At 42.8% G+C, this 72,089-nt stretch overlaps 3 protein-coding genes across 4 annotated transcripts in view; 2 read left to right on the top strand and 1 right to left on the bottom strand.

Moving 5' to 3' along the window:
* Positions 1 to 1,404, top strand: part of LOC123188406 (protein ACCELERATED CELL DEATH 6) — a 4,437-nt gene extending 3,033 nt beyond the window's left edge. Inside the window, exons 2-3 of one of the 2 annotated variants that reach the window (XM_044600496.1) lie at positions 1 to 467; positions 600 to 1,404. The exon at positions 1 to 467 is cut by the window's left edge and continues 66 nt beyond it. In XM_044600496.1, coding sequence (XP_044456431.1) covers positions 1 to 467; positions 600 to 1,325 — 1,193 coding nt within the window. In that variant the 3' untranslated portion in view covers positions 1,326 to 1,404. Of the gene's footprint in view, positions 468 to 590 lie in introns of both variants that reach the window. The other variant, XM_044600495.1, reaches the window with a different exon arrangement.
* A 28,881-nt stretch (positions 1,405 to 30,285) lies between these two features.
* LOC123188404 (syntaxin-132) lies at positions 30,286 to 33,625 on the top strand. Its single transcript, XM_044600494.1, has 13 exons — positions 30,286 to 30,426; positions 30,829 to 30,936; positions 31,082 to 31,138; positions 31,274 to 31,322; positions 31,423 to 31,511; positions 31,605 to 31,678; positions 32,038 to 32,080; positions 32,162 to 32,222; positions 32,329 to 32,354; positions 32,446 to 32,523; positions 32,630 to 32,710; positions 33,106 to 33,171; positions 33,274 to 33,625. Exons 1-13 carry the CDS (start codon positions 30,409 to 30,411, stop codon positions 33,433 to 33,435), a joined length of 912 nt encoding a protein of 303 aa, XP_044456429.1. The 5' UTR covers positions 30,286 to 30,408; the 3' UTR covers positions 33,436 to 33,625.
* A 3,196-nt stretch (positions 33,626 to 36,821) lies between these two features.
* On the bottom strand, positions 36,822 to 39,271 carry LOC100682407 (isocitrate lyase). The gene is made up of 4 exons (XM_044600493.1): positions 39,029 to 39,271; positions 38,710 to 38,949; positions 37,264 to 38,626; positions 36,822 to 37,104 (listed from the first exon to the last, which is right to left on the bottom strand). The coding sequence occupies exons 1-4, from the start codon at positions 39,056 to 39,058 to the stop codon at positions 37,025 to 37,027; spliced, it is 1,713 nt and encodes a 570-aa protein (XP_044456428.1). The 5' UTR covers positions 39,059 to 39,271; the 3' UTR covers positions 36,822 to 37,024.
* Between the last annotated feature and the right edge of the window lie 32,818 nt (positions 39,272 to 72,089).

Below are 72,089 nucleotides of genomic sequence, written 5' to 3'. Positions count from 1 at the left end.
CTCCTCTTCATTATGTTGCATCTGCTGGAAACATTTCTGCATTGAAGCTGTTACTGAGATATGATACTTCTCCAGCATATGTCCCAGATTCAAATGGATTGTTTCCTGTACATGTTGCTGCTAAAATGGGGTATGGTCAACTAATCTATGAACTCTGCAAACACTGCCCAGATTCTGATGAGAAGCTTGATGGTAAAGGAAGGAATTTTTTACATATTGCTGTTGAGTATAAGAAATGGAAAGTTGTTTGGCATTTCTGTGGTACCCCAGAGCTCGAAAGAATGATGAATGTCATGGATTATGAAGGGAATACAGCTCTGCATCTTGCAGTCAAGAATGCAGACCAGATGATAGTAAGCCTTCTGATGGCAAATAAAAGTGTACTGCCAAATATAGTGAACAACAAGGGCCTCACTGCCTTAGATCTTGCGGTACTGGCAACTGACAAAGGGATGAGTTATACACTGGTAATCTTCTTGAGCCTACTAATCTATTCTTCTTGGCACAGTTTAATGTGTATTCTTGTTTGGCTGTAGAACATTTCCAGTTCAGCTGCTTTGTTTTTCTGAAATGTTGATTTGTTCTGATAGAATCCACAGGTCATTATACTTCGCTGCTTAGCATGGACAGGAGCTGTCCTTACTCCACGTCGCCTGGATCATTTCATAGATGAGTTCCACATTGGGAAAGCCTCTGGGAACGAGCTAAAGAAATTCAGCAACATTGCGCAGAATTTAGTAGTTGGCTCCGTCCTTGTCTCAACAGTCACGTTTGCAGCAGTATTCACCCTACCCGGTGGCACCATATCTGACGGTCATCCGCATGCTGGTGCACCAATTTTGTCACATAGATACACCTTCAAGGCATTTGTGATGGCAAACACACTTGCATTTGTGGGCTCCACGTTGTCCACCATCTGGCTCACCTATGCTGGTTCGGATCATGTTCATCCACTGCTTCGTGCACTCTACATGTTCTTCTCTGTAGTTTGCATGGAGCAGGCGACAAGAGGCATGGTTGCAGCATTTGCACTAGGAGCTTATGTTGTCTTGAGCCCAGTTAGTGAGCGGATCGCCATTGTGGTATGCATGTCTACCATCGCTACTCTCTTGCTCCGCAACCCATCTAATTGGCAGCTAGGCTTCCTGTTTATGCCGATCAAAAGGCGATTGGGGTGGAGAGGAGCTTTTAAGGCTCATTTGCCTCAACAAACAAGGAGTCGTCTTACAGTAGGTATTGGCTCCAATTTTGCGTGTTTAATCCTGTGGAGGATGCTTGGTATGCTATTTACATACAGCTTCATCTTTCTATTAGCATTGCTATGAAGTGCAATGGGTGTGCCTTGGTGTAACAACTATCGTTCGTATGTATATATAGAAGTATTCGATGTTGTTTGTAATGTCATCCGTGCTTGTATTTTTTTTTATGCCTCGCAGTGACATAGTTCGAACTTTATTCAAGGGTCTCCAATGGTGTGAGGAAAGCAATTCTACCGTGCACAGTGCACGGGACATCAAATGCGTGGTTCAAACCATCCATTTGCTTCGCTTTCAGATCTGTATGTTTGTAGTCTTGTGTATCTAATTGTTTAGGGCCTGTTCGGCAGCTTCCCAACTCCTGAAATTCCTGAAATCCAGCTTCCCGTTTCGTATGCCAGCTTCCGAAATGAAAGCTAGCGATCAGAAAACCGTTCGGTGTACCAGCTCCAGTTTTCTCTCGCAACGTATGGGCTGGCAGCCTTTTTCAGTTGATTCTGGCCTATTGGGAGTTGAGGACAGGCCAAACTTGGCCCAAGTTGGAGCTGGCTGGCCCATTAATCTCGTTTCTGGCCTGGTAGGGAGGGAAGGGAGTCGCTCCGGCCTTTTCTTCTGACGAAACGTTTTCTTTCACTTCGCGGTGGCAGCTCGCCATAAATAGCTGGAACTCCAACTCTTGCGATTTTTGAGATCTACGAAACACAAGCTCCCAGTTTTTGTACGTGGGTGCTGGTTCGATCCGGGAAGCCAGCTTTCTGGCGCCGGGCCGTTCGGGCCGGCTCCGCTCGCGGATACGCGGAAGCTGGGAGCTGGCGAGCTACCGAACAGGCCCTTATTAGACAATTGCTCGTGCGTTGCAACGGGGGTATACATATCTTAATGATTTAACTTTAACCGCGCTAAACTTATACCTTTAGGAACATGTGCATTGCTACAACTCACAAATCAATATAATATGACTGTATTTCCACTCTTCTCTCTTAGGCTGGTCATAGTGAGGAGTAACTTATACTAGTGTCATGCATATGACACTAGTCTAAGTTAGTACTTTCATAGTGCAAAGTAACATAGTAGTAGTGTCATATGTAGCTTCATTTAATGACTTGTAGACTCATCTTGTCTTGGAAAGCGCTATGTTACAGTAACATATTATGTTACCACTTCTCATTAACTACATGCCACATAAGCAAAAATTTCTCAAGTATGCTATGTTACTACCTAAGTTACTCCCACTATGACTAGCCTTATTCCCTCTCCTCTCACCCGACTAATAAGTTTTTTTAATTATCTGTTGTCAATTTTCTTACCAAGATTCTGAATAAAGGAATTTGAAAATGCTCACATCAAAGATAAATCTGGAGAAAGCCGATTATTTTAGACTGGCGAAGCAAATTAAAAGATGACATAATACCTTGATAAAAATATTTGCAGATCCACTACCGTGACTATTTGGATAATTGTTCAGAGTACACTACCCCTATGGGGCTTGTTGCTCAGTGGAGCACAATTCAACACTTGTATTGCACTTGAAGCTGACAAATGGATTTTTCATAAAGCATGCACAAGTAGCCAAAGGTGATGATAAATGAAATGAAGAATAACATAGAACAGTTATGATGCCGTGAGTACAACTTCCAAACGATCCTCAAAATTTGAAGTCTGAAATCATGAACTAAAGCCATGGAAAAATATGTAAACTGCACAAAGTAGACAAATTTGTTGGTTTTGGTCTGACGACTTAAACAGGCCAGTTAGATCTATTAGTCTAACAGAAAAAAAGGGATAACGATAAGTGAAGGGGTCCACGTACCAACGTATGTGAGCCTCGATCAGAACTAACGCGCCCTGATCGGGGGCGCCCAAAAACCAACTCAGGTTTTGGGTCCCCTGTCGCCAGCGCCATATTAAAAGGATACGGGAGAGAGCTGGCCACCTGCGAGAAAACAATTCACGTAAGGTTTACTCTCCTCCCGATATTCTCTCACCCCATCCGATCAGGGGGAGTGCTGCAGCGACGGGAAGACCTAAGCCAGCCGCCGCCGCTGTTCCTGGGCAGTGTCGGTGGCGTCCTGAAGGAATCAGGACGTCGAGGAGAACCTCTACCTCGACTACATCACCCCTGCATCAAGCCTGCACCAAGCAGGCGATCATGTCCACTGCCGTGACATGTAACGATCCCCTAAACCCTTCTCTGTTCATGCTTTTAGGTGATCTAGATGCAATCAGTTCCTGCTAATGGTATCCTAGAGATGCATAATTATTCCAATAATGGTATCATTCGCCAAGTTTGATTGCAATAGGTCCTTATCGATCTGTAGATCAACATTAAGTTTAGATCAAGTCAGGTTTAGGGTTTTATGATCAAGATTAAAAGTTGTAGCCCCATGCTCATGCTATTGTTTGATGTTCATGCCAATTGCCGTCTGCAAATCATTATGTGATACCCTAATTTTGCTTCGGATCATTACTGTTAATGTTAGTTCTTTTTTAGTTAACCCATGTTAAAGATTAAAGCTCATGGTTCTGTCACGGTTGATAAGAATCAATCATGTTTAAGTACTGATCCCCTTTTTTCTTTTGATAAGCAAATTAGAAGGCAGAGGTCTAAACAGTATACAAACAGTAGAATCCCCACATCAAGAACCCTAGAAAAAATCCCCAATTTCGTAAGAACCCTAATTCAGCAATTAGGACTGTTTTTCCCCCAAATCAAGCACTGATGTATATGAATTGGAGAAGAAATGAGGAGAATCCTCACCTAATGTGCCGCGTAGCCGCCTCTTCCCTTCGAGGCCCGCACCGCGTCCACCGCAGTGCGAGGGCGGAGACGCCGTGACGCCGCCGTCCTCAAGACGACGCGCGGGAAGAACTTGAGCCGCCGCCGCCCTAATGGACGTGCCCCCTGTGTGGCCGACGCCGCACAGGTCGACGTCGCCCTTCATGCCGCGGTGGCCAGCGCCCATCCTCCCTCCTTGATGCGCCATGTATGAGGACGCTAGCAGCCACGCTCGACGAAGGAGCACGCCGGACGTCGTCCACGACATGCTGCTCCGGCGAGCGCAGCCGCCGCGCCGCCATGGCCGGCGTGCCTTTCGGGCCGCCGTCGAACGCCGCTGCGAGAGAATGAGAATCGGGGAGGAGGAGGGGAAATGGTCTAGGGTTTTGACCCAGCCGGCTGTTTTGCTTGTTTGCGGGGCGATCCGAGCCGTCGGCTCGATCCGACGACTGAGAGCATCGCGCGGCTCCCTGCTGGGCCGGCGGGCGCTAATGGGCCCTTTTTCGACCGTGGGCTGCGGCCCATGTTGTGACAGTTCAGCGTTTTTTAATGAGTTTTTGCTGCCGGGCTGGGCTCTTTTACGTGCAGCCGTGGGAATTTTGGGCCAAAATCACTGTCGCGATTTTCTGTTTTTTTCCTGTGCGTTTAAGTTAATAGTTATTATGTTTTTGCACCGTTTAAAACAGAAAATGCCTAAAAATATAATGAACACATTATTATTCTAGGTAAAATTGAACCAACGACATATTTTATTCAGGATTTATTTTGTGTTTTGCATGATGAACTTATTTAAGCATCAAATAATGATATTGTTTTTTTATGTTGATGCTTAAATTAAGAATGAAATGACTCCAATTTTAATTCGGCCAACGTTGTTTTATTATTATGAGTCATCACTTATGATATTTTAATTCCATGTTTTTTCTGCCCAACGGTGTTTTGACATGGAGTTGAAATTAAAATTATTGGCATGTTTGTTCATTTACCAACGTAAATTTATAATCATGCAAGTTTACTTATGAATTTTTTATGATAATTTCAGCTTCCGCTCCATTCCGGTCCGATACGATCGAACCACTTACGGGGAGTAACTTCCCTCGTTGGAAGTCCCAAGTCGAATTATGTTTAGGTTGTAATGAGTTTGACTATGCCTTGAGGGAAGAAAAACCTGTGGTACCTGTGGCAGGTGTTACAGGGTATGCAGAACTAAAGAAAGACTATGATGTTAAGATGGAAAAGTGGAACAAGTCCAACCATATTGCCCTTCTCATCATGAAAGCGACAATATCGCCGGACATTTCTGAAGCACTCCCTAAGAAAGACACTGCTAAATAATTTCTCACTGAAATGGAGGAGCAATTTAAAGGCTCCGACAAAGTGTATGCTCATGAGCTTTTTGCTAAGCTTCTTCAGAAATACACTATTGATGGAAACGTTAGGCAACACATATTAAGGGTGGTAAATGCTTACACCAAACTTAAGGCTTTGGAGTGTTCTTTAAGTGAAGCCCTTCTTGTCATAATTATTCTTGAGTCTCTTCCAGAAGAGTTTGAACAATTTAAGGTCAACTATAACTCTCTAAAGGAAAAATGGCAACTCTCTGAGATGACTGCAAGGATCATCCAGGAGGAAGAGAGGATCATGAGGCAGAAGAAAGACCATGTTTTTCATGTTGGCTCTAACAAGAGAAAGCATGACGGGCAAGGTTTTCCCAAGCCTCAGAAAAAGCAAGTCAAGAAAGAAGGCACTAAGCCATTCAACCCTAAGGCATTCAAGGGTAAAGAACCCGGCAGTTCTTCTTCTGCTCCTAGCAGCTCCACTGCTGGAGAAAATGCTTGTAACTTCTGCAAAGAGGAGGGACACTATCAAAGGGACTGCCCAGGCTTTCTAAAATGGATGAACAAAAGAGGTATTGATGAAATTACTTTTGTAGATGAATCTCTTTATGTCGATTTTTCTATGAAGTCATGGTGGATTGATTCAGGGGCAACCACTCACGTTGCTAACTCTATGCAGGGATTCGATACGATCCAAACTATAAGAGGAGGAATAAGAAAGCTTAAGGTTGCGAACGGAGTTGAGGCCGATGTTGAAGCTGTGGGATCTCTCACATTGGAGCTACACACTGGCCACACTCTTAGATTGAATAATGTTATTTATGTGCCTACCTTAAGTAGGAATTTTATTTCAGTTTCTCATTTAGATGATGATATGTATGAGTGCCATTTTGGTAAGAAACAATTTGCTTTGATCAAATGTAATAAGAATGTAGGCATCGATGTTAGATGAGGCCAACTATACATGTTATCTCTTAATAATGATTCGGTTATGCATGTGATGTTGGGGAACGTAGTAATTTCAAAAAATTTCCTACGCACATGCAAGATCATGGTGATGATATAGCAACGAGGGGAGAGTGTTGTCTACGTACCCTCGTAGACCGAAGCGGAAGCGTTGACGCAACGTAGAGGAAGTAGTCGTACGTCCTCCGGTTCAACCGATCCAAGTACCGTTACTCCGGCACCTCCGAGTTCTTGACACGCGTACAGCTCGATGACGCACCCTCGATCTCCGATCCAGCAGAGGCGCCGAGGGGGAGTTCCGTCAGCACGACGGCGTGGTGACGATCTTGATGTTCTCCTGTTGTAGGGCTTCGCCTAAGCACTGCTACAATATGACCGAGGTGTAATATCGTGGAGGGGGGCACCGCACACGGCTAAGGAACGATCAATGATCAACTTGTGTGTTCTAGGGTGCCCCCTACCCCCGTATATAAAGGAGGGAGGGAGGAGGTGGCCGGCCCTGGGGGGCGCGCCATGAGGAGGGGGAAACCTACTCCAAGTAGGTTTCCCTCTCTTTTCCTTATCTTATTTGGAGGGGGAAGGAAAGAGTACTAGTATTAGGAAGTAGTACTAGTAGTAGTAATAGGAAGAGGGGGAAGGAGAAAGGAAAGGGGGGGCCGCCCCCCCTCCCCAATTCGGATTGGGCTTGAGGGGCCGCGCCCCCCTCCCTTGCTCCTTCTCTCTTCTTCCTACATGGGCCCAATAAGGCCCATATACCTCCCGGGGCTCCAAACTTCTCCGGAACCTTTCCGGTGTCCAAATATATCCGTCCAATATATCAATCTTTATGTCTCGACCATTTCAAGACTCCTCGTCATGTCCGCAATCATATCCGGGACTCCGAACAACCTTTGGTACATCAAAATACATAAACTCATAATATAACTGTCATCGAAACCTTAAGCGTGCGGACCCTACGGTTTGAGAACGATGTAGACATGACTGAGACACATCTCTGGTCAATAACCAATAGCGGGACCTGGATGCCCATATTGGTTCCTACATATTCTACGAAGATCTTTATCGGTCAAACCGCATAACAACATACGTTGTTCCCTTTGTCATCGGTATGTTACTTGTCCGAGATTCGATCGTCGGTATCCAATACCTAGTTCAATCTCGTTATCGACAAGTCTCTTTACTCGTTCTGTAATACTTCATCTTATAACTAACTCATTAGTTACATGCTTGCAAGGCTTAGGTGATGAGCATTGCCGAGAGGGCCCAGAGATACCTCTCCGACAATCGGAGTGACAAAACCTAATCTCGAATTATGCTAACTCAACATGTACCTTCGGAGACACCTGTAGTACTCCTTTATAATCACCCAGTTACGTTGTGACGTTTGGTAGTACCCAAAGTGTTCCTCCGGTAAACGGGAGTTACACAATTCTCATAGTTACAGGAACATGTATAAGTCATGAAGGAAGCAATAGCAGAATACTAAACGATCAAGTGCTAAGCTAACGGGATGGGTCATGTCAATCACCTCATTCTCCTAATGATGTGATCCCATTAATCAAATGACAACACATGTCAATGGTTAGGAAACATAACCATCTTTGATTAATGAGCTAGTCAAGTAGAGGCATACTAGTGACTATATGTTTGTCTATGTATTCACACATGTATCATGTTTCCGGTTAATACAATTCTAGCATGAATAATAAACATTTATCATGAAATGAGGAAATAAATAATAACTTTATTATTGCCTCTAGGGCATATTTCCTTCAGTCTCCCACTTGCACTAGAGTCAATAATCTAGATTACATAGTAATGATTCTAACACCCATGGAGTCTTGGTGCTGATCATGTTTTGCTCGTGAGAGAGGCTTAGTCAACGGGTCTGCAACATTCAGATCCGTATGTATCTTGCAAATCTCTATGTCTCCCACTTGGACTTGATCCCGAATGGAATTGAAGCGTCTCTTGATGTGCTTGGTCCTCTTGTGAAATCTGGATTCCTTTGCCAAGGCAATTGCACCAGTATTGTCACAGAAGATCTTCATTGGTCCCGATGCACTAGGTATGACACCTAGATCGGAAATGAACTCCTTCATCCAGACTCCTTCATTTGCTGCTTCAGAAGCAGCTATGTACTCCGCTTCACATGTAGATCCCGCCACGACGCTTTGTTTAGAACTGCACCAACTTATAGCTCCACCGTTTAATAAAAACACGTATCCGGTCTGCGATTTAGAATTGTCCGGATCAGTGTCAAAGCTTACATCGACGTAACCATTTACGACTAGCTCTTTGTCACCTCCATATACGAGAAACATATCCTTAGTCCTTTTCAGGTATTTCAGGATGTTCTTGACCGCTGTCCAGTGATCCACTCCTGGATTACTTTGGTACCTACCTGCCAAGCTTATTGCTAAGCATACGTCAGGTCTGGTACACAGCATTGCATACATGATAGAGCCTATGGCTGAAGCATAGGGAACATCTTTCATTTTCTCTCTATCTTCTGCTGTGGTCGGGCATTGAGTTTGACTCAACTTTACACCTTGTAGCACAGGCAAGAATCCTTTCTTTGCCTGATCCATTTTGAACTTTTTCAAAATTTTGTCAAGGTATGTACTTTGTGAAAGTCCTATTAAGCGTCTTGATCTATCTCTATAGATCTTGATGCCCAATATGTAAGCAGCTTCACCGAGGTCTTTCATAGAAAAACTTTTATTCAAGTATCCCTTTATGCTATCCAGAAATTCTATATCATTTCCAATTAATAATATGTCATCAACATATAAAACTAGAAATGCTACAGAGCTCCCACTCACTTTCTTGTAAATACAGGCTTCTCCAAAAGTCTGTATAAAACCATATGCTTTGATCACACTATCAAAATGTTTATTCCAACTCCGAGATGCTTGCACCAGTCCATAAATGGAACGTTGGAGCTTGCACACTTTGTCAGCACTTTTGGATCAACAAAACCTTCAGGTTGCATCATATACAACTCTTCTTCTAGAAATCCATTCAAGAATGCAGTCTTGACATCCATTTGCCAAATTTCATAATCATGAAATGCAGCAATAGCCAACATGATTCGGACAGACTTAAGCATCGCTACGGGTGAGAAAGTCTCATCGTAGTCAACCCCTTGAACTTGTCGAAAACCTTTTGCAACAAGTCGAGCTTTGTAGACAGTAACATTACCATCAGCGTCAGTCTTCTTCTTAAAGATCCATTTATTCTCAATGGCTTGCCGATCATCGGGCAAGTCAACCAAAGTCCATACTTTGTTTTCATACATGGATCCTATCTCAGATTTCATGGCCTCTAGCCATTTTGCGGAATCTGGGCTCATCATCGCTTCCTCATAGTTCGTAGGTTCATCATGGTCTAGTAACATGACTTCCAGAATAGGATTTCCGTACCACTCTGGTGCGGATCTTACTCTAGTAGACCTACGAGGTTCAGTAGAAACTTGATCTGAAGTTTCATGATCAATATCATTAGCTTCCTCACTAATTGGTGTAGTTGTCACAGGAACCGGTTCTTGTGATGAACTACTTTCCAATAAGGGAGTAGATACAGTTATCTCATCAAGTTCTACTTTCCTCCCACTCACTTCTTTCGAGAGAAACTCCTTCTCTAGAAAGGATCCGATTTTAGCAACGAAAATCTTGCCTTCAGATCTGTGATAGAAGGTGTACCCAATTGTCTCCTTTGGGTATCCTATGAAGACACATTTCTCCGATTTGGGTTCGAGCTTATCTGGTTGAAGTTTCTTCACATAAGCATCGCAGCCCCAAACTTTGAGAAACGACAACTTTGGTTTCTTGCCAAACCACAGTTCATAAGGCGTCGTCTCAACGGATTTTGATGGTGCCCTATTTAACGTGAATGCGGCCGTCTCTAAAGCATAACCCCAAAACGATAGCGGTAAATCGGTAAGAGACATCATAGATCGCACCATATCAAGTAAAGTACGATTACGACGTTCGGACACACCATTTCGCTGTGGTGTTCCAGGTGGCGTGAGTTGCGAAACTATTCCACATTGTTTCAAATGTAAACCAAACTCGTAACTCAAATATTCTCCTCCACGATCAGATCGTAGAAACTTTATTTTCTTGTTACGATGATTTTCTACTTCACTCTGAAATTCTTTGAACTTTTCAAATGTTTCAGACTTGTGCTTCATCAAGTAGATATACCCATATCTGCTCAAATCATCTGTGAAGGTGAGGAAATAACGATATCCGCCACGAGCCTCAACATTCATCGGACCACATACATCTGTATGTATGATTTCCAACAAATCTGTTGCTCTCTCCATAGATCCGGAGAACGGTGTTTTGGTCATCTTGCCCATGAGGCACGGTTCGCAAGTACCAAGTGATTCATAATCAAGTGATTCCAGAAGTCCATCAGTATGGAGTTTCTTCATGCGTTTTACACCGATATGACCTAAACGGCAGTGCCACAAATATGTTGCACTATCATTATCAACTCTGCATCTTTTGGCTTCAACATTATGAATATGTGTATCACTACTATCGAGATTTAATAAAAATAGACCACTCTTCAAGGGTGCATGACCATAAAAGATATTACTCATATAAATAGAACAACCATTATTCTCTGATTTAAATGAATAACCGTCTCGCATCAAACAAGATCCAGATATAATGTTCATGCTCAACGCAGGCACCAAATAACAATTATTCAGGTCTAAAACTAATCCCGATGGTAGATGTAGAGGTAGCGTGCCGACCGCGATCACATCGACTTTGGAACCATTTCCCACGCGCATCGTCACCTCGTTCCTTAGCTAATCTTCGCTTAATCCGTAGTCCCTGTTTCGAGTTGCAAATGTTAGCAACAGAACCAGTATCAAATACCCAGGTGCTACTGCGAGCATTAGTAAGGTACACATCAATAACATGTATATCACATATACCTTTGTTCACTTTGCCATCCTTCTTATCCGCCAAATACTTGGGGCAGTTCCGCTTCCAGTGTCCAGTCTGCTTGCAGTAGAAGCACTCAGTTTCAGGCTTAGGTCCAGACTTGGGTTTCTTCACTTGAGCAGCAACTTGTTTGCCGTTCCTTTTGAAGTTCCCCTTCTTCTTCCCTTTGCCCCTTTTCTTGAAACCAGTGGTCTTGTTGACCATCAACACTTGATGCTCCTTTTTGATTTCTACCTCCGCGGCTTTCAGCATCGCGAAGAGCTCGGGAATAGTCTTGTTCATCCCTTGCATATTATAGTTCATCACAAAGCTCTTGTAGCTTGGTGGCAGTGATTGGAGAATTCTGTCAATGACGCTATCATCCGGAAGATTAACTCCCAGTTGAATCAAGTGATTATTATACCCAGACATTTTGAGTATATGCTCACTGACAGAACTATTCTCCTCCATCTTGCAGCTGTAGAACTTATTGGAGACTTCATATCTCTCAATCCGGGCATTTGCTTGAAATATTAACTTCAACTCCTGGAACATCTCATATGCCCCATGACGTTCAAAACGTCGTTGAAGACCCGGTTCTAAGCCGTAAAGCATGGCACACTGAACTATAGAGTAGTCATCAGCTTTGCTCTGCCAGACGTTCTTAACGTCGTCAGTTGCATCAGCAGCAGGCCTGGCACCCAGCGGTGCTTCCAGGACGTAACTCTTCTGTGCAGCAATGAGGATAATCCTCAGGTTACGGACCCAGTCCGTGTAATTGCTACCATCATCTTTCAACTTTGCTTTCTCAAGGAACGCATTAAAATTCAACGGAACAATAGCACGAGCCATCTATCTACATACAAACATAGACAAGCAAAATACTATCAGGTACTAAGTTCATGATAAATTTAAGTTCAATTAATCATATTACTAAAGAACTCCCACTTAGACAGACATCTCTCTAGTCATCTAAGTGATTACGTGATCCAAATCAACTAAACCATGTCCGATCATCACGTGAGATGGAGTAGTTTCAATGGTGAACATCTCTATGTTGATCATATCTACTATATGATTCACGCTCGACCTTTCGGTCCCCGTGTTCCGAGGCCATATCTGTATATGCTAGGCTCGTCAAGTATAACCTGAGTATTCCGCGTGTGCAACTGTTTTGCACCCGTTGTATTTGAACATAGAGCCTATCACACCCGATCATCACATGGTGTCTCAGCACGAAGAACTTTTGCAACGGTGCATACTCAGGGAGAACACTTCTTGATAATTAGTGAGAGATCATCTTAAAATGCTACCGTCAAACAAAGCAAGATAAGATGCAAAAAGGATAAACATCACATGCAATCAATATAAGTGATATGATATGGCCATCATCATCTTGTGCTTGTGATCTCCATCTTTGAAGCACCGTCGTGATCACCATCGTCACCGGCGCGACACCTTGATCTCCATCATAGCATCGTTGTCGTTACGCCATCTATTGCTTCTACGACTATCGCTACCGCTTAGAGATAAAGTAAAGCAATTACAGGGCGTTTGCATTTCATACAATAAAGCGACAACCATATGGCTCCTGCCAGTTGCCGATAACTTCGGTTACAAAACATGATCATCTCATACAATAAAATATAGCATCATGTCTTGGCCATATCACATCACAACATGCCCTGCAAAAACAAGTTAGACGTCCTCTACTTTGTTGTTGCAAATTTTACGTGGCTGCTACGGGCTTAAGCAAGAACCAATCTCACCTACGTATCAAAACCACAACGATAGTTTGTCAAATAGACTCCGTTTTAACCTTCACAAGGACCGGGCGTAGCCACACTCGGTTCAACTAAAGTGAGAGAGACAGACACCCGCCAGCCACCTTTAAGCACGAGTGCTCGTAACGGTGAAACCAGTCTCGCGTAAGCGTACGCGTAATGTCGGTCCGGGCCGCTTCATCTCACAATACCGCTGAACCAAAGTATGACATGCTGGTAGGCAGTATGACTTATATCGTCCACAACTCACTTGTGTTCTACTCGTGCATATAACATCAACGCATAAAACCTAGGCTCGGATGCCACTGTTGGGGAACGTAGTAATTTCAAAAAATTTCCTACGCACATGCAAGATCATGGTGATGATATAGCAACGAGGGGAGAGTGTTGTCTACGTACCCTCGTAGACCGAAGCGGAAGCGTTGACGCAACGTAGAGGAAGTAGTCGTACGTCCTCCGGTTCAACCAATCCAAGTACCGTTACTCCGGCACCTCCGAGTTCTTGACACGCGTACAGCTCGATGACGCACCCGCGATCTCCGATCCAGCAGAGGCGCCGAGGGGGAGTTCCGTCATCACGACGGCGTGGTGACGATCTTGATGTTCTCCTGTTGCAGGGCTTCGCCTAAGCACTGCTACAATATGACTGAGGTGTAATATCGTGGAGGGGGGCACCGCACACGGCTAAGGAACGATCAATGATCAACTTGTGTGTTCTAGGGTGCCCCCTACCCCCGTATATAAAGGAGGGAGGGAGGAGGTGGCCGGCCCTAGGGGGGGCGCACCATGAGGAGGGGGAAACCTACTCCAAGTAGGTTTCCCTCTCTTTTCCTTATCTTATTTGGAGGGGGAGGAAAGAGTACTAGTATTAGGAAGTAGTACTAGTAGTAGTAATAGGAAGAGGGGGAAGGAGAAAGGAAAGGGGGGGCCGGCCCCCCTCCCCAATTCGGATTGGGCTTGGGGGGCCGCGCCCCCCTCCCTTGCTCCTTCTCTCTTCTTCCTACATGGGCCCAATAAGGCCCATATACCTCCCGGGGCTCCAAACTTCTCCGGAACCTTTCCGGTGTCCAAATATATCCGTCCAATATATCAATCTTTATGTCTCGACCATTTCAAGACTCCTCGTCATGTCCGCAATCATATCCGGGACTCCGAACAACCTTCGGTACATCAAAATACATAAACTCATAATATAACTGTCATCGAAACCTTAAGCGTGCGGACCCTACGGTTCGAGAACGATGTAGACATGACTGAGACACATCTCTGGTCAATAACCAATAGCGGGACCTGGATGCCCATATTGGTTCCTACATATTCTACGAAGATCTTTATCGGTCAAACCGCATAACAACATACGTTGTTCCCTTTGTCATTGGTATGTTACTTGTCCGAGATTCGATCGTCGGTATCCAATACCTAGTTCAATCTCGTTATCGACAAGTCTCTTTACTCGTTCTGTAATACTTCATCTTATAACTAACTCATTAGTTACATGCTTGCAAGGCTTAGGTGATGAGCATTGCCGAGAGGGCCCAGAGATACCTCTCCGACAATCGGAGTGACAAAACCTAATCTCGAATTATGCTAACTCAACATGTACCTTCGGAGACACCTGTAGTACTCCTTTATAATCACCCAGTTACGTTGTGACGTTTGGTAGTACCCAAAGTGTTCCTCCGGTAAACGGGAGTTACACAATTCTCATAGTTACAGGAACATGTATAAGTCATGAAGGAAGCAATAGCAGAATACTAAACGATCAAGTGCTAAGCTAACGGGATGGGTCATGTCAATCACCTCATTCTCCTAATGATGTGATCCCATTAATCAAATGACAACACATGTCAATGGTTAGGAAACATAACCATCTTTGATTAATGAGCTAGTCAAGTAGAGGCATACTAGTGACTATATGTTTGTCTATGTATTCACACATGTATCATGTTTCCGGTTAATACAATTCTAGCATGAATAATAAACATTTATCATGAAATGAGGAAATAAATAATAACTTTATTATTGCCTCTAGGGCATATTTCCTTCATGTGAGTGATGAAATTAATGTTGATAAGAAATGGAAAAGAGTTAGTAATTCTTCAAAATTGTGGCATTATCGTTTGGGCCACATTTCGAGGGGGAGAATGGAACGCTTAGTTAAAATGAAATACTCCTCCCATTAGACTTCTCAGATGCAGACAAATGTGTCGACTGCACTAAAGGAAAATTCGCAAAAACAATTAAGAAAGGAGCAGTAAGAGCCACAGGGGTTTTAGAATTAATTCACACCGACATATGTGGACCCCTTAATGTTAAGTCTGTAGATGGTTTTGATTCATTCATTACATTCACAGACGACTTTTCCCGCTATGGATATATTTATCCCATACGTGACCGATCGGAAACTTTGGAGAAATTCAAAGTCTATAAAGTGGAGGTTGAAAATCAACTGAACGCAAAAATCAAAGTTGTACGGTCTGATCACGGGGGAGAGTATTATGGTAGGCATGCTCCTTATGGGCAGATTCCTGGACCTTTTGCCAAGTTCTTATCTGAAAATGGAATCATTGCTCAATACTCAATGCGTGGTGAACCCCAACAAAATGGTGTGGCCGAGCGTCGCAACCGCACCCTTATGGATATGGTGTGAAGCATGCTTAGTCACTTGAGTTTACCGGTAAGCCTTTGGATAGAGGCATTAAAGACAACTGCACACATACTAAATCTTGCTCCAACTAAGTCAGCACCGAACACACCTTACGAGATGTGGGCGGGAAAGAAACCGAGCTTGAATTACTTACGGGTGTGGGGTTGCCCTGCTGAAGCTAAAGTTTTCAATCCATAACTTAAGAAATTGGATCCAAAAACAGTTAGTTGTTTTTTCGTTGGATACCCTCATAGGGGAAAGGGATATCATTTTTATTGTCCAAGTCACACCACCAAATTTGTGGAGACTAGACAAGCAGTATTTTTTGAGGATAATGAGGTCATAAATTTAAGGGAGGTCGATCTTGAGGAGAAGCGGGTTTGTGTGGCATGCTCCTTATGGGCAGATTCCTGGACCTTTTGCCAAGTTCTTATCTGAAAATGGAATCATTGCTCAATACTCAATGCCTGGTGAGCCACAACAAAATGGTGTGGCCGAGCGTCGCAACCGCACCCTTATGGATATGGTGCGAAGCATGCTTAGTCACTCGAGTTTACCAGTAAGCCTTTGAATAGAGGCATTAAAGACAGTTGCACACATACTAAATCTTGCTCCAACTAAGTCAGCACCGAACACACCTTACGAGATGTGGGCGGGAAAGAAACCGAGCTTTGAATTACTTACGGGTGTGGGGTTGCCCTGCTGAAGCTAAAGTTTTCAATCCACAACTTAAGAAATTGGATCCAAAAGCAGTTAGTTGTTTTTTCGTTGGATACCCTCATAGGGGAAGGGGATATCGTTTTTATTGTCCAAGTCACACCACCAAATTTGTGGAGACTAGACAAGCGGTATTTTTTGAGGATAATGAGGCCACAAATTTAAGGGAGATCGATCTTGAGGAGAAGCGGGTTTGTGTGCCATCCCCGACTATCCAAGAGATTATTTTTCCAATACGAAGAAATGTGACATCTGATGATCCTGAATCTCACGGTTCAGTCTCTCAGTCGAATAGTGATCCAGAAACTAATAATGAGAATCCAAACACAAATGAGGATCTCCAAGAAAATAATGAAAATGACGATGTTCCACCACCACCTCTGCCCATGGGTAGACCATGGCGTGAGAGGAAGAAAGCCATATCAGATGATTATATCACTTTTCTAATGGAGGACATGAATGATATGGGAAAGGTGGAGGATCCAACCTCCTATAAGGAAGCCATTAAAAGCGAAAATTCGTCCAAATGGTTGGTTGCCATGGAAGACGAGTTGAAATCTATGGGCTCAAACGACGTATGGGACTTAGTAGAAGTTCCCGATGGAGCTAAGAAAGTAGGCTGCAAGTGGGTCTACAAAACCAAGTATGATTCCAAAGGGAATGTTGAACGGTTCAAGGCAAGGCTAGTGGCAAAAGGGTATACACAGAGAGAAGGCATCGATTATAAGCAAGCCTTCTCTCCTGTGTCAACCAAGGATTCTTTCAGAATCATAATGGCATTAGCAGCTCATTCCGACCTAGAACTACACCAAATGGATGTTAAAACGACATTTCTAAATGGTGTCTTAAAAAACGTTTACATGGCTCAGCCAGAAGGCTTTGTTGTGGAAGGGAAGGAACATTTAGCATGTCATCTAAAGAAATCAATTTATGGCTTGAAGCAAGCTTCAAGAGAGTGGTACCTCAAGTTTGATAAAATTATCAAAACTTTTGGTTTCACCGAAAATGTTGTGGACAACTGCATATACGTTAAGTTTAAAGGCAGTAGGTTCACATTTTTAGTCCTATACGTTGATGACATATTGTTGGCATGTAGCGATAAGGATACGCTGCATGAGACCAAGAATTTTCTGTCATCCAGTTTTGATATGAAAGATCTTGGTGAAGCCTCGTATGTCCTCGGCATCGAGATTCATCGAGATAGGTCCAAAAAAACGTTAGGACTATCTCAAAAAGCATACTTTGAGAGAGTACTGAAAAAATTCAATATGCATAAGTGCTCACCCTCACCTGCTCCTATAGTTAAGGGCGATAAGTTTGAGACATTTTAATGTCCGAGGAACCAATATGAAACTGATCAGATGAAGTCGGTTCCTTATGCTTCAGCTGTCGGAAGCATCATGTATGCTCAAGTGTGTACACGCCCAGATTTATGTTTTGTAACCGGGATGCTTGGCAGATACCAATCAAATCCAGGATCGGGCCACTGGAAGGCCGCAAAAAAAAGGCTTGCGTTATATGAAAGGAACTAAGGATTTCATGCTTACATATAGAAGAACTGATAACCTAGAAATTGTTGGTTATTCATACTCTGATTTTGCCGGGTGTGTGGATAGTAAGAGATCCACGTCAAGTTATATATTCACACTCGCGGGAGGAGCTATATCGTGGAAAAGCTCCAAACAAACATTAACTGCTGGATCTACGATGCAAGCAGAATTTGTAGCATGTTATGAGGCCACCGGGCAGGCTGTATGGCTAAAGAAATTTATTTCCGGACTTAAAGTGGTTGACAGCATATCTAAACCAATTTTATTGTACTGTGATAATGAACCAATAGTTTTCTATACGAGTAACAACAGGTCAAGTAATGCTGCCAGACACATTGATATACAGTATCGTGTTGTGAAAGATAGAATCCAATATCAAACAGTTGATGTTAAACACATAAGAATGAAGCATATGCTTGCGGATTCGCTAACAAAAGGCTTACCACCCAGTATTTTTCGTGAGCATGTTGCCGACATGGGACTACTGGAAGCCTTATGATTCTGGAATAAGAGGACCATTAAAATAAACCACTCCCCAATTAGCAAAATGTTTTCCATTTCGAAATAGGCGGGTGTGCTATAAGTGTTGAGGTTCTATAGCGTTTCAAGCTGTAGTAACACCTCACTTTGGTACATCATTCCTATGTAGAATGGGCGAATGAAGTTAAGCCTAACGATCAAGGGGGGGAATGTTGGTTTTGCTCTGACGGCTTAAACAGGCCAGTTAGATCTATTAGTCTAACAGAAAAAAGAAGGGATAACGATAAGTGAAGGGGTCCACGTACCAATGTACGTGAGCCTCGATCAGAACTAACGCGCCCTGATCGGGGGTGCCCAAAAACCAACTCAGGTTTTGGGTCCCCTGTCGCCAGCGCCATATTAAAAGGATACGGGAGAGAGCTGGCCACCTACGAGAAAACAATTCACGTAAGGTTTACTCTCCTCCCGATATTCTCTCACCCCATCCGATCAGGGGGAGTGCTGCAGCGACGGGAAGACCTAAGCCAGCCGCCGCCGCTGTTCCTGGGCAGTGTCGGTGGCGTCCTGAAGGAATCATGACGTCGAGGAGAACCTCTACCTCGACTACATCACCCCTGCATCAAGCCTGCACCAAGCAGGCAATCATGTCCACTGCCGTGACATGTAATGATCCCCTAAAGCCTTCTCTGTTCATGCTTTTAGGTGATCTAGATGCAATCAGTTTCTGCTAATGGTATCCTAGAGATGCATAATTATTCCAACAATGGTATCAGTCGTCAAGTTTGATTGCAATAGGTCCCTATATTATTGATCTGTAGATCAACATCAAGTTTAGATCAAGTCAGGTTTAGGGTTTTATGATCAAGATTAAAAGTTGTAGCCCCATGCTCATGCTATTGTTTGATGTTCATGCCAATTGTCGTCTGCAAATCATTATGTGATACCCTAATTTTGCTTCGGATCATTACTGTTAATGTTAGTTCTTTTTTAATTAACCCATGTTAAAGATTAAAGCTCATGGTTCTGTCACGGTTGATAAGAATCAATCATGTTTAAGTATTGATCTCTTTTTTTTATTTTGATAAGCAAATTAGAAGGTAGAGGCCTAAACAGTATACAAACAGTAGAATCCCCACATCAAGAACCCTAGAAAAAATCCCCAATTTCGTAAGAACCCTAATTCAGCAATTAGGACTGTTTTCCCCCCAAATCAAGCACTGATGTACATGAATTGGAGAAGAAATGAGGAGAATCCTCACCTAATGCGCCGCGTAGCCGCCTCTTCCCTTCAGGGCCCGCACCGCGTCCACCGCGGTGCGAGGGCGGAGACGTCGTGACGCCGCCGTCCTCAGGACGACGCGCGGGAAGAACTTGAGCCGCCGCCGCCGCCCTAATGGACGTGCCCCCTGTGTGGCCGACGCCGCACAGGTCAACGTCGCCCTTCATGCCGCGGTGGCCGGCGCCCATCCTCCCTCCTTGATGCGCCATGTATGCGGACGCTAGCAACCATGCTCGATGAAGGAGCACGCCGGACGTCGTCGACGACATGCTGCTCCGGCGAGCGCAGCCGCCGCGTTGCCATGGATGGCGTGCCTTTTGGGCCGCCGTCGAACGCCGCTGCGAGAGAATGAGAATCGGGGAGGAGGAGGGGAAATGGTCTAGGGTTTTGACCCAGCCGGCTGTTTTGCTCGTTTGCAGGGCGATCCGATCCGTCGGCTCGATCCGACGACTGAAAGCATCGCGCGGCTCTCTGCTGGACCGGTGGGCGCTAATGGGCCCTTTTTCGACCGTGAGCCCTTCTATGTTCATGCTTTTAGGTGATCCAGATGCAATCAGTTTCTGCTAATGGTATCCTAGAGATGCATAATTATTTCAACAAAATTATCATCGGACTGGTTATGCATGCACGCGATGCAGGATTGTGCAGATATCGAAGCTTGTATTGTAGCTTCCTCTTTCAGCAGCAACTATTCCTCACCGACTCCAGTGTCGTCGCTCTATGGCTACGGTGGACGGAGGTTCCAACCAATACGCTGTTCACCTGCGGCTTCTTGAATAACCAATGCATTCCTTCAATATTTTCCTCACCACACCACCGCCTCCACACCAATTTAATATCAGTAGTAAATGCGCTAATATTTAGGTAATATATTAATTGCATGTAGATATTTGGTATGCTATTATTTATATGTTAATTTTGTGATCAGTGCAAAATTTGGTATGATATTAGTTGCATGTTAAACACGTTTTACGCTCGCCATTGGAGCAGTTTAGATCGTTGGATTGACGTAATTCAATGGCCGAGATGAGTTGGATCTGCCCTTTGGATCTTTTTATATTGGTGTAGATATAGATATAGATAACCCTCTGTTCCAAAATATAGCGCGTCCTCGGTTTCCGTGCTTCAACTTTGACCATAAATTTAACCAACAAGACCGACTGTGGTGGGAGCAAAAATTATATAATTGAAAACTTCTTTTGAATACGAATTCACTGGTATAATTTTTGCTCCCACCGCAGTTGATCTCGTTGGTTAAATTTATGGTCAAAGTTGAAGCGCGAAAACCGAGAACGCGCTATATTTTGGAACAGAGGGTTATGGTATTAAATTTTGAATCTACTTTAGCTTTCGCAAGTTCAATTTATGATGCATTTGCAACCCTATGTTCCTTGCAATTAGGACTTTGAAACAATATCACTTTTGAATATATTTTGATGAGTTTAAAATTCAAGTTCCAAAACATGATGAAACTGTATGAAACATAGTGATGATATGTTGCCGAACATGGTGAACCACAATGAAACAATATGATTATTTTTGTGGACATAATAAAACTTAATATTATGAATTTATAATAAACATTCGTGCTTATCAAGTTTTACTAGGTTTTCTCGTTTTTGTTCCATGTTTCATTGATGTTATTTCAAAGCCCTTGTTACATTGAACGCAAATGTGCAAACGGATCATAAATCCGACTTTATGTTCAATACATATTGATCCTTTTAACTTCTCAAGAAAAATTGAATTTGTGTCTAAACAGTTAACTGGGCTAATTAACAAGTATGGCACGAAGGTTTTGTCTTTGCATTACATGGCATCGGTTTATGCTCGAAGGATCAAGGGTAACTAACAAGTGCAAAGATCGTCATTCAGAAAATGATACGAACATAGAAGCAAGGACAAACGTGGCACCAGTTTATGCACAAAGGTCAAGGGTAACTATAACGCCTGTCGCTCAATCCGAGCTCGCTGGTGGGTTTCCACCACTGGTGGAGTGCGTGCGCGAGCGTCGCCGACGGCAGGAGGTGCGGCCGCTCCTTCTCCTTGCCAACCGCAGAGAAGAGCATGTCACGGCACGACAGGCGTTACGCGAGAGTGTAACATACCAGTCAATCATCATTACGCGAGAGTGGCCGGCGCGGCGGCGCCCACTGTGGACATGATGTGCGTCGGCCCGGAGACATCGAAGCGATCGGCGACGTCGCCGTTTGGAGGCAGTCCAGACTCCGGATTTGTTGGGAACTACGGATCAAGCCGCCTGTGTTTAGACCGATATGTCTTTTCAATGTAAGCTTTAAGATATTTGTGCCAACCCACCATTCAACTGTGCAACCCACTGTGGATATATCGGTCCAGACCATTCGGCTATGCAACCCACTCAAACTGCTTTTATACCAGGACAACAAAACTTAGAAGGAATGGTAATCCTACATGAAATATTACACAAAATCCATTCGAAGAAACTAGATGGGATTATCTTCAAAGTGGATTTTGAAAAGACGTATGATAAGGTCAAATGGCCCTTACTATAGCAATCCTTACGTATGAAGGGGTACAACGAAGTCTCGAGATCTCAGGTTGATTCATTCATACAGAAAGGCGGCGTCGGGATAAAAGTCAATGATGACACTGGTCATTATTTCCAGACACGTAAGGAGCTACGTCAAGGAGACTACATGTCTCATGTGCTGTTTAACATTGTAGTGGATATGTTGGCAGTACTTATTAGTCGGGCTAAAGAGAGTGGTCAAGTAGAAGGCCTCGTTCCCCATCTTGTAGAGGGGGGCGTCTCCGTCCTACAATACGCAGATAATACTATTATTTTCATGGAACATGATCTTACAAAAGTTAGAAATATGAAGCTTATTTTATGCCTTTTTTGAGCAACTGTCTGCGCTCAAAATCAACTTCAATAAAACTAAATTGTTCTGCTTTGGGAGAGCTAAAGAAGAACAAGACAATTACAGAAACATGTTCAGTTGTGAAATGGAATCCTTACCTTTTAGTTATGTAGGGATCCCAATTCATCATAGACGGTTAATGAACAAAGAATGGAAATGTATATAAGATAGCTTTGAAAAAAGATTAAGCAGCTGGAGGGGCAAGCTAATGTCTTACGAAGGGCGGCTGGTGTTGATTAACTCGGTTTTGACGAGTTTGCCGATGTTCCTCTTATCTTTCTTTGAAGTACCGGTAGGTGTACGGAAAAAATTAGACTTTTACAGATCAAAGTGATGAGGCCAAGAAGAAATATAGACTGGCTAGATGGGATATCATGTGTAGACCAAAAGACCAGGGTGGGTTAGGGATCAAGAATTTAGAGGTAAAGAATAGATATTTGCTTAGCAAATGGCTATACAGACTATCTACTAAGACCGAAGACATGGGGTACAAATCTTGCGGAATAAATACCTACATATTAAGACTTTGGCTCAGGTGAATGCAAGGCCAACAGACTCACCCTTTTGGAAAGGGTTAATGAAGACAAAAGTATCTTTCTTTCAGCGGGTGAAGTTCCTAATTAGTACTGGTACCACTATTAAATTCTGGGAGGATACATGGCTAGGGAAGACCCCTTTGGCTTTACAATACCGTTCCCTATATAATATTGTGCAACATAGGGAGGATTATGTTATCACAGTATTAAACTCACTGCCACTTAACATCTAATTTCGAAAATCTCTTATAGGGGAACGTTGGAATGCTTGGTTATACCTGGTCCATAGGTTGATGGATGTTCAATTTACAGACCAGGCGGATAAAATTAGTTGGAAGTTAACCATGAATGGATCATTCTCTGTGAAATCCATGTATTTGGACTTAATTGATTCCGGGACATTGTCAAGGTCTTTACACATATGGAAGATTAAAGTTCCACTCCGCATCAAGATCTTTATGTGGTTCGTCCATAAAGAAGTCATCTTGACCAAAGATAATCTGCTGAAAAGAAATTGGGTTGGTAACCCTAGGTGATGTTTTTGCGATCGAAACGAAACAATTAAACATCTCTTTCTCGAGTGTCCACTTGCAAAATTGTTACGGCGACCCATTCATATAGCTTTTAACATGCATCCTCCAATGAGTATAAACACGTTATTTGAGACGTGGCTTAATGGAGTAGACATACACACAACTAAACATATTCGGATAGGGATGATATGTTTTTTTATGGAAAAGAATTCACTAACTTTTTGCAGGTTATCTACTGAGCTACAGCCTGGATCCGTATGTGGTCGTTACTCACTCATGCGGACTACAGAGAGCTTATGGTTATTGGATGCAACCGCTAGGAGACGGTAGCACGGGCTATCTTCAGCCGATTTGGATGGCAAGCTAATAATAGGCTAGGTGTGTAGGCATCGTAGCCTATTCTTTATCGCCGGATGTGGCGCTTTACATATTTGTTTTCTTTTTTTTGCTTGGATTTTGAGCCTACATGATTATTAAGACTTTGATACGTTTTCTAATAATATGGCTGTATGCATTGATTGATGCAGAGGTCGGAGGTAATCCTCCTTTTCAAAAGAAAAGCCGCCAACTTGTACTAATGATTCTTTCTGCAAGTTGCAACTTGCGATTGTTTCAAAAAAAAACACTGTTGTTTTTCTATAGATAAGTCCACTGCTGTTGGCTAGATGTGCTCTTAAGTCGTGACCTAGTCAAATGCCGAATTTGGTCGACGCTTATCACCTTGGGTTGTTCGGAACCACCACTTACATTGATGGTGGCACCAATATTTAGTGTTTTTCTTTATTTTCCTTCTTTCGAGGATGCACATATACTAGTGTAATGATTGTCTTTTGTCTTGTCTTGTACTAAGTCACATCATACAATTGTCAGCACCAGTAATATGTTTACCTTGCGGCAACTGTAAACTGTAGTATACCTGTATTCTGCAGTTGCAGATACATAGTCCCCTATGTTCGTAAGCAAGTAGATATTCTCCCAATTAACCATGTGGTGTTTCTGGCGCCCATTGGTCGCTTGCCAGATGAATCGTGATACATCATTGTGAAAGGAGCTATGCATCCTTCTTTGCATATAATATATAATCGCATCACATACATGAAGAGACTAGAGAGACAAGAGTATATAATCATGGGTTTACTCTTTTTGGAGATGAATCTTCCGTGCCACAGCTTCGACTTTAATGCAACACCCTTCATAAGTGGGTCAATGTCCCAGATTTGAATCGACGTCCCCAAGTATATGATGGGGAAGGAGGACAACCTACAATTAAGGTTGTCCACAATCCAATGTTGATCCACAGACGAAAACCCCATGATCACAACTTGAGTCTTATCAAAGTTCATCTTAAGGCCCGACATGGCTGCAAAGAGGACGAGAAGGAACTTAAGATCGATGATATCCAGATCTAACCCCTTCATCATGATCATCGTATCATCCACATACTGGAGGTGAGTCACACCTCCTACATGGATAATACGACCAACCACACCTTAGATGTGGCCGGCCATCCTACGTTTATCCAGGATGGCTACCAAAGCGTCAACCACAAGTTAAAGAGGAGGAGGGAAAATATGATGCTCCTGCCTCACCCCGCTTGAAGACCTAAAATAGGGGCATACCTCCCCATTAACATTGATGGAGATGCTACCACTTATCACCATCTGCATGATCCATCAACACCAAGGATCATCGAACCCCCTCCGCTCAAGAACTTTACGGAGAAAGGACTAGTCTGAGCGATCATAGGCCTTTTGGCAATCCATCTTAAGGAACCCACCTTTATGGCGCTGAACCTTAACCCTCTGAATAGTTTCATGAAGTGCCAATATCCCATCATGAATAAGACGCCCATAAGAAAGGTGAACTAGTAAGGGTAAGCGGTATTCAAAAATAAAATTAAAAACAAACTAAAATTGAAAAGGAAACATGAAAAAAATATTATACAAAATTTGACACAAAAATGGCTCACGACATGTGTGCTACTGAGAGCTCATGTGTGATGCACTCCGCGTCTAGATTTCAACAATTCACAAAAGGGCACTTGACGCCTATGGTATTTGGTTTTTTCGGTTTTATTAGTTTACATAGGGTTATTTGGTTTTCCAAAAACAAGAAATTATTATTTTACAAAGGGAAGACTATTTTGAAAAATAGAGAACACTTTTTGGAAAAAGCGAACATTTTTAAAACTTTTGTGAATTCTTTTTGAGGAGAAACATAAACATTTTCTATAAAATTTAACATATTTTCAATTTTTTATGAATGATTTTAAAATTTTATGAACATTTTTAAATAATTTCATGCTTTTTCCAAGAAAAAGACTAAAAAAATAAATGGAAAAGAAAAAAGGAGGAAAAGGAAAGGTAGTAGAGAAAACAAGAAAAGAAAGAAAAATAAAAAACTAGAATGGAGAATTATAGAACGTTTCTAAAACAGGACCCAAACTTTCCTAAAAATAGAAGCAAACTAACACTAGTTGGGCCGGCCCATCATGTCTCGCTATGTGTGTTAGGTTGACAATTTGCCGAAATACGGAGATGTTGCCAGCGGAGCATACACGTAGACGAATCGAGCGAGCAAGGTAGATCCTGGATGGATGAACAAGGTTGGCTGATTCTTCAACGCCAACCCAACTACTCCATCGGGGCCCTCAATCTTTCTTGCTTCTCCGTCGAGCATGTGCGATGATGGCATATCATATTCCCATGTAGGACGAGGAGTGTCGACCGAACACACATCCTCTCCCCTGCCTGTACAATGTCTAGGTGGGTTGGCCCACTAATGTTTCGGTGTCTGATAGTTTTAGGAAGGTCCCAAAACATTTCAGTTGACAGTATCCAGATTTGTTTTTTAGGGGAAAGCCATTTGGCTCACTTTATTCAACTTAAAACAGAGTTACATCATCCAAAATGTCTGGAAGTAAAAAATGGGTTGGGGGGGGGGGAGGGGTTGTTTTTGTACCTTTCCTCCTGGTTTCATCCTTCTTTTTCTCCCTTTTTTCCCTTTCCATTTTTCGTTTCTTTCTTTTGCTTTTCTTCTAGTTTTTTCATTTCTTTTTTCCTTTTTGCTAATTTGTTTTATCCATTTTAGAATTTCTCAAACATTTTCAGTTACCAAATATTTTTCCAATCTGCAAACGTTTCTAATTTGCAATCAGCTTTTTAAATCGGAAACATTTTATCAAAGTCGCAAAATATCTTTTTATCAGAAATTAAAAAAGGTTCATTATTTTAAAAAAACTTGTTTCAAACTTCTTTTGGAAATCCCAAAAAATGAATTTCAAAAATTGTTCCCTTCTTCTCCAAAAAGTTTAAAATTTCAAAAAAATGTGTGCATTTTAAAATTTTGTTCACAAACTAAAAAAATGTTTGGGAATTGCAAAAAATATCCATGTTTTAAAAAATAGTAGTGTTTTCAAACAATTGTTCATAATTTCAAAAACTGTTCATGTGTTGTAATTTTTTTCCTAATTTTTTTCTTTTCTCTCCTTTTTCTTTTTCTTTCCGTTTGATTTACTTTTTTCGGTTTAAAAGTTTATTTATGCTATTTTTTTAATATGTTCCAAAATTGTTTGTGTTTTTCATAAAGTGTTCAAAACTTCGAAAAATGTTCCAATTGTTTTTAAAAATAATGAATTCAAAAAAAGTTCAGGATTCGAAAAAATGTTTGCGATTCTCAAAATTTGTTAAGAAGTTCAACAAATGTCCCTGTATTCAATTGTTGTCCATATTTAAAGAAAATCAAAAATTCGAAAAATATTAGGGAATTTCTAAAAAAAAAGTCCCCTTTATTAAAATTTCTTTGCATATTCGGAAAATACTCAAGGTTTTCTATTTTTTTCACAAATACAAATAAAGTTCAGGGAGTTTCGAAAAATTTGCATGTTTTCTAAAAATGTTTGTAAATTCAAAAATGCTCCTGCTTTTACATTTTTTTTGAAATTTCATAAAAAATTGATTTTACAAATGTTGTTCATAAATTCAAATAATGTTTGGGAATTCCAAAACCTTTTTGTTTTAAAAAATAGGTTTGAAAATGTTCGCATTTTAAGAATGTTTATGTTTGAAAACTATGGTCAACTTTTAAAATGTTTTTTAAATTTGGTTCTTAAATTCAAAAAATATTCAGGATTTCAAAATTGTTCAAAAAAAATTCAAGAAAAGTTTTTAGGTAATTCTGATTTTTTATATATATCAACACTGTTGTGTGTTCTTATATTTTCCGCGCTATATAACATCACAAGCATTCATCAGGTCGAGTGGCAGGGGTCCCGAGCTCGAGTTCTCACGAACGGGTCCCCTTTTGCAGTATTTTTACGTCGCTCGTTACATAAAACGTGGTAGGAGGGACTTGGCTTAATGGGCCGGCCAATAGCTCACGCATGTGAGAACTAAGGGCAATTCGACACACAAAGCATTGTATAGGAGGTCCCCAGCGAATGATATGTATTACCTTGTTTAGACAAGAATGATATGAGTTACCTACTGTGATACGTGTCAACCAAATTGATGACACAACAACGCAAGTGTGTCGGCCCATTTGCGGACTACAAAGCTCTTGGTGGTGGTTTTCGGAAATTTTCACCCAGTTTGTAGAAGCCTCAGGCCGTTTTTTCTTCTTTTATGTGTTTCTTTGCTAGGTTTCTATTTGGTTTTTATTCCTATTTTATTTTTTTATTTTTATTTTATCTTACCATTTTTGTTCCTTTTCTATTTTAGCTTCAAAAACAATTTTGATTTTATGAATATTTTTTGAATTCATGAACACTTTCAAACTGCGTGAACATTTTTAAAACTCATGAATATTTCCAAATTCATGCTTTTTTCAAATACACGAGCATATTTTAAATATATGGACATTTTATTTTTTTACTATTTTTTATATTATCAGCAAAATTCAGAAATAGTTTTTATATTGCGAACATTTTTTGTTAAAAACTTGGAACATTTTGAAATTTTGTAAACTTCTTCTAAATTATGCAACATGTTTAGATTAGCAAAGATGTTTTGAAAATTCACCAAAATTAAATAATATTTGTAAAGTTTTCTAAATTTACAACCTTTTTAAACTTTCAAAAACATTTTCATGAAAAATCATTGCCATAAATCGTACACAGAAATAGTGTTGATAAAAGCCGCATGAATTTTTTTTCCCGAGGTTACCTTTACTGGGCCTGCCAAGTGGAACCACTTTCTCCTGGCTTCAAATGATACCATTGCAGGGTATTCCGGACCTCCAGGGCTCATTTTTTGTGCCCTTAGAGCAAGACAAATGGTGCGTTCAGTTGCCGCCACATGTCGCGTGCTGCCCCTCCCTCGGAATTTTGTTTCCTTTATTTTTCTGTATGAGTTTTCAGGTTTTAGATTGTTTCTTGGTGTTATTTAAAAAGAATCGGTTTGGCACGGTTTTTCATACATTTTGGAGGAAAAAATCATGAAATTTTATTTCTGTGAAAAAAAGTATGCTTTCACGAGAAACACACATTTGCTTCTTGTAGAGGCACAAATTAGCTAATGTGAGAATTTGTGCTCCCCTGAGAAGCATGAATTTGCTTCTCGTGTAGGCACAAGTTGGCTTCCGGGAGAAGTACAGATGTGCCTCTCGAAAAGAAAAAAAAATGTGCTTTCATGAGAGGCAAATTTGCTTTTGCGAGAGAAAAAGAATGTATTTCCATGAGAAATACGGATTTGCTTCTCGTAAAGGCACATATTTTCTTTCAAGAGAAGCACGATTATGCTTAACATAAAGGGAAAAAAATCTATGCTTTCACATGAAACACTCTACTTCTCGTAGAGACACAGGTGTGCTTCTGCAAAAAGTACAGTTGTGCTTCTTGAAAAACAAATGTGCTTTCAAAAGAAGCACATGTTGCTTCTTAAGGAGGCACATATTCATTTCTGCGAGTAGCATACCTGTGTTTGTTAGAATGAAAAATTGTGCTTTCGCAAGAAGCACATATTTGCTTTCGGGAGAGGCATAACTATACTTCTCGAAAAAGGAAAAAAAAATCATGTGCTTCTACAAGAAGCACAGTTATGGTTCTTGAAAAGAAAAAGGAAAAAAAGCGTGCTCTCGGCTCCAGCCTATTTTGATATTTTTTGTGGAAAAAAAGTTTGTCGAAACCTATTAATATGAGATCGAAGATCTCGACATGAGTAATCCAATGGTGAAAATAGTTCAAAATTCTAACGCACAATTGAAGAGATAAAATATTTTGAATAAATGAATATACAAAAAAAAGACTTTTAGTTACGACAAGTGACGATAACTCTTAACTAGTGATTTTGGGTTTTTTTTTTTTTTGCTGCATTATGCGGTGGTCGCATTGAGCGTTAACGTGGGAGTAAACCGCGACAGTAAGGAGGCCGCACAGCGGAGTTGCCGGTTGCAGCACAACAGTCAGCAGGTTTACATCTCAGAAAGAAAAGAAAAACAGTCACCGTGGCTGTTTCCACTTTCCACGGAGACGCACGCAATCGCTGTTCCCCCTAGACGGCAAGCAAAGAAACGAATTAACGTCGCTGTTAATTTTTACTAAACCCAGTTGTCTGGTATAGTTATTTGGTTCCATCGTTGGCCGGCGTTCCACACCACACCAGGACGATCTTTCCAAAGTCACCGTCACCTCATCATTTCTTCATCTCATCTTCCTTCGCCTCTCTCCCTCTCTCCCTCTCTCTCTCTCCACACAGGAAGCCAAGATGAACAACCTTTTGACGGTAATGTTCTTTACAATTTACAAGATAATCTCTGTCCAAGATGACGCGGTTCCTTTTCTTCTTCCTTATTACTTGCGCTGCTTCTTCGTTTTCTCTCTGTCAGCGGCCGTAATTCAACGAATGTAGATACAGTTCGTGCCGCCAACTGCTTTACAGTTCGTTTCTTCTTAGGCCCCGGGTTTCATCCTCCTTTTCGAACAAAGAAAGTTCGTTTGGTTTCTACTAGTGTCATCATAGATCAATAATTAGACGTGCTGCATAACCCTGATTGATTTCCAGATAAGTCAAACGTGAAAAGTAATCGGTCATACGTCCAAATCCTATTGGTTGGAACCTTCAGTAAATGGGTGGAACTTGCAATTACTGTATGATTGTTGATGCTTTCGATCAACTGGATCGTAGGATTCTTTTGAAATGGACGCGAAGCCCCCAAAGGAGAGGGACATCGAGATGGGGCGCCAGAACTCCAAGGACAAATCAGATTATGGACTCGAAGACTTCTTCAAAGAGGTACGTTATCTAGTCCATGAGCATCAAAGTTTCGATGTATTTTGATGGCAACCTCAGTTGTGCAGCGAGAGGACAATTTGTGTAAGTGCTATTAACTGTAGAAAATCATCGTCCTACATTCTTAAAGTAAGCTGTCGTGATATAGGTCAAAGAGATCGAGATGCTGCTGGACAAGATGTCTAATATAGTTCAGAAACTTCAGGTAAATTTTGTTTCAGACGTTTCAGACATGAGCTCTTTTCCTTTTTAAAACAATATTTAGTTACATCTTGCCATCACCTTAGTCTCTAACTTGTACTATTGACAAGGAAAATTAATTCTTTCTTTCCACCTGCAGGAAGCCAACGAGGAGTCAAAATCAGCCACTAAGGCCTCTGCAATGAAAGGTTTGAACTCCATCCTTTACTTGTATATATGTACTGATTGCATTTCTGAGTGGTAATGTGGTAAGATATACGCGGAGCGTTTAAATGATGCATCTTCCAGCAATCAAGGGACGCATGGAGAAAGACATCGATGAAGTGGGGAAGATCGCACGAAGCATAAAAGTGAAGCTAGAGCAAATGGACAGAAATGTACTGACCGGCATTAACCTTTCTAGTTCAGCAGCACCTGAATTCACCTGACTAAGAGAATGTTCAGGTTTCACTCACCTTTTCTGTTTCCAGAATCTTGCTAACAGGAAGAAGCCAGGTTGTGGGAAGGGCACAAGTGTAGATCGATCGAGGATGTCGATGACCATGTAAGATATCCGTCCCTTTCTTGAGTAAATTTAATCATCGACAGCAGGTTAGTGCATATAAATAATTGCTTGGTGCTAGGACAACTTGTTAGACAGCAAAACCATATAGTTAATCTCTAAAAATACTGACCCTCCAATGACCGCAGAAAACAATATGTGACATAATAAGCTGGCTACATTCCAGTTCTTTCCGGGACGGCGGACCTATACCAGTTTAATAATGAGCTAGTCCTCTTGTTTCAAAAATAAAATAAAATGAGCTAGTCCAAAATCATTTTAGGCTGTCAGGGAAAAGTTTAATGTAGTGCTTTTTCCACCAACAAAAACGGTGATACTTTGCTAGCTTTTGATGATTGCAGTACACTGAAGAAGAGGCTTAAAGAAAGAATGAACGATTTCCAGGTTTGGTTATCTAACTCACTGCCCATCTTCTGCGCCGAAACAAACAAGGAGAATGCACTATATTAATCCACATTTTTACAGAATTTGAGGCAAACTATCCAGCAAGAGTATCGAGAAGTCGTTGAGAGAAGGTTCTTCACAGGTCAGGAGAGCTTTATTCTTAATGCATTATGCTCGTGTTGATCTATAATTTCAGTTTAAATCGTCTTGCTACCGTTTTTTGATAAACCTAAATGTTGGAACCGCAGTCACTGGAACAAAGCCTTCTGATGAGGTGAGGATGCTAGTCATATTACATTTTGTACATGGAAAATGAAAAATGCATCTGTCTTTCTGAATTCAATGTGTCATGAAAACATGACTAGGTGATTGATAACCTCATTGAGACCGGAAGCAGCGAGCAGATCTTTGAGAAGGCTATTCAAGGAATCGGCCGAGGGCAGGTTGATTGTGGTTTATTCTGTCCCCCAACAACTTGTGTTGCTAACCTCATGTTGTCGAGTCTGATGATTCTTGATTCATTTTTTATAAATTGCCATCGGCGAAAAGATTATGGCCACGGTTGAAGAAATTCAGGAACGGCATGATGTAGTGGTGGATATTGAAAAAAAGCTTCTAGAATTGCAACAGGTAATTTTTGGCAGACTGCGCCTTTCCGTTTAGCTCTTGGTCAAATATCAAAACTTCAGAGAGCTTTGTTGTAATTTTAGAGTTTGTCAATGTTCTTTGTTTGTCGTTTTTGTTTCGGTTTCTTCGATCTTTTTTTTTTTGCAAAAAATAGTAATCAAGATATCAACTGAACCTCTATTGTTTTCACATATTCTTGGTCATACTTTACCAATGTTCTTTATCGGTTTCTTCGAAAAAGAATTTTTGTTTCGGTTTCTTCGGTCTGATGTACTGTCTTCACTTATAATTAACAATGTTAGATCGTTGGTCCAAAATCAAGACTTCATCCAAACCTCCAGCGATTTCACATGTTCTTGTTCATAGTTTACCAATGGCATCTAACATTGTGGATTCAGATTTTTGCAGACATGGCAGCGCTTGTCGATGCACAAGGAGAGATATTGGATAACATAGAGAGCCAGGTCTATTACATCTTTTCCTTTTGCTTTCTGTTTTGCCGATCCTACTGAGAATTCTGTAAAGTTATTAGATGTTCATGCTTGCTGCTGCGTTTCAACTCCCAGGTTCAGAATGCTGTAAACCACGTGCAAACTGGGACCGAAGCGTTGCGCAGCGCCAAGAGCCTGCAGAAGAAGTCAAGGAAGTGCATGATGATCGCAATTATCATGCTTCTCATCATCGCGGTGATTATCGTGCTTTCAGTTCTAAAGCCTTGGGCTAAGTAGAAAAAAAATCCCTTTGTGGGACGCATGTTGCAATTTGCAAAACATGCTTTATCCACTTAATAATTGATATACTTGAGTGAGCCTTTCTGATGTACTCCTACTACTTAGTTGAGGGTGCTTTAATCATTTATTTATGTACTTAGTTACAGTGATACGTATGGTTTGGCATGTGACAATTTTTAAATCTATAAGGTGGAACCAAGAAACAGTTGCTTAGAGCTCTAAGAACTTCGTTGTCCTGATTACAAACAAATCTTGCCACAAAATGGAGACTCTTATATTGATGGAAGGCTTGTTTGAGTTGACATACATAAGCGTTTCAATAGCAATTGACTTATCCAATTCAGTGACGACCTGAAAGATGGCAGAATAAGATAAGGCACTTAAGAAGTTTCTTCCGTGGGTGGGCTAAGCATCTTAGTGGGATTTATAAGGTGGAAAAGGAGAGGCTCCTTACACTTATTCAGTTCCTAGATTTAAAAGCCGAGTCCACAATTCTAGAGACCACGGAGCTACATGCTAAAGTAGACGCGGAGATGAGATTGAAAGAACTCCTGCGAGAGGCGAAATTGAAGTGGGCATTGCGAGCTAAAGTTCGCAAAGTTGTCCAAGGAGACGTTAACACTCAATTCTTTCATGTGATCGCCAATGACAAGCACAGAAAGAAAAGAATCTTTCAGCTTAAGCAAGACAAGGGGACGATTTTAGAACAGGAAAACCTAAAATTATACATAACCAATTACTACAAGCAGCTGTTTGGACCTCCGGAGGATAATTTCGTATCCTTGGATGAGTCGAGGGTTGAGGATGTTCCTCAACTTGCTGCGGATGAGAATGATATTTTGACCGCCCCATTTTCGGAGAAAAAGGTATTTGAACCTATTTCACAGATGAAGAACAATAAAGGAGTTTTATAAAAAGTGCTGGCATATTATTAAAGGGGATTTGATACTAATGTTCCATGATTTATTCTCCGGACAGCTTCAGTTGTTTCATCTGAATTTTGGAACGATAACTTTGCTTCCTAAGAAAACAGAGGCTGTGAGAATTAAGCAGTTCAGGCCGATCTATCTTCTTAACGTAAGTTTTAAAAAATTTACCAAGGTTGGGACTAATAGACTCACGCAGATTGCGCACTCTTTGGTGCAGCCGTCCCAAACTGCTTTCATGTCAGACAGAAATATCCTAGAAGGAGTTGTGGTCCTTCATGAAACGCTCCATGAAATTCACACGAAAAAACTAGACGGGGTTGTTTTCAAAGTGGATTTTGAAAAAGCGTACGATAAAGTCAAATGGCCATTTTTTCAACAGGCATTGCGTTTGAAAGGTTTTGATCAGGCCTGGAGACACCAGGTAGAATCTTTCAAGCAAAAAGGGAGTGTTGGAATTAAAGTGAATGACGACATAGGTCATTACTTCCAGACACATAAGGGCCTGAGACAAGGAGATCCGATGTCCCCTATTCTGTTTAACATAGTAGTCGACATGTTGAGGATTCTAATAGGAAGGGGTAAGGATGCTGGTCAGGTAGGTGGCCTGGTTCCTCATCTAGTTGATGGAGGTGTGTCTATCTTACAGTACGCCGATGATACTATCATCTTCATGGAGCATGACTTGGCAAAAGTGAGAAACATGAAGCTGGTGTTATGCTTATTCGAACAATTGACCGGGTTAAAGATTAACTTCCATAAAAGCGAATTGTTCTGTTTTGGAAGAGTTAATGGGGAACAAGTTGCTTACAAACAATTGTTCGGGTGCGAATTGGGGGCTTTACTTTTCACGTATTTGGGTATACCAATTCACCATCGTAAGCTGACAAATAGAGAATGGAAGTGCATTGAGGATCGATTTGAGAAGAAACTGAGCTGCTGGAAGGGCAAGCTAATGTCATACGGAGGCCGATTAATTCTCATTAATTCGGTTCTCACGAGTATGCCCATGTTTCTCTTGTCCTTTTTCGAGGTACCAGTTGGAGTTCGGAAAAGGCCGGACTTCTATCGTTCCCGCTTCTTCTGGTAGAGTGATGAACTTAAGCGAAAATACAGACTCGCTAAATGGGATATTATTTGTCGACCGAAGGACCAAGGGGGTCTAGGTATTGAAAATCTTGAGATGAAGAACATATGTCTTCTCAGCAAGTGGTTGTATAAGTTATCTGTAGAGACGGAGGCCACACGGGCGTAAATTCTGCGTAATAAGTACCTTCATTCTAAAACTTTGTCCCAAGTGACAATGAAGCCGACAGACTCGCCTTTTTGAAAAGGACTGATGAGAGTTAAATCAGTTTTTTTCAATAGGACAAAGTTTATAGTCGGAAACGGTATCACTACGAGATCCTGGAAGGATACATGGCTAGTGGAAACACCCCTCGCACTTCAATATCCTTCACTTTATAGCATTGTTCAACGAAGAACGCTTACGTTGCGACAGTACTTCAGTCCACTCCTCTCGATAATCACTTCAGGAGAACGCTAGCCGGAAACCGTTGGGAAGCATGGCTTCATCTTGTGCATAGACTAATGGATGTGCAGCTTTCTCAACGACCCGATCAGTTGCGCTGGAAGCTAACTAGGAATGGAGAGTTTACGGTTAAATCCATGTATCTGGATGTTATCAATTCTAGCTCTATTCCTAGTTCGAAACATGTTTGGAAAGTCAAAGTACCTTTGAAAGTTAAAGTGTTTATATGGTTTGTACACAAACAAGTCATTTTAACTAAGAATAACTTGGCAAAACGTAACTGGACAGGATCTACAAGATGTAGTTTTTGTGATCGGGGTGAATCCATCAAACACCTCTTTCTTGACTGTCCGTTGGCAAAAAAATTATGGCGGACGGTTCACATAACCTTTAATATTACTTCTCCAAATACTATCAACACGTTATTTGGGACGTGGCTTGAGGGGATAGATTCCGAAACAGCCAGACACATTCGTGTAGGAGTATGTGCTTTATTATGGGCAGTCTGAAATGCAGAAATGACTTGGTCTTTAACAGAACAACAAATATTTATTTTTTTACAGGTTATCTTCCGAGCCAATGCGTTGATCCGTATATGGTCGCTACTCACTCCGACAAAGACCAGGGAGCATATGGTGACTGGATCTATCCAATGAAAAATGGTAGCATGGACTATTTTCAACTGGTTTGGATGACACTTATGTAATAGGATAGGCAAGTAGTTTTTCTATCTTTTTTACGCCAGCCGTTTGTGGCTTTACTTTTATTTTTCTGCTCTTTGTGAGCATTTTTGTTCTTTTGTTTGAGACATCAAGATTTGAGTTGAACCTATTTGCTTATTAATAATATGGCCGTATGCATCGTTCTAATGCAGAGGCCGGGAAGCTCTCACTTTTCAAAAGAAAAAAATGACGACCTGAAAGACATCGTCAATAAAGTTTACCCCGATTTGACATATCCAATTGGAGCCTGACATAATTCGTAGGAGTATATATAGCTAGGCAATTCCATGCCAATTATAGTGATCAATTCGTATCTATTTCCAGAGCTGATGTGCCCTCGTGCCGCTTTTATTCTATCCAATTATCTCAGAGCTTTCTTCTTAATCATTATTCCTTCTCAACCTTCATCACATCCTGGACTTGGCAAGAGCGTGCTGGCTACTGCTCTCACTTCCAGGCTTAGTCCAGAACTGCTCTTCTGTAGCCCCTGCAAGCAACACCAAACATTTAGTTAAAATGTTAGAAGAACAAAAAAGTAATATATCTATTTCTTTAAAGATATTGAAATAGTATAAAACATGCATGAACAATTGAGACAAAAACTCTGAAAAGTTAGTCAATAGATTAAGATTTATTGGCAACTTGCCTTTTCCCATGGCTGCGGTTGAGGACATGCCGCCCTGCACGGTCTTGAGCACCCTGTCATAGAAGTTGGCACCCGACCACTTCTGGTGCTCCAGAGTCTCCACCCCATTCCTCCTCTCCTCCCGCTGGATCCTCTCCACGTACGCCAGCATGCCGCGCCGGGCGAAGTCCCGCGCGAACGTGTCGGTGACGAGCGCGTCGGCGTGGAACCCGGCCAGCGTGATGAACTGCCATACGTACCCGAGCCTGGCGACGTGCGGGATGAACGCCGCCATGTCGGCGTCCGTCATGCCCGACGCGTCCCAGTTGAAGGACGGCGAGAGGTTGTAGGCCAGCATCGCCTCCGGGAAGGCCGCCCTCACGCCCTCGGCGAAGGCCGTGCACTCGGCGATGTTTGGGCTCGACGTCTCCATCCAGAGCACGTCGGCGTGCGGCGCGAAGGCGCGCCCGCGGACGACGGCGGAGGCGACGGAGCCCTGGAAGCGGTAGAACCCTTCCCTGGTCCGTGGCAGATCCCAGTCCCAGAACACGGACCCGACTCCCAGGCTCGCGGCGATGTCGCGCGCTTGCTCGTGGGACACGCACTTGTCGTAGCTGGTGGCGCTGCTCCACTCCTGGAGCTTACGTTGCTTCTCCAGATCGGTGGCGTTGAGGCTCGCGATGGCGTCCTTGACGCACTCGGAGAAGGTTTTGAGCTGCGCCGTGGCGGTCCACTCGTCCTCGATTGCCTGCAGCTCCCTGCCGTTCTTGCCGGCCGACATGGCGTCGGAGAGCATGGCCGTGAGGCTCCGGTTTTTGAGGCGCGGGTTCGTTGCTCCAAGGATGAACTGGTGGTCGCGCGCGTCGATGTTGGTCTGGATCAGCGTCGCGGCCACAGCGTCGGTGCGGGCAACGAGGACGGTCTCGACGCCCATGATGTCGAACTGGAGCCTTGCGGCGACGAGGCGGTTGACGTGCTCCGAGACGGCGACGAGCACCTTCCCCGCCATGTGCCCGCACTTCTTGGTCACGGACGACTGGTCCTCCAGGTGGACCCCGGCTGCCCCGCGCTCGACGAAGAGCTTGCAGAGCTTGACAGTGGCAGTGGCGCCGCCGAAGCCTGTGTCGCCGTCGGCGATGATGGGCTTGAGGAAGTCGACGAAAGGCGCGTGGGTGCGCTCGGCGCGGGGCAGAGACATGCGCGCCTCCTGCTGCTTCCGGTCGTGGTACTGCTGGGCGAAGAAGAGGTGCTCGACCTTGTTGGGCACGGTGTCGTAGGGGTAGTCCGCGAGGTCCGGCCCCGGCTCGTTGGTGGAGGTGTGCGTGGACGAGCACTGCCACCCGGACACGTAGATGGTGTCCAGATGCTTGGCCATCATCGTCACCTGCACGGGAAAATTCCTCAGCGAGACGTACGTACAGTACAGGTCGAACGGATCATTGTGGGATAACCAAGTGCGCTGCGTGCCTGCACGGGGTCGAGCGCGCCGAACGTGCGCGAGGCCGTGCCGGCGGCCTGGTGGGCCTTGAGCGTGCGCCAGAGCTTCTTGGCCATTTCGCCGGAGGCGTAGCTCTGGCGGAGCGTGCCGCGGAGGAGGACCACGTCGCGGACGGTGTAGGGGCGCTTGGTCAGCCGGAACCTCTCCGTGTTCCACCACGCCCCCACCTCGGCCACCTCCGCCTCGAACCGCCCTTCCTCCTCCATGATCTGCACGTAACAAATCCAACATCACACACTCTGCACTTCAAAATGCATCACTAATCACTGACAAGGTAGCAACACTAACCAAAGAAGGGGCGGAGAGCGGCGACGCCATGGCCTCTGGGAGAGCTATGCACCTGTAGGATATAGGAGGATCAAAGAAGTGCAAGTGCGTGCATGGCTGCTGCTTCGCCTCGGAATCCCACTGTATTTATAGGAACGAGATGACTCTTCATGCGTGCGTGCATGGTGCATGGTAGCGTCTGGGCTCATATCTTCCATGGTTCGATGCTTATCGTGGGATTTCGCATGCAGCTGGGCAGGGCAGGCGAGGGTCGCAACCGTGAGTGGTTATGGCCGCTACGTCGACGGTGGTGCCCAGGATTTCGATCGGTTACGCGCAAGGACAAAATTTTATCCACACGTAGTTTGGACAGTTCCAGCGGTTAGAACTGGTTGCACATAAGCTGAGATCGGTTGCGTGCGTGCTACTCCTATCGTCTCAAAACTGAACTGTGATCCATGCTATGGCTTCGGTAACTGACGTCAGCACATCAAGTTGCAGAACGACATATGGTTGGTTTCTGCTCATTTTCTGATGCCAAATTCAGTAATGAAACGCCTCCCTGCCTCCAAAAATTACTGTTTACACATTTACCCATAGAAAGTCTGTAGCAGATTGTACCTTAAAAAGGTCTAGCAGATGTTAGGAAATTAGGCATTTTTCGATTTCACCTAATCCAAATTAGCATCATCAGAAGTTTACTAACATGGCAAATCGCATGCAACAGACAAGAAAACTTTAGTATGTAAGTATATGGACCAAAGTCACATGTCAACATGGGAAGGTTCATAACATAAGAGTTCATCGGAAACTCCGGTGCAACAGTGTCGTCGACCACGATGGAGAAGACAAGGTACTGGTCTGCCGCAGAGGAAGTGGTAGAAGCAGACGGACAGTTATCCAGGACGTAGTTAATTTTGAGCGCGCAGTCAGGTCGAGACTCTCCCCAAAACCCTTAGAGCACTTGCACGGTGCAGGTTCTATCGAAAAAGGCTTCTTGCCCCGCTTTATAAATAAAGACAAACCATGATACAACCACAACCGAACACACCAACACCATTCTACCACTAGCCTCCTGCTCCTAACCCGTCGCTGGCCTCCGCCGGCGGTGGCCACTAGCCGCCTGACATCTGCCACTCTGGCAACGTCAGCCACCTAAACCTCCTTATCGCAGGCCACTCTGGCAACGACATCCACCACTCTAGGGTGTTTTCACTCCGATCTTTTGGTCCGATTGACATGGCTCTTGTCAGATTTGAGGTTCTAAACAGGTTTAGAACTTGAAGATGGAATAATGAGGAATCTTGGCCTTCCAGTGAATTATATCGAGGGGAACTTTCGGAAGGAATTTCTTTTGGTAGCTCAGTTCTCTCGATCCAAGATCTGTATCAACCAAGATTCAGTGGGTCTTATACTTCAAGCTTGTTTTGGAGGTAAGGATTCTCGCCTCAAAGTCATTTTTTCGGAGATCATTGCCTTAGATTCTCAGTTTCCTCGAAAGATGTGGGCTTTGCTATCTACAATGGTGAAAATCTGGCCAATGATTCCAATGTTCATTTCTTCCTCTGGGTGAACGGAGGTCCAAATTTTGCTAAAGAGTTTGAGCTATACTGTAAAGAGCAAGATGAGGAATGGACTTTGGTCTCTCATTCAAGAAATTTGGGTAAATCTTTTACTGGTGCAGTTCATGCAACAAGATTTTTTTTATGCTCAAGATTCAGGCCGAAGAATTTCAAATTTTGTAGTTGGGAATAATGCTTCAGTTTTCTCCACACTTGAATTTCCCATTAATAGAAGCTTTCATCGTCGTACCTCTATGAAAATCAGGAGGGATCAAAGGATGCTCTGGTTCAAAATCGTCTAGGCGGTACAACCACACTGGGCTAAATAACCTTATGTTGGAAATATGCCCTAGAGGCAATAATATTTGTATTATTATATTTCCATATTCATAGTTAAGAATTTATATTCTATGTTATAACTACTATGATCCTAGAATATGTGATTCAGTGGAAAACTCATATGCACGTGTGGAATGATAAACGGTAAATAAAAGGTTCCTAGTCACGCCTCTAAGACTAGCTTAAGTGTTGTTGGTGATCACATTTTCCGGATCTTAGGATATCATTAAGTGTAAAGATAGTCCTAAAACAACATTGAGATTATGACGTTGGAAGAACGATCATATTGAATCGACCCAATCTTGTTTGTTATGAATTGATTTAATATCGTCTGCATTCAATGTTATAACACGGAGTGTTAACGTGTGATATTGCTCCTTAGACCATGAGAGTATTGTGGTCACTTCCTATCGTATGGCGGGCTATGGGGTTGCTCAAAAGTCACCTGTGACACGGTGATCATAAGACAACTTACAGGTTCATCGGAAAGTTTGACAAGTGGCCAGATAGCTCGAGAGTGGGATTTGTTCCTTCGGATGGAGAGATGTTCTGAGGGCCCTCTCGCTATGACGGCATCCATCATTGTATGGCCAGACACAGGTGACTACATCACGGGGATGCCGGAACACATCAGCGAGAAAGAAGAACAAAACCGGTAACGGGAGCAACGGTATAGTGAGCATGGTGATGACTCGGGAGGATACCGATGCACACTAGGTTTTGTAAAGTATTGCGAAGCAAAGGGAACATAATATGATAACCTAAGGTTCACTCAAATATCATTTGTGTGCTCATAGGGACCGATACGAACGTCCACGGTCCCGCTGCCGGTTATTGAACGAACGGGTTCCGTTCATGTCTGTGAGTTACCGAACCTACGGGATCACAAGCTTAAGGAAATCATGATCTGCTGAGTGTTAGTAGGATGGGAGTAACGAGAATATATTTGTGGAATTGTTTCATTAATATTCAGAATAGTTCTGAGAGGATCCGGAAGCGTTTCGGGGTCACTGGAAGGGTTTTGGTGAATACCGGGTAATACCGATAAATAATATATAGGTGGAAAATGTTTCGGGAAATGTTAAATTATATATAAAATGGTCTGAAAGTATTTATAATAATTTCATATTTAATTAATATCAATGGGCCTAAAAAGGCCAAGAGGTGGAAAGTAACTTGGGCCCATGTGGCCCAAGTTGGGAGAGGCGCCCCTTCCCTAAGGAAGGAGGCCAAATAGGAGTAGGGGAGGAGTCCAACTCCTCCTCCCCTTGGTTGGACGCCCTAAGGGGGGTTTCCCTCCTTGGTGGCAGCCCTCCCTCTCCCCTCTAACCTATGTATAGTGGAGGTTTGGTGCCCAATTGACTGCAGAGTTTTTGGAGCCTCCTCTAGTTCTTCTAGTTCGTGTTTTAGTTGGTCCTAGTTGACTAATTAGAGATTGGCAAATCCTCTTGTCCTCATAATTAGAAGCCCAGTCTGATTCTAATATCCTCCCTCTAATTCTCCAGCGATGACTAGCTCTGGACGACGAAACGCTACCGGATCATGAAGGCTATGTTGGGAATCGTTGCATGGAAAACAAAAAAAATTCTACGCACACGCAATGATCTATCCATGGAGATGCATAGCAATGAGGGGGGACTGTGTCTACGTACCCTCGTAGACCGTAAGCGGAAGTGTTTCTCAGCGCGGTTGATGTAGTCGAACTTCTTCGCGCTTCAACCGATCAAGTACCGAACGCACTGCACCTCCGCGTTCTACACACGTTCAGCTCGGTGGCATCCCTCGCCTTCTTGATCCAGTAAGACGTCTGTTAGGGAATGTAGCATGCAATTTCAAAAAAATCCTATGCTCACGCAAGTTCTATCTAGGAGGATGCATATCAACAAGAAGGGGATAGTGTGTCCATGTACCCTCGTAGACCGAAAGCGGAAGCGTTTGACAACGCGGTTGATGTAGTCGAACTTCTTCTTGTTTCGACCGATCAAGCATCGAAGGTACGGCACCTCTGAGTTCTGCACACGTTCAGCTCGATGACGTTCCTCAAACTCTTGATCCAGCAAAGTGTCGAGGGAGAGTTTTGTCAGCACGACGGCGTGGTGACAGTGATGGCGAAGTGATCCGCGCAGGGCTTCGCCTAAGCACTACGTTGTAATCATACTTTATTAGATATGGTGTGATCTATGATTTCTCTTATCGATTTACCACTATCGATTTGGGGTTATGCATTAGACAGCTGCATTCACGTTAAATAGGGCACCATCTAAATTTGTTGAGACGACACCGTATGGACTATGGGTTGGCAAGAAACCTAAGCTGTTGTTTTTTGAAGTTTGGGGTTGCGACACTTATGTCAAAAGTCTTCAGCCTGATAATCTCGAACCCAAATCAGAGAAGTGCATCTTCATAGGATACCCTAAGGAAACAATTGGGTACACCTTCTACCACAGATCCGAAGGCAGGATCTTTGTTGCCAAGAATGGAACATTTCTAGAGAAGGAATTTCTCTCAAAAGAAGTGTTGGGAGGAAAGTAGAACTTGATGAGGTAATTGTACCTTCTCTGAATTTGGAAAGTAGCACATCAGAGAAATCAGTTCCCATGATGCCTACACCAACTAGAGAGGAAACTAATGATGATGATCATGAAACTTCAGATCAAGTTACTGCTGGACCTTGTAGGTCGAACAGAGCACGTTCCGCACTAGAGTGGTATGGTAATCCTGTCCTGGAAGTCATGTTACTAGACCATGGCGAACCTATGAACTATGAAGAAGTTATGATGAGCCCAGATTCTGATAAATGGCTTAAGGCCATGAAATCTGAGATAGGATCCATGTATGAGAACAAAGTGTGGACTTTGGTGGACTTGCCCGATGATCGGCAAGCCATTGAGAATAAATGGATCTTCAACAAGAAGACTGACACTGATGGTAATGTCACCATCTACAAAGCTCGACTTGTCGCGAAAGGTTTTCGACAAATTCAAGGGGGTTGACTACGATGAGACCTTCTCACCCGTAGCGATCCTTAAGTCAGTCTGAATCATGTTCGCAATCGCAATTGCTGCATTTTATGATTATGAAATTTAGCAAATGGATGTCAAAACTTCATTCCTTAATGGATTTCTTAAAGAAGAGTTGTATATGATGCAACCAGAAGGTTTTGTCGGTCCTAAGGGTGCTAACAAAGTGTGCAAGCTCCAGTGATCCATCTAGGACTGGTGCAAGCATATCGGAGTTGGAATATATGCTTTGATGAGGTGATCAAAGCATATGGTTTTATACAGACTTTCGGTGAATCTTGTATTTACAAGAAAGTGAGTGGGAGCTCTGTAGAATTTCTGATATTATATGTAGATGACATATTGTTGATTGGAAATGATATAAAATTTCTGGATAGCATAAAAGGGTACTTGAATAAGAGTTTTTCAATGAAAGACCTCAGTGAAGCTACTTATATATTGGGCATCAAGATCTATAGGGATAGATCGAGACGCTTAATAGGACTTCCACAAACCACATACCTTGATAAAGTTTTGAAGAAGTTCAAAATGGATCAGTCAAAGAAAGGGTTCTTGCATGTGTAACAAGGTGTGAAGTTGAGTTAGACTCAAAACGAGACTACGGCAGAATATATAGAGAGAATGAAAGTCATTCATTATGCCTCAGTCATAGGTTCTATAAAGTATGCCATGCTGTGTACTAGACCTATTGTGTGCCTTGCCATGGGTTTGGCAAGGAGGTACAAGAGTGATCCGGGAGTGAATCACTGGACAGCGGTCAAAATTATCCTTAGAGGACTAAGGAAATATTTCTTGGTTATGGAGGTGATAAAGAGTTCGTCGTAAAGAGTTACGTTGATGCAAGCTTTGACACCGATTCGGATGACTATGAATCTCAATCTAGATACATATTTAAAGTGGAAGCAATTAGCTAGAGTATCTTCATGCAGAGCATTGTAGACATAGAAATTTGCAAAATACATACGGATCTGAATGTGACAGATCTGTTGACTAAATCTCTCTCATAAGCAAAACATGATCACACCTTAATACTCTTTGGTATTAATCACATGGTGATGTGAACTAGATTATTTGACTCTAGTAAACTCTTTGGGTATTGGTCACATGGCGATGTGAACTATGGGTGTTAATCACATGGCGATGTGAACTAGATTATTGACTCTAGTGCAAGTGGGAGACTGAAGGAAATATGCCCTAGAGGCAATCATAAAGTTGTTATTTTATATTTCCTTATTCATGATAAAGGTTTATTATTCATGCTAGAATTGTATTGATAGGAAACCTAAATACATATGTGGATACATAAACAAATACCGTGTCCCTAGTGAGCCTCTACTAGACTAGCTCGTTGATCAAAGATGGTTAAGGTTTCCTAACCATAGACATGTGTTGTCATTTTATGAACGGGGTCACATCATTAGAGAATGATGTGATGGACAAGACCCATCCGTTAGCTTAGCATATTGATCGTTCAGTTTATTGATATTGCTTTCCTCATGTCAAATACATATTCCTTCGACTATAAGATTATGCAACTCCCGGATACCGGAGGAATACCTTGTGTGCTTTCAAACGTCACAACGTAATTGGGTGATCATAAAGATGCTCTATAGGTACCTCCGAAGGTGTTTGTTGAGTTGGCATAGACCGAGATTAGGATTTGTCACTCCGAGTATCGGAGAGGTATCTCTGGGCCCTCTCAGTAATACACATCATAAGAAGCCTTGCAAGCAAAGTGACCAATGAGTTAGTTACAGGATTATGTATTACAGAACGAGTAAGGAGACTTGCCGGTAACGAGATTGAACTAGGTATGAAGATACCCACGATCGAATCTCGGGCAAGTAACATACCGATGGACAAAGGGAATTACGTATGTTGTCATAAAGGTTCGACCGATAAAGATCTTCATAGAATATGTAGGAGCCAATATGGGCATCCAAGTTCCACTTTTGGTTATTGACCAGAGAGGTGTCTTGATCATGTCTACATAGTTCTCGAACCCATAGGGTTCGCACGCTTAACGCTCGTTGATGATATAGTTTTATATGTGTTATGTATGTTGGTGACCGAATGTTGTTCGGAGTCCCGGATGAGATCATGGACATGACGAGGAGTGATACGTCTCCAACGTATCTAAATTTTTTGATTGTTCCATGCTATTATATTATCTGTTTTGGATGTTTAATGGGCTTTATTATGCACTTTTATATTATTTTTAGGACTAACCTATTAACCAAAGGCCCAGTGCAAATTGTTGTTTTTTTGCCTATTTCAGTGTTTCGCAGAAAAGGGATATCAAAGGAATCCAGACGGAATGAAACCTTCGCGAGGATCTTTTTTGGAACAAACGTAATCCAGGAGACTTGGAATGGAGGTTAAGGAAGCAACGAGGCGGACACGAGGTAGGGCGGCGCGCCCCCCACCCTTGTCGGCCCCTCGTAGCTCCACTAACCTACTTCTTTCGCCTATATATACTCTTATACCCTAAAAACATTCAGGGGAGCCATGAAACCACTTCTCCACCGCCGCAACCTTCTGTACCTATGAGACCACATCTGGGGACCTTTTTCGGTGATCTGCTGGAGGGGGATTAGATCACGGAGGGCTTCTACATCAACATCATAGCTCTCCGATGATGTGTGAGTAGTTTACCATAGACCTTCGGGTCCATAGTTATTAGCTAGATGGCTTCTTCTCTCTCTTTGATCTTCAATACAAAGTTCTCCTCGATGTTCTTGGAGATCTATTCAATGTAATACTATTTGTGGTGTGTTTGCCGAGATCCGATGAATTGTGGGTTTATGATCAAGTTTATCTATGAACAATATTTGATTCTGCTCTGAATTCTTATATGTATGATTTGATATCTTTGCAAGTCTCTTCGAATTATCAGTTTGGTTTGGCCTATTAGATTGATCTTTCTTGCAATGGGAGAAGTTCTTAGCTTTGGGTTCAATCTTGCGGTGTCCTTTCCCAGTGACAGCAGGGGCAGCAAGGCACGTATTGTATTGTTGCCATCGAGGATAAAAAGATGGGGTTTATATCATATTGCTTGAGTTTATCCCTCTACATCATGTCATCTTTCCTAATGCGTTACTATGTTCTTATGGACTTAATACTCTAGATGCATGCTGGATAGCGGTCGATGTGTGGAGTAATAGTAGTAGATGCAGAATCGTTTCGGTCTACTTGACACGGATGTGATGCCTATGTTCATGATCATGCCTAGATATTCTCATAACTATGCGCTTTTCTATCAATTGCTCGACAATAATTTGTTCACCCACCATAATATATGCTATCTTGAGAGAAGCCACTAGTGAAACCTATGGCCCCCGGGTCTACTTTACATCATATTAATTTCCCGTCAACTAGCCATTTCTGTCACCGTTTATTTTGCAATCTTTACTTTCCAATCTATAAAACAAAAATACCAAAAATATTTATCTTATTATCTTTATCAGATCTCACTTTTGCAAGTGGCTGTGAAGGGATTGACAACCCCTTTATCGCGTTGGTTGCAAGGTTCTTATTTTTTTGTGCAGGTACTAGGCGATTTGTGTGTAGTCTCCTACTGGATTGATACCTTGGTTCTCAAAAACTAAGGGAAATACTTATGCTACTTTGCTGCATCACCCTTTCCTCTTCAAGGGAAAACCAACGCATGCTCAAGAGGTAGCAAGAAGGATTTCTGGCGCCGTTGCCGGGGAGATCTACGCCAAGTCAAGACATACCAAGTACCCATCACAAACTCTTATCCCTCGCATTACATTATTTGCCATTTGCCTCTCGTTTTCCTCTCCCCCACTTCACCTTTGCCATTTTATTCGCCCTTTTTTGTTTGCTTCTTTTCACTTGCCTCTTGTTTGCTTGTGTGTTGGATTGATTGTTTGTCATGATGGCTCAAGATAATACCAAATTGTGTGACTTTTCCAATACCAACAATAATGATTTTATTAGCACTCCGATTGCTCCTACTACCGATGTTGAATCTTGTGAAATCAATACCGCTTTGTTGAATCTTCTTACGAAAGATCAATTTTCTGGCCTTCCTAGTGAAGATGCCGCTACCCATCTAAACAGCTTCGTTGATTTGTGTGATATGCAAAAGAAGAAAGATGTGGATAATAATATTGTTAAATTGAAGCTATTTTCGTTTTCGCTTAGAGATCGTGCTAAAACTTGGTTCTCTTCTTTGCTAAAATAGTATTGATTCATGGAATAAGTGCAAAGATGCTTTTATCTCTAAGTATTTTCCTCCCGCTAAGAACATCTCTCTTAGAAATGATATTATGAATTTTAAGCAACTTGAGCATGAGCATGTTGGACAAGCGTGGGAGAGGATGAAATTAATGATAGACCATTTCCCTACACATGGTTTGAATTTATGGATGATTATACAAAAAAAAATTATGCTGGATTGAATTTTGCTTCTAGAAATCTTTTAGATTCGGCCTCGGGAGGCACTTTTATGGAAATCACTTTAGGAGAAGCTACTAAACTCCTAGACAATATTATAGTTAATTATTCTCAATGGCACACCAAAAGATCCACAACCAAATTACTCAATATGGATCTAAAGTAGGGGTTACTCTAAAAAATCTTAAGGAAAAGGAACCCATAGTCAATGAAAAGATAGATCAAGAAGAAATTATCACCAACTTGGGGTCCGCTTTTTTTCTGCCGTTAAAAACACGTCCAATCCTGCTCCTACCAAAGTTGCCAAATTTATCTATGTTCCTAAAAATAAGGGTGAATCTTCTAGTAAGAAAAATGAAGATCTCAAATCAATAAGTGATCACCCCAACTTTGTAGATATCAGTAAGGAACCTTTTGCTACAAATGAATTTCTTGATTTCATACCTAGAAGTTTGATCATTTGCAAAAACAAAGAACCTCCTAAGGGTTATAAGTGTTCAGTTGAAGAATTGCATACCAAAGATGACAATACCTAGATCTATTCTTGTTTTTATGCCTAGCTAGGGGCGTTAAACGATAGCGCTTGTTGCGAGGCAACCCAATTTTATTTTTGTTCCTTGCTTTTTGTTCCTATTTAGTAATGAATAAATCATCTATCATTTTTTATGATTGTGTTTTTTATTTTTTAGTTAGTGTTTGTGCCAAGTAAAGCCTTTAGGATCTTCTTGGGTGATTGTTATTTGATCTTGCTGAAAAAACAGAAAGTATGCGCTCACGAGAATAATTTTAATTTTTTTTACCAGAGAGCGATAAATACCAATTCCAACTGCAGTACATCAATATACAAATTATTTAGGATGTCCTAATTTCTCAGGATTTTTGGAGTTACATAAGTATTCGAAACCTACAGATTACTACAGACTATTCTGTTTTTCGTGTGTTGTTAGCTTATTTTGATGAATCTATGGCTAGTATCGGGGGGTATGAACCATAGAAAAGTTGGAATACAGTAGGTTTAACACCAATATAAATAAAGAATGAGTTCATTACAGTACCTTAAAGTGGTGGTTTGTTTTCTTATACTAACGGAGCTCATGAGATTTTCTTTTGAGTTTTGTGTTGTGAAGTTTTCAAGTTTTTGGGTAAAGATTTGATGGATTTTGGAACAAGGAGTGGCAAGAGCCTAAGCTTGGGGATGCCCAAGGCACCCCAAGGTAAAATCCAAGGACAACCAAAAGCCTAAGCTTGGGGATGCCCCGGAAGGCATCTCCTCTTTCGTCTTCGTGTATCGGTAACTTTACTTGAGGCTATATTTTTATTCACCACATGATATGTGTTTTGCTTGGAGCATCTTGTATGATTTGAGTCTTTGCTTTTTAGTTTACCACAATCATCCTTGCTGTACACATGTTTGGGAGATACACACATGAATCGGAATTTATTAGAATACTCTATGTGCTTCACTTATATCTTTTGAGCTAGATAATTTTGCTCTAGTACTTCACTTATATCTTTTTATAGCACGGTTGTGGTTTTATTTTATAAAAATTGTTGATATCATGCTTCACTTATATTATTTTGAGAGTATTTTGTAACATCATGGTAATTTTCTTTGGCTATAAAATTGGTCCTAATATGATAGGCATCCAGGATGGGTATAATAAAAACTTTCATATAGAGTGCATTAAATACTATAAGAAGTTTTGATTCTTGATAGTTGTTTTGAGATATAAAGGTGGTAATATTAGAATTGTGCTAGTTGAGTAATTATGGAATTGAGAAATACTTGTGTTGAAGTTGGCAAGTCCCGTAGCATGTACGTATGGTAAACATTATGTGACAAATTTGAAGCATGAGGTGTTCTTTGATTGCTTTCCTTATGAGTGGCGGCCGGGGACGGGCGATGGTCTTTATCTACCAATCTATCCCCCTAGGAGCATGCGCGTAGTGCTTGGTTTTGATGACTTGTAGATTTTTGCAATAATCATGTGAGTTCTTTATGACTAATGTTGAGTCCATGGATTATACGCACTCTCACCCTTCCATCATTGCTAGCCTCTTCGATGCCGTGCATTGCCCTTTCCCACCTCGAGAGTTGGTGCAAACTTTGCCGATGCATCCAAACCCCGTGATATGATACGCTCTATCACACATAAACCTCCTTATATCTTCCTCAAAACAGCCACCATACCTACCTATTATGGCATTTCCATAGCCATTCCGAGATATATTGCGATGCAACTTTCCACCGTTCCGTTTATTATGACACGCTCCATCATTGTCATATTGCTTTGCATGATCATGTAGTTGACATCGTATTTGTGGCAAAGCCACCTTCATAATTCTTTCATACATGTCACTCTTTATTCATCGCATATCCCGGTACACCGCCGGAGGCATTCACATAGAGTCATATTTTGTTCTAAGTATCGAGTTGTAATTCTTGAGTTGTAAGTAAATAAAAGTGTGATGATCATCATTATTAGAGCATTTTCCCAGTGAGGAATGGACGATGGAGACTATGATTCCCCCACAAGTCGGGATGAGATTCCGGACGAAAAAAAGAGGCCATAAAAAAGAGAAAAAAGGCCCAAACCAAAAAATGAAAGAAAAAGAGAGAAGGGGCAATGTTACTATCCTTTTTCCATACTTGTGCTTCAAATTAGCACCATGATCTTCATGATAGAGAGTCTTCTATTTTGTCACTTTCATATACTAGTGAGAATTTTTCATTATAGAACTTGGCTTGTATATTCCATTGATGGGCTTCCTCAAAATGCCCTAGGTCTTCGTAAGCAAGCAAATTGGATGCACACCCACTTAGTTTCTTTTGTTGAGCTTTCATATATTTATAGCTCTAGTGCATCCGTTGCATGGCAATCCCTACTCCTTGCATTGACATCAATTGATGGGCATCTCCATAGCCCGTTGATTAGCTGCGTCAATGTGAGACTTTCTCCCTTTTTGTCTTCTCACACAACCTCCATCATCATATTCTATTCCACCCATAGTGCTATGTCCATGGCTCGCACTCATATATTGCGTGAAAGTTGAAAGAGTTTGAAAAGGCTAAGTAGGAAACAATTGCTTGGCTTGTCATCGGGGTTGTGCATGATGGGAGCATTTTGTGTGACGAAAATGAGGCATGGCCAAACTATATGATTTTGTAGGGATAAGCTTTCTTTGGCTATTTTATTTTGATAAGACATAATTGCTTGGTTAGCATGCTTGAAGTATTATTATTTTTATGTCAATATTAAACTCCTGTCTAGAATCTTTTGGATCTAAACATTCATGCCACAATAAAGAGAATTACATTGAAAATTATGTTAGGTAGCATTCCACATCAAAAATTCTATTTTTATCATTTACCTACTCGAGGACGAGAAGGAATGAAGCTTGGGGATGCTTGATACGTGATAACCAACAAGTATAGGGGATCGCAATAGTTTTTGAGGGTAGAGTATTCAACCCAAATTTATTGATTCGACACAAGGGGAGCCAAAGAATATTCTCAAGTATTAGCAGCTGAGTTGTCAATTCAACCACACCTGAAAACTTAATATCTGCAACAAAGTATTTAGTAGCAAAGTAATATGGAAGTAGCGGTAACGGTGGCAAAGGTAATAGTAATAGTTTTGTAGTAATTGTAACAGTGGCAGCGGTAAAGTAACTAAGTAGAGATCAATATGTGAAAACCTCGTAGGCATTGGATCAGTGATGGATAATTATGTCGGATGCGATTCCTCATTGAATAGTTATAACATAGGGCGACACAGAACTAGCTCCAGTTCATTAATGTAATGTAGGCATGTATTCCAATATAGTCATACGTGCTTATGGAAAAGAGCTTGCATGACATCTTTTGTCCTACCCTCCCGTGGCAGCGGGGTCCTATTGGAAACTAAGGGATATTAAGGCCTCCTTTTAATAGAGTACCAGACCAAAGCATTAACACATAGTGAATACATGAACTCCTCAAACTATGGTCATCACCAGTAAGTATCCCGATTATTGTCACTTCGGGGTTAACGGATCATAACACATAATAGGTGACTATAGACTTGCAAGATAGGATCAAGAACTCACATATATTCATGAAAACATAATAGGTTCAGATCTGAAATCATGCCACTCGGGCCCTAGTGACAAGCATTAAGCATAGCAAAGTCATAGCAACATCAATCTCAGAACATAGTGGATACTAGGGATCAAACCCTAACAAAACTAACTCGATTACATGATAAATCTCATCCAACCCATCACCGTCCAGCAACCCTATGATAGAATTACTCACACACGGCAGTGAGCATCATGAAATTGGTGATGGAGGAAGGTGATGATGACGATGGCGACTGATTCCCCTCTCTGGAGCCCCGAACGGACTCCAGATTAGCCCTCCCGAGAGAGATTAGGGCTTGGCGGCGGCTCTGTATCATAAAACGCGATGAATCCTTCTCTCCTATTTTTTTCTCCCCGAACACGAATATATAGAGTTGGAGTTGAGGTCGGAGGAGCACCAGGGGGCCCACGAGGCAGGGGGCGCGCCCCCACCCTCGTGGACAGGGTGTGGGCCCCCTGGCCTTGATTCTTTCGCCAGTATTTTTTATATATTCAAAAATATTCTCCGTTGATTTTCAGGTCATTCCAAGAACTTTTATTTCTGCACAAAAATAACACCATGGCAATTCTGCTGAAAACAACGCCAGTCTAGGTTAGTTCCATTCAAATCATGCAAGTTAGAGTCCAAAACAAGGGCAAAAGTGTTTGGAAAAGTAGATACGATGGATACGTATCAACTCCCCCAAGCTTAAACCTTTACTTGTCCTCAAGCAATTCGGTTGATAAACTGAAAGTGATAAAGAAAAACTTTTACAAACTCTGTTAGCTCTTGTTGTTGTAAATATGTAAAGTCAGCATTCAAGTTTTCAGCAAAGATTGTGAACTAACCATATTCACAATGACATTTAGGTCTCATGTTTACTCATATCAATGGCATAATCAACTAGCGAGCAATAATAATAAATCTTGGATGACAACACTTTCTCAAAACAATCATAATATGATATAACAAGATGGTATGTCGCTAGCCCTTTCTGAGACCGCAAAACATAAATGCAGAGCACCCCTGAAGATCAAGGGCTGACTGGAAATTGTAATTCATGGTAAAAGAGATCCAGTCAAGTCATACTCATTGTAACTAATAATAATACATACAAATAACAATGGTGCTCTCCAACTGGTGCTTTTTTATAAGAGGATGATGACTCAACATAAAAGTAAATAGATAGGCCCTTCGCAGAGGGAAGCAGGGATTTGTAGAGGAGCCAGAGCTCGGTTTTGAAATAGAGATGAATAATATTTTGAGCGGTATACTTTCATTGTCAACATAACAACCGAGAGATCTCGATATCTCCCATGCTACACACATTATAGGCGGTTCCCAAGCAAAATGGTAAAGTTTATACTCCCCCACCACCAACAAGCATCAATCCATGGCTTGCCCGAAACAATGGGTGCCTCCAACTAACAACAATCCTGGGGGAGTTTTGTTTGCAATTATTTTGATTTGATTTGAGCATGGGACTGGGCATCCCGGTGACCAGCCATTTTCTCGTGAGTGAGGAGCGGAGTCCACTCCTCTTGAGAATAACCTGCCTAGCATGGAAGATACAGACAACCCTAGTTGTTACATGAGCTATTCGAGCATACAAAACAGAATTTATATTTGAAGGTTTGGAGTTTGGCACATACAAATTTACTTAGAACGGCAGGTAGATACCGCATATAGGAAGGTATGGTGGACTCATATGGAATAACTTTTGTGGTTATGGAGTTGGATGCACAAGCAGTATTCCCGCTTAGTACAAGTGAAGGCTAGAAAGAGACTGGGAAGCGACCAGCTAGAGAGCGACAACAGTCATGAACATGCATTAAAATTAATCAACACTGAATGCAAGCATGACTAGGATATAATTCACCATGAACATAAATATCGTGGAGGCTATGTTGATTTTGTTTCAACTACATGCGTGAACATGTGCCAAGTCAAGCCACTCGAATCGTTCAAAGGAGGATACCACCCTATCATACCACATCACAACTATTTTAATAGCATGTTGGCACGCAAGGTAAACCATTATAAACTCCTAGCAAATTAAGCATGGCATAAGAAACTATAATTTCTTATTGTCATTGCAAACATGTTTCATTCATAATAGGCTGAATCAGGAACAATGAACTAATCATATTTACAAAAACAAGAGAGGTCGAGTTCATACCAGCTTTTCTCATCTCAACCAGTTCATCATATATCGTCATTATTGCCTTTCACTTGCACAACCGAACGGTGTGGATAATAATAATAGTACACATGCATTGGACTAAGCTGGAATCCGCAAGCATTCAATTCAAGGGAGAATACAAGGTAATATGGGCTCTTTGTTAGATCAACTACAATGCATATGAGAGCCACTCAACATTTTCATCATGGTCTTCTCCTCTCGACCCCCAAAGAAAAAGAAATGAAACTATTTACACGGGAAAGCTCCCAACAAGCAAAAGAAGAATAAGAAATCTTTTTGGGTTTTCTATTTAATTATTACTACTACAGGCATGGAAAGTAAACTAACTAAAAGCTACAACTAATTTTTTAGTTTTTCTTAAGGTTTTTCAAACACACAAGAAGAAAGCTTAAAAGAAATTAAACTAGCATGGATGATACAATGAAAAAGTATGAGCACCGACAACTGGTATGAGTGTGTGAACATGAATGTAATGTCGGTGAGAAATATGTACTCCCCAAGCTTAGGCTTTTGGCCTAAGTTGGTCTATGCCCACGGATCAAAGTTGTAGCTGGGGTCATACTGAGATGAAGCGGCAATTGCCTCATGAGCTGCAGCTTGGAGGCGAGCTACCTCCGTCCTCCTCCCGTACTCGTTCGCCTCCTCCCTGGTTATAACATATCTCCGTTTTGTCTGAAAATCAAAGAAAGTAGGAGCAAGGAGAGCAACATGGACGGTGCGCCATCTGTCAAAGATTAGTCGGTACTGGAGGAACTGATCGTTCCTCTCAACAAATTGATGACGAACCATAGGATTATAATCTAGATAAGTAGGGGGAAACTCCATATCATATCCACGTATGGGTACCTCAAGAAAATTAGCTAAATGGATTGCGTAAATTCCACCGAAGAAATCTCCATTAATATTGTTATTATGCAACCTACATGCAACAATAGCCCCCAAGTTATATTGTTTATCACCTAATACATCACTCTTGAGGACACTAAGATGTGGAACACACATGTGGCATGCCTCATCTTTATCGTTAATGCATCTACCCACAAAGAGAGCAAAATAATGTAAGGCGGGAAAATGAATACTTCCTATGGTAGCTTGTGTTATTTCTCTAGATTCCCCCACAGTGATACTAGCAATAAATTGTTTGAATTCAGATTTGCGAGGTTTGTTGGGGAACGCAGTAATTTCAAAAAAAATCCTACGCACACGCAAGATCAAGGTGATGCATAGCAATGAGAGGGGAGAGTGTCGTCCACATACCCTCGTAGACCGTAAGCGGAAGCGTTATGACAACGCGGTTGATGTAGTCGTACGTCTTCACGATCAACCGATCCTAGTACCGAATATACGGCACCTCCGCGATCTGCACACGTTTAGCTCCGTGACGTCCCACGAACTCATGATACAGTAGAGCTTCGAGGGAGAGTTCCGTCAGCACGATGGCGCGATGACGGTGTTGATGAAGCTACTGACGCAGGGCTTCGCCTAAGCACTGCTACGATATGACCGAGGTGGATTATGGTGGAGGGGGCACCGCACACGGCTAAAAGATCAAAGATCAACTTGTGTGTATTGGGGTGCCCCCTGCCCCCGTATATAAAGGAGCAAGGGGGGAGGCCGGTTGGCCCTAGGAGGGCGCGCCAAGAGGAGGAGTCCTCCTCCTAATGGGAGTAGAACTCCCCTTTCCTAGTCCCACTAGGAGGGGGAAGGAAGGAGTGGGAGAGGGGAAAGGCAAGGGGGGCGCCCCCCCCCATTCCTTGTCCTATTCGGACTCAAGGGGAGGGGGCGCGCGGCCTGCCCTGGCCGGCCCCTCTCTCTCTCCACTAGGGCCCAACAAGGCCCATTAGCCCTTGGGGGTTCCGGTAACCCCTCCCGCACTCCGGTTTTCTCTGAGATCACCCGAAACCTTTCCGGTGTCCGAATATAGCCGTCCAATATATCAATATTTATGTCTCGACCATTTCGAGACTCCTCATCATGTCCGTGATCACATCCGAGACTCCGAACTATCTTCGGTACATCAAAACACATAAACTCATAATACCGATTGTCACCGAACGTTAAGCGTACAGACCCTACGAGTTCGAGAACTATGTAGACATGACCGAGACTCATCTCCGGTCAATAACCAATAGCGGAACCTGGATGCTCATATTGGTTCCTACATATTCTACGAAGATCTTTATCGGCCAAACCGCATAACAACATACGTTGTTCCCTTTGTTATTGGTATGTTACTTGCCCGAGATTCGATCGTCGGTATCTCAATACCTAGTTCAATCTCGTTACTGGCAAGTCTCTTTTACCCGTTCCATAATACATCATCCCGCAATTAACTCATTAGTTGCATTGCTTGCAAGGCTTATAGTGATGTGCATTACCGAGAGGGCCCAAAGATACCTCTCGGACAATCGGAGTGACAAATCCTAATCTCGATCTATGCCAACTCCACAAGTACCATTGGAGACACCTATAGAGCACCTTTATAATCACCCAGTTATGTTGTGAAGTTTGGTAGCACACAAAGTGTTCCTCCGATATTCGGGAGTTGCATAATCTCATAGTCAGAGGAACATGTATAAGTCAAGAAGAAAGCAGTACCAACAAACTAAACGATCATCGTGCTAGGCTAACAGAATGGGTCAAGTCAATCACATAATTCTCTAATGATGTGATCCCGTTAATCTAATGATAACTCATGTCTATGGCTAGGAAACTTAACCATCTTTGATTCAACGAGCTAGTCAAGTAGAGGCATACTAGTGACACTCTGTTTGTCTATGTATTCACACATTACTAAGTTTCCGGTTAATACAATTCTAGCATGAATAATAAACATTTATCATGTTATAAGGAAATAAATAATAACTTTATTATTTCCTCTAGGGCATATTTCCTTCAGTCTCCCACTTGCACTAGAGTCAACAATATAGTTCACATCTTTATGTGATTAGTTCACATCTCCATGTGACTAATACCCAAAGGGTTTACTAGAGTCAATAATCTAGTTCATATCGCTATGTGATTAACACCCAAAGAGTGATCATGTTTTGCTTGTGAGAGACGTTTAGTTTATGGGTCTGCAACATTCAGATCCGTATGTATTTCGCAAATTTCTATGTCTGCAATGCTCTGCACGGAGCTACTCTAGCTAATTGCTCCCACTTTCAATATGTATCCAAATCGAGACCTAGAGTCATCTAGATCGATGTAAAAAGCTTGCATCGACGTAACTCTTTACGACGAACTGTAACATCCCAAAATTCTAAATTTTGTAATGTTATATTAAATAGATAGTTTTGTTTGATTATTGTGTGATTGATTGACTGAAATTGAGTGAAATTCAAAACTTTTTGAAAGTTAAATGAGAGGAAATAAAAGGACTTTCCCAAACTTTCATTTTGCTTTTATGATCTCCGTGAATTCAAATTATTTTCAAATACAAAACCCTAGAGAGAAGATGACATGACTTCTTCCATTTAAATAAATGAAAAGGGTTTTTGAATTTTTTTTGAAATTTATTTGGAAATATTTTCCAACTCAGAAACTTTATGCAACTCAATGATTTTCATGAGAGAAGATAAAATGACTTCTTCGAAACATATGAAATATGAGTTGGAAGTTTTAAAACAATTAAATTCAAAGTCCCATTGAAATTATTTTCAATTTGGGGTTATTTGGTTTTTATTCAAATTATTTTCCTCCAAAAACAAAATATATGGAAAATAGGGTAAACTGATTCCCTACATTAGAAAATTGGAGGGAAATAAATTTGAAATCATTTTGGTATTTTTACAATGATTTTTATTGGGTTCTATTAGAGCAGTAGAACTGTTTGATTTATTTGAATTTGTGTGGATTTTATTAGATGCTGGAAAAATGTTGAAGTCGTAGAAAATATTTTTCTCAAAATACAGATATATAATATGCCTATATATAATTTTAGTTTTATTTTCGTTATTCTGTTTTTCCTTTTCTATTACCGTTAAAAAAAAGAAAAACTGCACGTGCACTTGGAACTAACTGTCGCCCACATGCTCCATATAGTGAAATCGGCCGCCCCATCATTTTTTTTCTCTTCTACATGGGCCAGGCCCAGCCAGCCATTTTTATTTCACCAAATTTTGTTTTTAAAAAAAGAACTACACAGTGCGCGGTCGGGCCGAAGTTTTAGCCCATGATTTTTTTTCCAAATTTCATCTTCGTACGTATATGTTTAGTCCCACATTGCCTAGCTTTTGACCCTTAAACCACTTTTCCACCTATAAATATAGACTCATAGATCCTCCAAAAATCATCCGATTCGGGTTAAATCAATATGTTGGTTTCATTAGATTCATTAAAGAAAAAATATTTTTCTTCTCTCTGGCAGGACTTCTGAAAATTGTCTCCTCTCTCTGAAATCATCTTTTCTCTGCCTTGTAAAGGTACTTTTTTTCTTTTTATACCACCATAGTTTATTATTTCCAGACTAATACTATAGAATAATTAGATTATCAATTAGTCTATGTATTTATACATTAGACTTATATTTTTTTATCCGTAGCTATTTTTTTCGTAAAACTGCTTGACCCTGATTTTTCAAATAGTCATAACTTTTTACTCGTTCATCCAAATTAGATGAAACCAGCGCCTATAATTTTGTCTTGTTTTCATCTATCCAGTGAACCTGTCACATCAATTTTTTGAAATTTTCAAATTTTGAAATTTGTTCAGATTCATATTCAAACTTCTTTTGATCATAACTTGAGTTTCGTAACTCTGATTTAGTTGATTCTTTTTACAAATCGAATCTCTTGACCTAAACTTTCTGGTAAGACCAAATCCACCCAATTTTGGTACTGTTAGAAATTGTCTTCTGTTGCAAGAGTTAATTGCTTGTTTTCAAAGTTTTCCGAAGTCGTTTCTTCGATTCTTTTGCATGAGTGCTTATGTATGCTACTGCTTGCTCACGATAGATTGAACGGAGTGTGACGAGTAGAACTAGCAGGAGTTATGAGTGTGAATCATCTTCATCAACAGTACAAGGCAAGTTCACACTTTGATCATACTTCTCATACCCAGTTTTATGCATTAGTTTCAACCCTCAAACATTGCATGACATTGCATGAGTAGGATCTCTTAACATGTGGGTTTTGGGAAGTAGATGATGAGGTAGAACCTATTACCTTTTTTATTATCAAATCCTTGGGAGTTACTTCTACATTATGCTTATACTGCTATGCTATGCTCGTAGTCGTGGATTGGGTTTGAGTGTATCCATGACAGATATGAGATTGTTATTTAATGGTTAACTTAAGGTGGCTACTTTAATACACATCTGGGTGGAATGGTAGGGGCACCCTGGAGTACCCAGTGGTCTGCCCGAGCACCTGGAGAACCTAGTGGTATAGCTGAGTACCCGTGTGATCATCCTATCGATTGCCACCCAGGCTCAAAGGGATCATAAGATTATTCATGCTGAAAACTTCCGTGTGCAGCCACAAGCTATTATGGGCTCTAGCATAATGGAGTAAGTTGCATGACCTCTTCCAGTGGTAGGCTAGCAGATGTAGGGGATGTAGGTTGGTACTGTCTACCCGGGGTTAGAGTTAATGCTTTTGAAAGACTATGTCTCGGTCATCTGTTTCTCAAACACCATGTAGTGCGAGAAATCCAACGGAGGAGATCGAGTCTTGTGGGGAAAAGTGCGCAAACCTCTGCAGAGTGTACAAACTAATCATGATTAGCCGTGTCCCCGGTTATGGACATTTTGAGTATCTGGTTCTTGGATTATCATATTGATCTCATCACTTTACTTAATTAATTTGTTGGGTTGTTAACTTTTAATTGGGATTGAGTTGGAGGAACCTTCTCAATGTTGTTCAACTACCATGATAGTTAAATAAAATATATTCCTTTGTTGTAGGAAAAAAATGGCTTTATGCAAAAATTATACCTAGAGCTTTCCACCAACCAAATATGCATGTAGTGATAGCTATTATTTATCATTATCCTATGGTGTGAATTTGCCAGTACATTCAATGTACTGACCCTTTGTGGCTGCAACGTCTCATGTTGCAGGAATCTTACGACGAGTAAGTGATACGTTAGGGTTACAATTTCTACACTTAACTTTGTCGTTGGTGTTGATGGGAATCCACAACCTTATTGTTACTTCCGCTATTTGGATTGAGGTAATAATATTTACGTTACTTTATACATGTGATTTACCTCTGTTATAAATCGTCGAGTACTGTGTGTGTCAGCATACGATCCAGGGATGACACTTAAGCACAAAGACTTGACCGTCTAAGGTCGGGTCGCTACACGAACTCTTTTATCACCTCCATAACCGGGAAATATTTCCTTAGTCCTCTAAGGATAATTTTGACCGCTGTCCAGTGATCTACTTCTAGATCACTATTGTACTCCCTTGCCAGAATCATGCTAAGATATACAATAGGACTGGTAAACAGCATAGCATACTTTATAGAACCTATGACTGAGGCATAGGGAATGACTTTTCATTCTCTTTCTATTTTCTGCTGTGGTCGGGTTTTGAGTCTTTACTCAACTTCACACCTTGCAACACAGGCAAGAACTCCTTCTTTGACTATTCCAATTTGAACTACTTCAAAATCTTGTCAAGGTATGTACTCACTGAAAAAACTTATCAAGCGTCTTGATCTATCTCTATAGATCTTGATGCTCAATGTGTAAGCAGCTTCATCGAGGTCTTTCTTTGAAAAACTCTTTTCAAACACTCCTTTATGCTTTCCAGAAAAATTCTACATTATTTCCGATCAACAATATGTCATTCACATATACTTATCAGAAATGTTGTAGTGCTCCCACTCACTTTCTTGTAAATACAGGCTTCACCACAAGTCTGTATAAAACCATATGCTTTGATCACTTTATCAAGGCATATATTCCAACTCTGAGATGCTTGCACCAGTCCATAGTGGATCGCTGGAGCTTTCTCACTTTGTTAGCACCTTTAGGATCGACAAAACCTTCTGGTTGCATCATATACAACTCTTCTTTAAGAAATCCATTAAGGAATACAGTTTTGACATCCATTTGCCAGATTTCATAAAATGCTGCAACTGCTAACATGATTCGGACAGACTTTTAATCATCGATACGAGTGAGAAAATCTCATCACAGTCAACACCTTGAACTTGTCGAAAACATTTTGCGATAATTCGAGCTTGGTAGATAGTAACACTACTATCAGCGTCCATCTTCCTCTTGAAGATCCATTTATTCTTAATGACTCATCGATCATCGGGCAAGTCAATCAAAGTCCATACTTTGTTCTCATACATGGATCCCATCTCAGATTCCATGGCCTCAAGCCATTTCATGGAATCTGGGCTCATCATCGCTTCCTCATAGTTCGTAGATTCGTCATGGTCTAGTAACATGACTTCCAGAAAGGATTACCGTACCACTCTGGTGCGGACCATACTCTGGTTGTCCTCCGAGGTTCGGTAGTAACTTGATCTGAAGTTTCATTATCATCATCATTAGCTTCCTCACTAACTGGTGTAGAGATCACTAGAACTGATTTCTGTGATGAACTACTTTGCAATTTGGGAGAAGGTACAATTACCTCATCAAGTTTTACATTCCTCCCACTCACTTCTTTCGAGAAAAAACTCCTTCTCTGGAAAGGACTAGAAGAACACCCGTGCGTTGCAACGAGGCCACATTAACTTTAAGAGTTCAATATCAGTTATGTTAATATTACATTTAATATTATCATACATATCAAGTGACATTGGCGACATTTTTTACCATCAAATTCTCTCTCACACACACACTCTCTCTCTCTCTCACTCCCTCTTCCTCACTCTCTCTCCCGCTCTCCCTCTCTCTCTAACACACAAAAATATCCATCTTATTGGGTACGGGATCATAATCCATCTATTTCACACGCACACGCGCTAGTGCATAACAATATGGATTATGTGTATTATATTTGCCACCACAACTTATATTTCCCTGAGCCGCGTCGCTACAGAGCCGAGCTCCCGCCCAACCACCTCACCGGCATCGAAGTGGAATGGATAAGGGTGACGCCCTGCCTCCCCTGCCCCCCATGGCCTCACTCCTCGATGCCCCTCCCAGATCCACCTCTCCTCCTCGCTTGCTTGATCCTGTCGATCTGGACGAAGTCAGACGCCACGGCCACCATGACCGACCCCGTCCACATAGCCACTGCTCTCCATGCAGACTAGGAGCTTGTCGAGGAGCTCTGAAATCCTCCGCTACTTCGTCTGCGCCAACAAGATCAAGTCCAGCACCCCCGCATCGACGTTGCTGCCGTCTTCCTCAACCTTCGGCCACCGTAACATTGCCGTTCGATCTGCGCCACCCCGAGCTCCCATGTCTTCCCCTAGGGTGCCATTGACACCGTCGTGATCTCCTCTTGCCTTTCCCCTGTTTCCCCTCTCGTTTGCTCTCATTAGGTATTTCGCCGTGGCCGAGAACCGCCGTCCGCCATGGCCATTGCAGGGGTAGCCACCGAGCTCCTCAGATTGACCCCGTGGCACATGCCCGCTCCTATGCGCGCCCATGCCCGAGCCTGCTGCTCTTCTTCCGCGCCGGCGGGGCCACTCCCTCTCCATGCCCACGCCTATGCCACACCACGTCGATCGCGCCCGCCACTACCGTCGCGCTCGCCGTAGCCACCGCACCACTGTGACCCGCGCGATGCACACCCTGGCCACGCGCCACACTCTCACTAGCTGCGCTTGCCCCGTCTGCTGCCACCTATCCCTTCGCTTGCCCCGCAGTCGCGGCCCTGCCTCGCGCCCCCTCTTGTCACGCCCATCTTCTATCGGCCACCCCCTCAGCCACGCCGACCGCTTGCCTCGCCTGTTGCGTGCTGCTTCCTACTGCTATGCGCTGCTCTACCGCTGGTACGCTGCTGCGCCATGTCCTCGACACCATCATGGACAAACATGGCGGAGGGATTGTCAATGGAGTACGAGGAGGAGGTGGCGGAGAAGGTGTGGAGAGGCAGAAGGTCTGGCGTGGCGTCAGCTGGCTGTGGTGGAGGTGTTTATGCGATAAGGAGCCGGAGCGGAAGGAGAGGTCACAATTGGAAAGAATCACAAAAAAAATCATAACCTGGAGATCTCATTCCAAAAAATGCTAATATCGATGGAGGGGTGATTTCCTTCTATAGGTGGAAAACATAGGAAATATTGGTTGTTATCAAGGAAAGGTAAAAATTTAGGAAAGTTAGGATTTTGAACTGATTTCTATGCAAATGGGGTTTTATTGTTTGGTAACATGATATCAGTACCTGCCCGTTTGTGACGTGTCTGATTAGGAAAGTTTGCAAATGTTAAGAAACTATTTATTGGGAGGAAAGTTTGTGACGTGTCTGTTATTTGTTTCCTGAAACAAATTTCACTAATGAGAGAAATCGATTGATTTAGATAAGTTAGGAAAGTTAGATTAAAATATATTATTTGTTTCCTGAAAATCTGTTATTTGTTTCCTAAGACAAATTGAACCAATAAAAGGAATCGAGTGATTTGCATAATTTAAGGAAGTTAGATCCGTGATTTGTTATACGTTAGGAAAGTTCTGGTTGTAATAAAGAGTGGAGAGAAAAATAAACCAGTGGACCAGGGTGGGAGGGGTGGTGGGAGGAGAGACGAAATAAACCAGCGAAAATAAACCAGCGAAAATAAACTGTGGAGACTATTCACCAACTGCTCCATTAGGAGTAGATATACATTCTTAGCAACGAATGTCTTGCCTTAGGATCTGTGATAGAAGGTGTAACCAACAGTTTCTTTTGGGTATCCTATGAAGACGCACTTTTTCGATTTGGGTTTGAGCTTATCAGGCTGAAACTTTTTCACATAAGCATCACAACCCCAAACTTTGAGAAACGGCAACTTAGGTTTCTAACCAAACCAAAGTTCATACGGTGTCGTCTCAACGGATTAGATGGTGCCGTATTTAACGTGAATGTAGCTATCTCTAATGCATAACCCCAAAACGATAGTGGTAAATCGGCAAGAAACATCATAGATTGCACTATATCCAATAAAGTACGGTTATGACGTTTGGACACACCATTATGCTATGGTGTTCCAGGTGGCATGAATTTGTGAAACTATTCCACATTGTTTTAGTTTAAGACCAAACTCATAACAAATATTCATCTCCGCGATCAGATCGTAGAAACTTTATTTTCTTGTTACGATGATTTTCCACTTCACTCTGAAATTATTTGAACTTTTTCGAATGTTTCAGACTTATGTTTCATCAAGTAGATATACCCATATCTGCTCAAATCATCTATGAAGGTCAGAAAATAATGAGACCCGCCGCGAGCCTCAACACTCATCGGACCGCATACATCAATATGTATTATTTCCAATAAGTCAGTTGCTCGCTCCATTGTTTCGGAGAACGGAGTCTTAGTCATCTTGCCCATGAGGGATGGTTTGCAAGCATCAAGTAATTCATAATCAAGTGATTCCAAAATCCCATCAGCATGGAGTTTCTTCATGCGCTTTAAACCAATATGACCTAAATGGCAGTGCCACAAATAAGTTGCACTATCATTATTAACTTTGCATCTTTTAGCTTCAATATTATGAATATGTGTATCACTATGATCGAGATTCAATAAACCATTTATATTGAGTGTATGACCATAGAAGGTTTTTTCATGTAAATAGAACAACAATTATTCTTTCTTTGACTTAAATGAATAACCGTATTGCAATAAATATGATCCAATCATATTCATGCTCAACGCAAACACCAAATAACATTTATTTTAGGTTCAACACTAATCCCGAAGGTAAAGGGAGTGTGTGATTTATCAACCTTGGAATCACTTCATCACCTCGCCCTTAACTAGTCTCTGTTTATTTTGCAACCCCTGTTTCGAGTTACTATTCTTAGCAACTGAACCAATATCAAATACCGAGGGGTTGCTATAAACACTAGTAAAGTACACATCAATAACATGTATATCCAATATACCTTTGTTCAGTATGCCATCCTTCTTATCTGCCAAGTATCTAGGGCAGTTCCACTTCCAGCGACCATTTCCTTTGCAGTAGAAGCACTCAGTTTCAGGCTTGGCTCTAGCTTTGGGCTTCTTCATGGGAGTGGCAACTTGCTTGCCATTCTTCTTGAAGTTCCCTTTCTTTCCCTTGCCCTTTTACTTGAAATTAGTGGTCTTGTCAACTGTCGGTGTCAAAACCGGCGGATCTCGGGTAGGGGGTTCCGAACTGTGCGTCTAGTCGGATGGTAACAGGAGGCGGGGGACACGATGTTTACCCAGGTTCGGGCCCTCTTGATGGAGGTAATACCCTACGTCCTGCTTGATTGTTCTTGATAATATGAGTAGTACAAGAGTTGATCTACCACGAGATCGAAGAGGCTAAACCCTAGAAGCTAGCCTATGGTATGATCGTGTGTTGTTGGTCCTACGGACTAAACTCTCCAGTTTATATAGACACCAGAGGGGGCTAGGGTTACACAGAGTCGGTTACAAGGAAGGAGATCTACATATCCGTATTGCCAAGCTTGCCTTCCACGCCAAGGAGAGTCCCATCCGGACACGGGACGAAGTCTTCAATCTTGTATCTTCATAGTCCAACAGTCCGGCCAAAGGATATAATCCGGCTGTCCGGATACCCCCTAATCCAGGATTCCCTCAGTAGCCCCTGAACCAAGCTTCAATGATGATGAGTCCGGCGTGCAGATTGTCTTCGGCATTGCAAGGCGGGTTCCTCCTCCGAATACTTCATAGAAGATTTTAAACACGAGAATCATGTCCGGCTCTGCAAAACAAGTTCCACATACAACCGTAGAGAGAATAATATTTTCATAAATCTAATCTGCCGACGCATTCCACAGTGTGACATCACACCACAGCCAGGTCACCATTCGAATCGTTTTTCACAACCAACCTCAGCGTGTTTCGCGAGGTGGTTTCCTTGGCACGTCTTGTCGAAGCAGAGATCGTGTCCCATTATTACGGGATTCCCATCAATACGGACGTGGGTAACCCAACCGCGCCATCAATTACGGCGCTTGGGGGATAAGCGAGTTTTACCAGGCTGGTGGGGGCGCATAGTTTCGTCCGCCCTTATAAAGGGATCAGGGTTCACCTTTTTCTACCCACACCTTCTTCCTCCTTGCTCATCCATTCTCGCGCACTCGAGCTCCAGCGCCCAAGTCCACATCCTTCTCCTCAACCCTCTCCAAACATGTCCGGAGCGGGAGGCAAGTGGATGGTCTCCTCCGTTACGGAGGGAGACATCAAAAAGCTGTGCGGGGCCGGATACTTAGCCGCGGATATTGCGCACGGGCTGCCAGCCGTGGGGCAGATCGTCCCTACCCCGAAACCTTACGAAAGGGTGGTTTTCCTCACCCACTTCGTCTGCGGACTGGGGTTTACCCTCCATCCATTCGTCTGTGGCCTTATGTTCTATTATGGGCTGGACTTCCATGATCTAGCTCCGAATTTGATTCTCAACATCTCGGTGTTCATTGTCGTGTGCGAGGCTTTCCTCCGCGTCCGGCCCCACTTCGGCCTGTGGCTGAAGACCTTCAATGTCAAACTGAAGGTAGTAGGCGGCCAACAAGCGGAATGCGGCGGAGCTATGGTGGGCAAAATGCCCAATGTTACATGGCTCGAGGGCTCCTACATGGAGACCATAAAGGGGTGGCAATCGGGGTGGTTCTACATCACCGAGCCGCGCGACACCAACTGGGTGGCGGCCCCCGAGTTTCGATCCGGAATCCCCACGCGGCTCACTTCTTGGAAGGAGAAGGGCCTGTCTGGGGCTCATCGGTGGAGCTGGACGGACTCCAGAAGTTTATCTGGAACATGATAGGCAAGAAACTCAAGCTTGTCAACATAGTCGCGGTCATGCTCTTCCGCCGGATCCTCCCGTGTCAACAACGGGCTTTCAACTTATGGGAGTTCGACCCGGCCCAACACCAGACTCAACGCGAGCTCTTCGACATGATGCATAAGGACGTCTGGAAGGTGCTGTTCAACGGTGCCGAGGTCCCCCCTCCCCTTACCGAGGACCGCGGGCTAAGCGCGACGCGCTCTGCGAATCCGGTAAGTTTTGTACATCTCGTAGGGTATTTATTTTCCATAGTTTAACCATGTGCGGGGTCTGAGCTCCCATGCCTTTGACAGGACTGGGTGGAGACATTGAAGCAGATTGACTGTCCGGCCCCTCTACCCGAAGACCCTGCAGACGCTCTCCTGATGGAGATGCGGACTCCGGCTCCTTATGAGGTGCCGAAGAAGAAGATCAAGAAGAAGGCCACGGGAACCCGAAAGAGTTCCCGTTGCCAGGTGGTATCGGACTCATCGTCCGATAACTCCGAGACGCACTCCTCCTGTGAAAACGAGGAGGAGGAAGATGACGATTCTCCCCCTCCAGCCGGGGGAGACAAGAAAAGGAAGGCCGCCCCAACCGGGGAGGCCAGAGGGTCCAAGAAGGGAAGGACTCTCCTTCCGGACTGTTCCACCACCGCCGCCGACAGCGAAGACGAGTTGTTACTCAAGGCCAAGCCCCTGATGAAGTCGTAAGTATTCGTATACCAGAGTAACTCATAGCATACTTTTATTGCACTGCTTCTCCTAACATCGAATATGATCATGCAGTCCTTCCCGAGCCCGCATCGACGTATCCTCGTCAGATGGTTCCTTGGACTCGTTGGATATGAATAGCGAGTCACTTCCAACCGCCTCCTCTCCTCGCCCTACGGACAATGTCGAGGTATTGTCTCAAGGGGAACCGAACCGAGGGGAGGTAGTCCTGGAGGCGCCTCAAGGCGACCTTCCGGACTCCAGGCGCAAAGGGAGCAAGACTCCCAAGGGCTCCAAGTTCGGCCCTCAGCCGAACACCATGCCGGAACCTCCAGTGGTTCCGGACTCCGGCAGGCGGCCCCCTGCCAAGAGGGGCAAGCCGCCCATGCCGGTGACCTCTGTCTATCCAGAGGCACCGGACAACCTGCTGGGAGCGCTTCGCAGCGCTTCCATCGATGAAGAGCACCACACTATTATGAGTGCGGTGATCAAGAAGGTTCAGTCCGCCAAGAGCGGACTGACTGAAGCCTGTGCCAGCCTTCTAACAGGTTTTGAGGTAAGTATTTAAAATATAGGAAAATATTACCACATAGACAGTAGCCCCTGATGCTCTGTTTGGTGTTCACAAAGAAAAGCCAAATAGAGGATCAAATAATATTTGCAGGAGTCTAATACAAGTATGTCTATATGCATATGCAGGCTTCGCTGCTGACCTCTACCGCACTGACTGCGGAGGTCGCCGCACTGAAGCAGAACCTCGAGTGGTCCGAGAAAGAACTTGGCCTTGCCAAGAGGCAGCTCGAGGAGAACAAAGGTAAGTAATACCTTGTCTATATATATATATATATATATATATATATATATATATATATATATATATATATATATATATAAAGATGTGGTTGCAAAATGATAGGATCATCATGGATGTGCCAGGGGCCACGACCGAAGTGGCGACCCTGAAGCAAGCGCTGCCCGAGGCCGAAAACAAAGCGGCACAGGAGCGCACCGAGTGGGAGAAACAAGAGGCACGGGTGGGCGAGGTGCAGCAAGAGCTCCAGGCTCTCGTGAAGAAGTATGAGACTTTGGAGCTTGACTCGAAGACGCGAGATTCCGAGCTTGCCGCAGCCCTCGAGAGCACAAAGCATGCCAAGGCTGAAGCCCAAAAGCCCTCCAGGAAATTGAGGCGATGAGGAAGATAGCGGCGGGTAAGGCATTCATTATGCAAAGCAAGCATGTGAAAGTAAATTACTTGTTACTTACCCGAGTCCGGAGCTCTCCAGGAGCATTCGCAGATTTGCCCCGCAGCGTGTCGGATGCCGCAAAGTACTACCAGGCCAAGGAGGGAAGCTCGACGGAGAAGTTGTTCTGGTCTCAGTATACTAGGACTGAGCACCCGATGCCTGTGAGCGACCAGCTGAAGCAACTGGTCGAGCTGCACAAGGCGGCCGAACAGGCCATGAGGGGCCTTATAGTCCGGATGTGGCCTGGCGACTCATTTCCCAACAGCTACTTCGGCCTGGTGAGGCGGCTTGTGGATGCCTGCCCACGGCTGGAAGTCATAAAGCGGTTCGTCTGCATCGAAGGTGCACGCCGGGCTTTTGCCCGTGCGAAGGTGCACTGGGCCAAGATGGATGCCGAGAAGCTAGTGAAGGAGGGGCCGCCGCAGGGCAAGGAGCATCGCCACCCTGAAATGTATTATGAGGGTGTCCTAAAGGGTGCCCGTCTTGTGGCGGACGAGTGTGTGAAGGATGTAATTTTTGAATGAACTTTCTCATGTGATCCTGTATTATGAAAACTTGTTCATGTGCGCTATGCAACACTTGTTTGAATTTAAAATATTACCTTCTGTGCGGCTATTTATCAAATCTGAGAGATGGAAGTCGTCGGCTTTTGCCCCCATGCCACGAGTGCTGGGGTGTTTGGGATAAATCTGAGCACTCGTTTTCCCATTGTTGAGTCCTTCGAGGGAGATGCTCAGCACAACGAACAAGGCAATCAAACTATAATGCTTTATCACTCTCACTTAGCCATAGAAGTCTACAATTTTAAATTTTGGCGAAGCCCCTAGTATTCGGAAGGCCGAATTCAGGGCGCTATACACGCCTAAGCCGGACAAAGCCGACTCCTCGCCCTAAGCGGCATAAGTCTTTAGGGACTCGAGACCTCTTGAATAGCGACCAGCTCTCGTCTTATCATGATAGTCAGTTTTAGCTTTCTCTACTGAGGTGCTTGCCCAGATGAACCGGGGCACAATCACAGTAGTTCTCCCAGTGCTACCTTAGCCGATATAGCGGAACGTAAGGTACCAAAACATGGGAGCCGGGCAAACCCAACTATTGACCCAAGACATGATTCGGAGCTGATGCATATAATGCTATAAGTTCGGGGTGCCGCAGTGTCGGAAGTGTTCGGACTTCTTATGCCGTATTATGGGGTACGCTTAAGCCCCTGGCGTATTGGCCATACCAGAGTGTACGGGTGCTGAATGTCATGAATGAACATATATATAAAAAAGAATAGAGAATGCGGTAATAGTCTAGTGCTATGCATTGTTTATTCAAAAAGGTGCGTCGAAGCAGAATGATACAAGTAGTGCGATAAGAAAAAAGTAGGACTATTTGACATGTCCCCTCCAAGGGCAAGCTGAGGAATGGTATTTAAAGCAGGTATTTCACTCGTTATCAGAGACCACCTGGGAGTTCCATGGTGCGACGTAGCTTTCTGCCTCCTTGGTTGTTGTATCTTGTGTCCGGCAATCGTACTGCCGGACGGGGTTTCCAGAGAGTAAAGTCCTGAAAGAGAGAAAAAATAACAAAGCGGGAAGCCCCTAGTGCGGTTGAGCCGCGTTTTGGGGCGTGCCGTAGTCGTGCCCCCCCACCTATGCCCATGGTATTTTCAATGCATAATTATGTACGCGTGGCATGGATTTCGCCGTTTGGCTGGGACTGGGGTGGGGCCACATTGCTATGCGAGCTCGGAACGTGCCAGGCGGTCTTGTTGCAGATTACTCCGGGCGCGCTTGACGGTGTCCGGGTGTTTAATCACCGAACTGGTGGATTGCCTAAAGAGGCTGCTTCGTGCTTCTGCTGCGAGGGCCGCAGTGTGCTCCTCCATGCGGAGAGAGCGCTCCGTGTTTCCATTGACTGTTGAAAGGATCGATATGGTTGACTAGAGGGGAGGGGGTGAATAGGCAACTAACAATTTTTAGCTTTTCTTTAGCAATTTAAACTTTGCATCAAAGAAGGTTGTCTAGATATGCAACTAGATGAGCAACCTATATGATGCAACACGAATAGGAACACAAGCAAGCAAGATATATGAAACAAATAAGCTACACAAGTAAAGGCACGAGATAACCAAGAGTGGAGATGGTGGAGACGAGGATGTGTTGCCGAAGTTCCTTCCCTTTGAGAGGAAGTACGTCTCCGTTGGAGCGGTGTGGAGGCACAATGCTCCCCAAGAAGCCACTAGGGCCACCGTAATCTCCTCACGCCCTCACACAATGCGAGATGCCGTGATTCCACTATTGGTGCCCTTGGAGGCGGCGACCGAACCTTTACAAACGAGGTTGGGGAAATCTCCACAACTCAATTGGAGGCTCCCAGCGACACCACGAAGCTTCACCACAATGGACTATGGCTTCGCGGTGACCTCAACCGTCTAGGATGCTCAAACACCCAAGAGTAACAAGATCCGCAAGGGATTAGTAGGGGGAATCAAATATCTCTTGGTGGAAGTGTAGATCGGGGCCTTCTCAACCACTCCCGAGCAAATCAACAAGTTGGGTTGGCTAGGGAGTGAGATCGGGCGAAAATGGAGCTTGGAGCAATAATGGAGCTTTAATGGTGG

The sequence above is a fragment of the Triticum aestivum genome, chromosome 2A (assembly GCF_018294505.1).
Source record: "Triticum aestivum cultivar Chinese Spring chromosome 2A, IWGSC CS RefSeq v2.1, whole genome shotgun sequence".
NCBI lineage: Eukaryota > Viridiplantae > Streptophyta > Magnoliopsida > Poales > Poaceae > Triticum > Triticum aestivum.
The sequence above is the reverse complement of the archived record's forward strand: the minus strand, read 5'-3'. Positions and strand labels throughout refer to the sequence as shown.

What these genes read in the sequence shown, in the direction of transcription:
- LOC123188404 (XM_044600494.1), top strand. An exon ending in GAACAAAGCCTTCTGATGAG is followed by an intron (nt 32,355 to 32,445) that starts GTGAGGATGCTA and finishes AAACATGACTAG; the next exon opens with GTGATTGATAACCTCATTGA. An exon ending in AGCTTCTAGAATTGCAACAG is followed by an intron (nt 32,711 to 33,105) that starts GTAATTTTTGGC and finishes TTGTGGATTCAG; the next exon opens with ATTTTTGCAGACATGGCAGC.
- LOC100682407 (XM_044600493.1), bottom strand. Translation starts at nt 39,058, where the DNA reads ATGGCGTCGCCGCTCTCCGCCCCTTCTTTG. An exon ending in CGCTCTCCGCCCCTTCTTTG is followed by an intron (nt 38,950 to 39,028) that starts GTTAGTGTTGCT and finishes TGTTACGTGCAG; the next exon opens with ATCATGGAGGAGGAAGGGCG. An exon ending in GCGCGCTCGACCCCGTGCAG is followed by an intron (nt 38,627 to 38,709) that starts GCACGCAGCGCA and finishes TTTCCCGTGCAG; the next exon opens with GTGACGATGATGGCCAAGCA.